Genomic DNA, 59,895 nt, shown 5'->3' with positions numbered 1-59,895 from the left:
GAATAATTTTAATTAATACCTGCAAATTGCTTCTTAACCTCAAAATAAATTAATTTCTTTATCTGCTCGTAGACCACATCACTGAGATAGCAATACTAATTAAAAAACAGATAAACTGTTCTAACAAGTCTGCAATTTAATATACTTGGGCAACCTGAGTTCTTAAAGATGCAAAAACAAAGATGTTAAAAATCACCACACTGGTAAGGTTCTGCTTTAAAAATGAGACCTCATAGGCCAACTTCCAACAGAGAATGATTTCTTAAAGTCAAGTCATAAACCCTAAAACCAGGATTTCGTGGAGACACTATAATTTATAATACTTCTGCAGTTTTCAATTATTCAGATGCTCATGGCCCAACAAATTGAATAATGAATGGAGTAATGAATTGAACCCTGACAAGATAATAACAGAAAATATTATGAGTAGTCAATACACAGCTAAACCCACTTACAGAAAGATCCCTCAAAGAAATAACTTGTTTGAAGGGCACATTTTCTCCTAAAATCCAAAACACTTGCAGAAAAATGTATGTAGGAGTTGCCATTAACAAATAACCACTAACAGCATAAACCTGCAGAACGTTATATTTTCTACTGACTGAACTGTGAATCATAATCATAAATAGGCCAGTTATATTTTCTGTGGTAGGTTATGCATTTCAATATTGCTTTTTTTTTTTTTTTTTTTTTTTTTTTTTTTCCCTCCCTTCTAATGCCACAGAGGGAGAAAAAGAATGGCCATATAAATTCTTAAACACTTTAGCTTCAGGCTTAGCCTTGGAGGTGTGATGATATTCCACAGATGCTAAAGCACACAGGTCTTAATAGTATTTACTACATTTGCATCAACACTGCAAGCCAGAAATGTAAATAATGAAATGATAAATACACTGTTCAGAAATAGTGAGACGTACTGCACGGTTGTACCTTCCAGATAGTATTTAAAGAAGTGAAGACAGTCAGCAAATGCTTATTTAAAAAATAAAATTAAAAAAGTAACGCAGATTAAAATAAAATGCTCTTCTGCATCAGCAAAGGGAAAGATAACTAATTTGTACATACCAGCACTTTGATGAGACATTAAACCACTGCTTTAAACTAGAAGTAGGCAACACTGTCTTCCAAAAACTGGCCCCGAGATTTTTGCCAAACTCAAAAAGAGCCTCTATGGAAGTTTGAATCATACTGAGCTAACTACATGAGCAGAGGAAAGTCCTCATCCTGTTGGAGCAGTTCTGAACCCAGAGCCAGTTCTCAGGCACACTGCGCCGGAACCCAGATCTGGTCCTTAGTGCTAGGCCCATGCTTACTGGGTTCCTACAGGAGACCCAGATAGATGTAAATGCTGCAAATCTCAACACCATGTGTGACTACACTTTTGTACTTTCTATTTCTTCTCAGAGCAATAAACTGGCTGGTTTCAGAAGACTCTGAGGCTTAATTACATAAGGGATTTCCCACAGGATGGGACCAAATTGAGAAATTGATACATTTTTGTAAGTTTATGAGTATTCTTGAGCACAGTGGGTTCTCTCACCCCTTCCTTGCACTTAGTAACTCTTCCACGTGGGACTATTGGCAAAGAAGTGTGCTTATTTCAGTGAAGCAGTGACAGAAACTGCCCTTTTCCAGCCAACTGAAGAACAGGCCAGTTAGCACAGCTCAGTTTTCAGCAGCATCTCTGGGTGCTCTGGGTCAGTTTCAGATGGCTTCAGCACAGGAACAAATGAGGCTTTTCTATGAAGATCCAGCACTTCCTACTCATGGAAATGGTCAGGATTAGCACACTCCCTTCTCATCTGGCACATCCAGCATGCAGTGACAGCTTATCAAATAGCTGCATCAGCTGGTGGAACAGATCTATGCTTGGGACAATTGGCACAGCTCTCACCACAGGCAGTTTCCAGCTCACTGCCCTTTTAGAAGCTCCTATCCTTTGATGTTTCTTTTTGTTTGAACAGAACTCTAGTTCTGTTCAAGTTCTCCATTAAAATCCATGAGCTGGGTTAGAGTATGCAGCGCATGCAAGACCTCACACACTGTCTCTAATAAATTAAGAGAATATGATAAGCTCTCAATGACCTGAAGACTTGTTCTTATGACATGGAGATACTTCAGTCTCTGCTATAATACCATAAATCCATAATTAACAACATAGATGGAAGAAATAAATATATAGAAGTATCTAAATTATATGTAATATATTTCTTTATTGATTTCCCTTCATAATGGAGAGAAAACAAGCATATCTAGAAGTCTGGGTAACATGGGAGCTACTAGCATTGAGAAGACAAGTCTCTCTTAACAGTGAAATGGTTTTGAAAAGAAGATGTTCCACTTGAATGACTGCAGTTACACTTAAAAATTACTTTTGTTTATATTTCAGCACTTTCAGTACCCTGCTGGTAGTCAGTGACCTCCAATTGTATTCTTCATAAAAATGTTTTTTTAATTGTTTTGTTTTTAAGCAGGTATGCCCATGTTCTCTTTCCATGAGCATTTTTTCTAGTATGTAATACTTCAGTTGTGTTGGTTTGTTGCATTGGTTATGAAATCTAATATTCCACTATTAAAACCATGGTCTAGCACATTTATCTTAAAGCACGTTATCTGAGCCAGAATAATGATTTGCTCTGTCATCTTATCTCATACTGAGTAGCTCCAGTGAAGCCGATGGAATAGTTTTACGTCCTATGGCAAGACATAGTGTAGCACATTAATATGATTCTTCACCAAAGAAAGAAACATTGGAAAAATGAAAATCAATTATTGCTATCAGGCGTAAGCTCTCCTACTAGTGAGGGCAGTGGGAGCTGTTGCAGAGAAAGCCTGTAACTATTTTCATACCAACTGAGGCTGTGTTCACCTTCGCTCCAGTAGATGCCAGAAGACCAGTGCTCAGCACAGACCCAGGTGCAGCAGAGAGAAACTTACGGGAATCTTTCAGATGTATTGTGTGCAGCTGAACTGTCTTCATTTCGGCTAGGATAGAATAGTTTTCTTTAGAAACTGAACACAGGCTGGAACTACACGGTTCACTATGTAGAGACTAACAGAAGAATTAAAGCCATTTAAAAGTACAACATACATCAGCCAGAGAAAAATTGCCTGAAATATGCATTCATGAAGCACCAACGCTGCTCAAACTTTTTTCCCTTAGGGCATTTTATTCCTCTGGGGTGTTTGATACTCTCCTTCAAGGTTTTTTTACTGCTTTTCTCCCACAGGAGAAATATAACTGTATCTTTGTCATTACGTTATATTTCTCATCCTTTGTCAAGTATCTTTCTAAGAAATTAATTTCCTTTATGAAAATCAGGCAGCTGGTGTGGATGCTGAAGAGCCCTGGGCAAGGCTGTTGTTTTTACTTGTTTGATCTACAGAGCCTGTATTATCTGACTCCCTGTTGAATAATTTTTGGGTTAAAAAAGAGTCAGCATTTTAATATAAATGGTCATTTGTCTTTATGTCTTATTTTGCTCACTAACAATGACAGACAGAGTAATACAGGAGTAATATTTAAGCTCTACCAAGACTAGTGTTTTAATATTCCCTCAGTGTGTCAGGCTCTCCAGATGAAAGAGTTACATCACTATAAGCTAATATTGTGAAATAGCTCCAGTTAGTTCTGCACTTTACATCTTTATCACGTGAACTTATGTCCCCTACTCTTACCACTAGCACAGCTTGCTGCTGGTGTTTGAAGCTTAGTCCTGATTAAGGAGGATCAGAGGGGTTTGGTGGTCTTCATCTCTCTGCACACCATAGAGCAACAGATAGACAAGTAGTTCATGCTGAGGCTAATTGTGGATTATCTGAGCAAATCCATTGCTCAGAACAGGAATAGCTTCTAATTTACACACTGGTATTTTAAAAGCTCAAAGCTAAAAGCTTCTGGAAACTGTTGTCCTATCCAGCAGTTCCATCTTCTCTAAGACCTAACAACTAGATGATGCCTACCGCAAATCAGTCTGGGTCCCAGCCTCTGCCAAATGCCAGCTATGTGAATTACATGTTACCCACTCAAAATCATTGCCCAAGTGACTTTTTGAGCTATTTGAGGTAGATGCGGCACCTCACTCATAACCATGATGTTGTACCAGGCTTGTGGGCACAGTCAGACTGCCGTTGCATTCACCTGCAATGTTGCAGTAAATTCGCTTAGAAGTATTGGAATTGTTTTGTTGTTGCTAATTCTTTTTTTTTTCTTTTTTTCTTTTTTAAGTACTATGTGTGCTTTTAAACAGATATTTTTAGCTGTATACAGTCCTAATATGATTCAGCATGCCAATGAGAGGATTTAACCTCATGAGCATCTAACAGTCTGATCCATGTCATTTATCACGAAGAAGTTGAAGCTTTTCTGTAGGAACCTCTTTTTTCTAGTGTCAACACATCACTGGTAAAAGCATTTACTTACATAGCAGACTTCAAAAATGAAGTACATATAAAATGCAAGCATTTGAAATTGCAAGAATGGTGATAAACGTTATTATTGCCTTTCTAATTGTTACAGAACAATGAAATGCTAAATGGTGTTTTATTAAAGCATAGCTTCTATGACAGAAGCTCTTCCATATGACTGGATCATGTTTCATTTTACCAATTCTGAAAACACTTGAGTTAAATATAAAATAGGAAACTTGTTTTTTTTTTTTTCTTTTTTTTAAATCATGCTTCACCATTAGATTTTCTAATCCAGTAAAAACGGCATCACTTTAAAGACTAATGTGCAAAACAGTTTTATCTAATGTTCTAAGAAAGAACATTGATGAATACTTCTGACTTATGGAATGTACTGACTTAACCTATTGAACAGACAGCTCTACTTGGTGATTCTGAATGGATTTTTTTATTTTTGAGTACTGAAATCTATTAAATACATTCAGACAAGTCTTTAAGATTGTGTACACACAAATTTAAAGGTGTATATACTCCTGCTGGACTCAATGGAAGTTGTGTTTAAAGATCTGCATCTATGAGTGTCTTGCAGGGTGAAGGCCATATAAAACATTGACATATGGATTAAAGCACAAGCATCTATTAAAAAATATATCTAAATCAAAACTGTAACACCATCCTAATTGCGCTTAGGTCCTCGTGTACTTAGAAAATCCCATGCAGTGAAATCGTATCTGGCACGCAGTAGTAGATTGTCCAAGATTAAGTGTCCTGAGTACCTATAGATCTGACACTGAAGTCCAATCTGGAAGGGTAATTCACAAACAGTACATGCAGTAGATTCCAACATTAAGAAAGGCAGCTTTATAAAAATAATGAGACATTGTACTCAATATTGAATTTCTCCTTTGTGGAACTGCTTATGTTGAGATTCTGAGTGGGAAGGGAGGGGATGTTACCCAAACTTTTTCTTACTGGATCTGTGAGATAGAGTCACTGCAGTGCTAAATTCCATGCCATAACCACAGCCCTTGCCATAAAGAGCATGTTGCTTTAGTTGGTTAGACAAACAGGTGGTAAGAGTAGCAGCAGAGGCACAAACAGGTCAGCAGATTTGCTGGAGATCTCAGAGCAGCTCAGAGCCATAGATGGTGTTTCAACTTGCCCAGCATGGACAAGAAAACACAAATCCAGCAGGCCACAAATGATAGCTCTGTCTGGGCTGTGTTGGATCACATATTAATGCTGGTACCAGAGATCAAAGAGAAGACCAAGAGTTCCCAGCCTTGCTGTATGCTGTCCCATCAGCCTAACAATCAAGGTGTCCCAGCTTTCCCCACAAACTTTCCTAAGTAATAAAGCCAAAAGATTCCTAATCACAACAGTACTTTTGTAATCACGACTTTTTTTCTCTAGAAAGTCCTTTAGGATTTCATGAAGGGGTGCAACTGTACAAGCAACTGAGCAACAGTGTGGACTGATCTCGAGCCATTCAGAGACGGAGTCATAAGTTTCACAGCAGTCTTCACAGTGAAATAATGATAGGCACACTAATTTTACAGATGGGTATGCAGACAGGAGCTTTCTGGGGCCAAATCCTGAGGAAGCTAAGGCTGTTCTTTACTTTCAAGGATGTAGAATCGCAGGAACAGCAATTTATTGGTATTGCAGCAGAACCCAGGCCACACTGCAGGAGTTCCTGCCACCTGCTCTAGTTACTATTGCCCTAAAACAAATTTGCATAGAAAAAAACCTGTTTGCAACTGAACATTGTACACAAGTTGAGATATTTGCATATAACTGAGTAATAAAATGTTAAGATACCGTACAGGCTTTATCTATAATGATTATACTTTGATTTTTATTTTTATTTCTTTTTGTCTCCCAAGCAGAATGCTGAGATGAAATACTCTTTCTTGAGACCCAAAAGTGACTCCCTTGTAGTTCAAAACATGTCTGGCATGGCAAGCACCTATACTGTGTTTTTCACTAGTCATTTCATCCACTCATGACAGATAAGGTCTTGTCTGTTCATGGAGATTGAATGTAGGGCTAAAGGACTCTAGGTAGCATTGGGCAGACCGTGGAGATTTTAGCAGGACCTTATCCGTAAATGCTTAATGTCCTCCCTTACTGCTCTCCTAGGAGATCAAACTTTGGGAGAAGTCAGTACAACACAATGCCCGTATGCTTGCACATTTGAGGTATGTTTAACATGTATGCACAAGTCCCTAGGATTTTTTGATACTAAAATATGCAAAAAAGGTGGAGAGCGAAAGCAGAAAAAACCTCTCTCTGCTCATTAGTGTAAACCTAGTTCTTGGCACATTGTGGAAAATTAGTAGCTTTTAAGAAAGGGCTTTTAATTGCTTAATCTAAGTAATGTGGACAATGGCATACGTGTTTTATTTTAGGGTCTATCTAGCCCACTCAGAAAATGTAATGGACCTAATTTTCATTTAGTATAGGTCTGTGCAGTTCCTAAAACATCTAAATGGCTATTAATTTAATCAGGTAATTTAACTATAGCTCTAGAAAAGGCCACCAGCTAGTTGTCACGCAATGATTATGAGGATGACATTTCTATCCCATGATGCCAGAGGCAGACTTTGATACATCATTTTCTTTTTGAAGGTTAAACTCAGATAACCTGCCTTTGGCATTTAATTAGCTACATATTAAACACTCTTTTAATAATAAAATGATTAAAAATTTTATTGCTTCTCAAATGAGGCCCTTTTAGATAGATTTAATGACTTGGTTAGAGCGCTGTAGTTTGTGAACCAAACCTTAGTTAGACCAGTATGTAGTATAATGATATGCTTTACAGCTTGCAAAATCTGTATTTTATTCAAATGACTCCCATAATCATTTTGGGTAAAACTTATAATGCATTCTTCTGTATTTTTAAGTCTAACTGTTAAATGTCATTGGAAAGTAACTGTGAACCACCTGATTTCAAAGATTCAGAGAAATGATCAAATTCAGACGTAGTAACACTAAGCTGCAGTACGATTAATGTACAGAAATTGTTTATCCTTTAAAAGAAATTCGTTCTTCACAGTTTAATATTAAAAAAAAAAAAAATAAAAAAATAAACCCAAGAAAACCAAACCCGCATGTTCATTTATCAATGATAGTGAAGCACGGATAGGCTAAAAATCCCCACTCTTTATTTGGTATAAAAATGTTAGAGATTTAATGAAAACTGACACACACAAAAAAAGCATAATATTTTCCCCATTCTTGCATGGTAACAGCAGTCACAGCTACAAAATAGCTGTGAAGATAATTCCATGGGCTATGCCATGCCAGCAAGTGTAAATATAAGGCAAAGTAAATACATGTTGTTTAAACATATACATACATATATGTATGCATATATATATATAATGTCTGTACGCACATGGATTTCTCTATATGCTTAAAACAAATAAGTACATATGTATTATCTAAGGATTAAGGTAATTACTAAAAGCTCAGTTTTGTGCAGCCATGAGTTTGGTGCACCAAAATTCCATCACCTTCACAGCAAGAACTAGCTACCTTTTTTGCAGAGAGTTACTGACAGCAAAGCAAAATGTAGGAATCAACCTACATTCCAGTCCCCTTAAAGATGATCCCTTAGGGAAGAAGTAAATTGTCAAGATAGCTGGATAAATAAGAAAGATCATCTCCAAGTCTGGAGACAAGTGCTTTACACAACCTTAGTAAAGACATATTAAAAATATGGAGCTTTCAAAAACTCTACTTTTACAGGCAGAAAGGACAGATTATTTTCTTTGCCAAGATATGTTTGATAAAGGAAAAAGTCAGAACTATGGATATGACCTTTTAATTTTGAAACTACTTTAGTCCCTGTCCAGATATAAATTAGGACCATCTAGAAGTAACTCTGCTTATTGGAGCACACTGTAGGGAGTAGAAGTCTAGTTGTCGCTGTTCTTCTCATGTCTCCTATGTCAGGGTAGAAACACAGCAGTAAAGTGTGCACCCATGTTTTTCTCACTATTGACATCCACACAATTTTACACCTTGTAGTTTAAGCCACATACTTAAAGAATTACAACAGGTGGTTGCATCTTATGCAAAAGCTATCTGCTACTGTGGCTTGTTCTTGGACTTGTAACAACAAGCTTATCTGGCCTGTTGGCTTTTGAAGGGCTAATAGAACCTTGCAAGAAGTCTGGGCAGCCTTGGTTATTCTATCTGTTGAGATTTTCTGCAGCATTATGGATGTTCCTAACATGTTATTTCTCAACTTTTTAGGCTGCACCTCTTTTCAATTAATTAAGACTTCTTTGTGCCTCTTTATATTTTATAGTGGAAGAGGAAAGTGGTGCTTTTACATCTCATTTGGTGCATGCAGCACCTAGCCTATGAGATGAGACAAAACTTTAGAAGTGCTGCCCAGATATAATACCAGTGTATTTTTATTTTGTAGCCTAAATAAAAGCCTTATCAGAGAGGACCATTACAGTATGGTTTCTAAAAGAAACTGTGGAAGAGGTACCAAGAGAAAAAGACAAGATTATCGATTCTTTGGAAAATTATGTCAGGTCAAATCAAGAGTATTTGAAATACTACTTTTGCAGTATGCCTCCATTTTATAAAATGTCTGTTGATCAACATGGAAAACATATTACGTATGGTTTTGGCTTAAACCATACCATGTACCATGAACTGAAGGTTTTGGAGGCTACTTCTCATAGATAAGGGACAGCTTACTTGAGGAGATGGCTTATACCGGTGATGACACTCACCCTACTGCCTTCAAGATTACCTTCTGCAAGCGATGTGGGGAAAAAAAAGATCTCTCAAAGTTTGTTTTTAAGCATGTGCAGATTTTAACAGAGCTCTAAAAGAAAGACAGCTGGAAAGAATACAGGACAAGGATTTTCCTAAGAACCAGACAAGCATGTCAGAACAAAAAAAATCAGTCTTTTTAGACTTTTATTTAGGAGCAGCTGCTTCAAGAATGCCTTCCATCCTGGTTAGCCGTTCCATGCTTTTGTTATCTTTTTTCTTTTACTTGAAAGATGAATTTTCCCTTTCAAACCATCTGATTTTGCAGGCTATTCCTCCGCTTTAAAGTAACAATAAAACAAGCAGCAAATTTGTCTTGAAATGCAAATGCCCTCTTCCAGTCATGCATGTGCCTGTTCTGGGAGCATGCCCACCCTCTGCAAAAATTCCTAGGCATACCAGCTTTCATATTCTCATTTTTCTTTGTGAATAATGACTATCTCTTTTCTTATGTTACACTTCTGTGCCCAGCTATTCAGTTTCTGCTTTTCCACAGGGGAAAAAGCTATGATCTTAATATCACAGGATGATATTGCAGTATATTATTTTATTATGTATCTACGGTGCAGGTGAACTACTGAATGAAGAGAGTTCAGGCAATACCTTCTCTGCTTTTACTCCTGTTTTTTGAATATGCTGACAGCTTGTAGCTGATTTCACTTCTCAAATTGTATGAAGGTGATTCCTGGTGTGCTGGATTCTATGGCCAAGGAGTAAATCTATACTAAAACACAAATTGCTAGTACTTTTGTTCCACTTGTAGTGTCCGTGTTAGCACAGGACTGAATATACCTAGAAAGTCAATGCAAATTTGAACAGGTCCTCCACAAATGCCACCAAGCAGGTACTTGGGTAGAAGCCTGACTTTTGGAAAGCCAGTTTGAAAACTTTGCAACCTTCAGTGATGCTTACGTTTCACCTAATTCATTCAAATACATCAGTTATAGTTAACTCCAGCTGGGCTAAATGTATTGTAAGGGTTCTGTGTTAATTCTTCAGCTAAAGTAGTTGCTCTTTGCAATGAAAGAGAGCCTTTCCCTTTGTCCCAGGCATGAGATCCTGCACTCCCTGATACATCACCAAGTCAGTCCACCACACATACAGAGAACTAATTTGGCAAGAATAAAGCTTTCTGGTTGCATAGTAAGCTGAGCTGGCTCGCCAAGAAAAGGACTAGTAGCAGAGGTGGCTTAAGGGAATAATGCTGTGTGGGAAAAGGACAGTTTCCTCTGACAATAGTAAGCCTTTTGATATTCACAAATTATTCCCTAAATAGGAATGGGGAAAAAAAAGCTCTTCAGCAGTCTTTCAGTGTAAAATGAAATCCAGTTTTAACAAGTTTTACTTTGCTGAGAAAAGAAAGTGATCCAACTTTGTATATATCAAAGGCTAATCACTAGCCAAACACCTAGTTCTCTAAAACCATGGCATTCTAGAGGAAATCCTAGGTAACATGAATATTATGATTTGGACATGTATTTGATAATTGAGATCTAAGCTACTACAAAGAAGTATGAAGTGGCGCTGGAAACAAATCACTCTGCAAGCAGAAGCCATCGAAATTTCAGATATTCAAAAACACATTCTCAACTAATACTTAAAGAAAATAACAAAGATCTGTAATGTTATGAGCTCATCCCATGAAAATAACTATTAACAAAAGAAAGGACATTTATAGCACTGTGCTAGCAATGCTTACAGATATAACACTTTAAAATAAAAAAATGAAAAATGAGATGGTCCTATAGAAAAGTTTAATACACTTTTTGTTGGGGTGACTGGAATCTCTCCATTGACTTCAGTGGACTTTCAGTTGGGAGTCGAGTCATTGAATTCGACAGATAGCTTTGTGCCTATGTGACTGGAAATAAAAAAATGTATGATTAGACTAGAATACTACATGTTGAACTTCAGGCTTTAAAAAAGCATTTTGTACACAGTGTTTTTAATTAGCACAGTCAGTGTAATCCAAGAATATACTGATATCTAAACAGAAGATTTTTGTATGACAAAGATGCATGTGGTTTGACTAACAAATGTATGAGATACTTTTTAACAGAAAATACTTCTTTGTTAAAAAAATTGAAATTATATAAATTCAGCTTTACCTTTCGTTATTTGAAATATATGGAAGGAACTCAACAAAAAACGAATGTTGAAACAGACATGCAGATGTTCTATATTTCAGTATTCTTTAGGTCTGAATCTAATGAATTTTAGTGGCTTCTGATTTCTGGGCTTTTCTGCACATTTTGGCATTTTGTTATATAATTTTATTTTATTTATTTGTTTATTTATTTATTTTTAGAGAGTGCTGTCATGGCCTGAGCTACAACAAATCTCACTGCTAGTTCCGAGTACAGAAGGCAAGCACTGGTGTGGTATACAGCATGTAACATTTTTGGTAGAACTACAATAAAAACAAATATGATACAAAAGTATCATATTATTTAAGATTTCTTTTAATGAACCCAGACTGAATGTCACAATAATACATATGCAACACTTGTTTTCCCAAAGTCACCTGAATAAAAGAGCACCCATTTTACATGAACCTGGTCTTCAGTACCTGGTGGCCATAGCACCTTCTATGAGTTAAAGGAAGTACTGGAGGAAAGACAACTTGGTCTGCCATCTTGGATCTACTTTATTTTAACCTAAAATTCCCTTTTTTCTTCTAATCGGCTGGAGAGTTTATACTGAAAATATTAGAGAAGTTTTAGGCTTTCTTTTAGTCATGTTTCACTTCATGTCACTTTTCCTAGAGCAGGTTGTCCAGGTCTGTGTCCTGCATGATTCTGACAGGCAAATTCCATAGCCCCTCTAAACAGCCTGTGCCAGTGTTCAACCACACTAAGGAAGTGCTTGCTTGTTAGGTAGTATTTCAAAATATTAGACATACATTGATCTGACTATTGCCTCATACAGAGAGATAAAGAAGAAAGTTAGTTGCCTTTGTGAAACCAGTATCTTAGGAGTGGCAAAGAAGTGATTACTTTTCTGCTGATGAACCCTTCCTTGTCTTCAGTACAGCTACTCTGAAAATCTCCATATAGGTTATATATTCTCAGTTGTAGTCTATTGTAGCTGCTGTTCAGCCCCATACACAAAATGCAATGGTACATTTTCATCATTGAAAATGCTTTGGCTGTAGTCATCTGTTGCAGAAAAGAAGCTTGATATGCCTAGTGAAAGGGCGTGCTTGCTTCACTGAGAAATAAGTAATGGAAAATATTGCTGTACTCCAAATGTTTATTTACCAGCAATTTTACTTTATTTTTTTAATAACTTCCCTCAGATATGTACATATCTTTTGTGTGGGATTACGGCAAAAATTCTTAGTTTTACAAAACTAAGTAAAATCCTGTTTGATCTAACGCTTGCTATCTGCAAAGCACAAGAATTTTCCTTTCCATATAAGAACTGTGGAATATTATTCCAAAAGCACACAAATAAAGAAAAGTTATTGTTTCTCTGCACTCTTGCTGCCTTGCTCTCTTCCTCTCAAGGACAGAATCTTGGGGGTTTCATGTAATTTGTATGAAAATGTAATGCTTTCCAGTTCTTTCATTTATGTTATGCAAAGTCAGTATTCTCCTCTCCAGAATTTAAAGCATACCCAGTGAAACTTGACAGGTAAGGGAGGGAAGGTGGAGGAAGGTCTTAGAGGTCTGAGAAAGCGAATATAATTTACAATGCCTAAAACCATAAAATTTCATTAAATATGTAAAGCCAGCACAGCTACCAGGAGAGGAAACTAGGTAGGGCTGGCCCCGAGCACTGAGGATACACTTCTCAGAGACTCCCTGGTGTCCTTCAGTGGGAACAGGACTGCACAGTGGAAAGCTTTCCTAAGCTGTCTTAGTGGACATCCTGCATCTGGAATGCCACTCCATTTCCTCTCCCAATTTGTTGATAGCAAACAAATATATATGCAAATGTCACACTTCATTTGTCCCATCTGGATGTTGGTGTGAATGAGAAACCCTTATCCTCTTGCATGAGATGTAAAAACCATTCCTTTTCTCCTTTGGAAAGTAGAAACAATCTTTTGCAGTTTCTCCCAGGAAATAATTAATCAACATGTGTTTTCAGCATACGCTCAAGGTACAATAAATGCAAGAGGAAACAGTGCTCTCTGTCATGATCAGAAAAGCCTATAATCAGGCAAAATTTACTCGTCTGTCATTCTGAAATCCTTTCCTGAGTCCCCTCGGATCAATTTTGAAGAAACCATTAAAGTATGTTTAGGGAAGCATCAGCTTTTTCCCCAAAAATGCCAGTTCCGAGCTTTCCCAGGCATATCATGCTCAGGCTGATGGGACCCATTTCTATAATCTCAGTAAGAGCAGAATATACTTAAAGACCCCAGGCACTCATACAGACACACAGGCAGCCAGACTATATACTTCATATCGTATGTATAGTGGTCAGCTAACACAGAACTGATTCCAAAGATTTCAAAATGTTTGGTGATCTTTAAAAGGAGTGCTGAATGCATATGATTTACTGAGATATCTGAGATTATTGACAAGTGAGATATTTGAAATTCATCTTTATACTTTTAATTTCTTACTTAAGGAATTAAATTTCTTAATTTTGGAGGTTAAATAAAAGTTTCATAGGCATGGTGTTCAGACTCTCACCTTTGCTATGGATCTAGTAAAACAAATGCTTAATAGAAGCACACCTGGTTCCCTGCAATTCTCTGAAATACAGGATGCGATTAAAGGGCTGTCATAAGTCTTACTGCAAGTGTAAAAAACTCTGGGGTTTTCCTTTGCATGCTTCATATTTAATCAATTTAAAACATGACAGTATTCCTAGAAAACCTTATTTCTCAGCATATAAAGGCCTGGTATTCAAACATTTTTGAGTGATAATTCAATAGGATTAAATTACACTCATGTGACAGCTGAACCTCTCTAATGAGGTACATTTCAGTAAACTGTTGACAGAACTGTCTGGAAGGCTTCTTTAATTTACCAACATGTAACAACATGGGAAAAGCATTAGTCAACTAGATGAAGATGAATAAGCACTGAGGTCTGGGAGCATTTTGCATTAACACATGACAACCTAAAAGTGTTTTTGTCACTTGCTCTACTTAGCCCAAGGCAGTCACTGAATAACTGGTACCTGTTAGTGTGATTGACTTACAAAAGCAACAGAAGGGATTAGATTTAAGAATTTCTGTATGGAAAACAAGCCAGAGAAATGTCTTCCTTTTTTCTTAAGAGATAACAGTTGTTTTGTGGAAAGATGTCTTACAGCTACAGTAAGGCTGAAAGAATTTTAAAATTGCTTCAAGTAGACTGCCAGACTGCTACATCTTTTGGTTTTTTTTTCATTTCAGAAGGCTTTTTTAAAGCTTTTTTAGAACATCATGCCATGTAAGTGTTGACTAGCAATAGTATATACAACAGTTCACTAGCCAGACAATCTAGGAGGAAGAGAGAAGGATGCAGAGACAGACTCCATAGCTTCCAGTAACACAAAACAACTCCTTATGTATATCAGATTCAGCATGTATAGTCATTAGCATTTTTAAATAGAAGCTGAGGGATGGTTAAGGAACTGATGGCATCATTAAATGGTAAAACTAAAATGCATACCAAAGTGCATGAAGACAAAGCAATGCCAGTAATTTTAAATGTGTGGTTTACTGTAGGTGTAAATTATCACAGGCAATTTTAAAGACATATTGAAAAGTGTCTTGCCTGTTGCATTCAGCTGACCCGTTTCCTTCATTTTTTAAATTAGGAAACTTAAGTACTTGCAAATATCTTAAGAAAAAGACTACCCCAGCACTTACAGGAAGTGGTCCACTGAACGAAAAGTGTGTCTCTTGTAATCAGGTTGCATATTTAGTGAAGTGAAAGACAGTGCTTATTCTATTCCTCCTCAATATCACCCAATGCAATGCACATGGTCCTATATGAGATTTCTTCCCTAATAGGGACTGTATGCCCTGAAGTACTAAAACGTTCCCTGGTGAAGGGGAGAAAAAAGACAATTGGACCAGAACACAAGTTTTCCAATGTAGTGGAAACAGAACAGTACATTAAATAAAACTACAGTTGAGAATTAATGGGAAACAGGATTTTTTGTTGGCTAACCAAAGGAGAAAAATCAAAAGACTATATTCACTTGGATGGGGATCAGACCTTGAAAAGGAACTGTAGCAGTCTTATTACATTGATTTGCACGAAACATTGGGAAGGGAAGCAAAACAGAAATGTAAATTAATCTTGCCATGAGTAAACCTGATGAGATGAGGAAATACATATGCACAGAGTCTTTTAAAAATATCAGTCTTTGCCAGTTTGGATTTGTGCTACTTCATTGCTATGTATGGTCTATCTATTACCCTAGGATTTTTCTATGGCACTACCTGAATACGCTGTTTCTTTTGCTGGTTCCTAATTCAAGCAGGAATTAATCAGTCCAGTGTAATCCCAGTTTCTGTGATCACAGGATCAGGCATCATAGTTTCATTCAGAGTGAACAGGCTGGTGTTTTGAACAGGTCATACCTGTAATGAAAAGCCAAGAATTTAGAGTGTTCATAAAACTTTTGAAAATATAGAGAGAAATGCCTCGAATGAAAAATATCTGGAAGGAGGAACAAAGGAGGGAAAAGGTGGCTGTCATATACTTCTAAAATTGTTTCTGAAGACTCTTGCACCTTATAATCCCAGTGATAGCTTATTGAAAGCAGTCATGCCACAAAAACAGAGTAGAAAAATAGATGCATGCTGTGCTGATAATGCATCTTTCTTAACAGTTTGAGTCTCTGGGGCTAAGAAGGGCCGATGCATGACTTTGTCTCTCTTCCTTTTTTTTTTCTCTCTCTTAACTCAGATACAAGTGTATTTATCACATATCAAGCAGAAATCCCTTTTGTCACAGAAGGCTAACTCTTTCATAGTTTTACTATTTTCTGGAAAGAGGATTTACTTATACAGCTTTCATTACTATAGTGCCAGCATAGCTCACAGTCATGATGCATTTATGCTCACAGAACTTTTTGAAGGAGGGATAGTGCTCTTACTGACCACAGAGGTTAGAGCACTCAAACTCACTAACTTGCTTAACACCACACAAATATATGCTCCAAAACAAGAGCTTTAATTCAGATCACCCACATTTTTCAATATGGAAAAATCAGCAACTCTTTTCAGACTAGCTTCTAAAAACACATACACCCCTTCTTAATTGTTTTTTTACAGCTACCAAATGTCCACCAGATGACACCTTGAGCAATTCTCAGGATGATGTGATCAGGCATATTAATAAGTCTATTGATGGTTTTAACTAAGTTTCTTTCTGTTAATCTATTTTATTATCAGTAGTTTCTAACTATGGTGTAATCAGTGAGATTTAAGAGATTGGCATGCGTCAGTGTAGGGTAACTGTTGAGTCATGGCCTGAAACAGTGATTGAGCACCTGGGGAAAGGACCCTGTCAGCCCTGGGAGCACCAGGCAAAGACAATTCACCAATGCAACCTCTTAGAATTCATGTAAGGGCTGACTGCCACTGGAGAAGGATCTTTTTCTGGAGATCCCTTCTCTGTAGACTTTTTCTCTGTAAGTCTAGATCTTTGGAGACAGGTGAGCAGTCTATTTTCCTTTCCTTGTAACACCTTTCTATTGCATTACTCCTTCCATTGTTATTATCAAGGGTAGGAGTATATCTTTAGCAATGATTTCTGCTGGATTTCAGGGTGAACTGTCAGAAATGCTGAGAAATTGTTTCTGAAGACACTGGCTGCATGCTGATTTATTACTGGAAATTAGGTCAAATATCCCTCCTCTCTTCCATTTGGCTCCAGCTCCTCGAATCCAAGTTCCTGTTCTTTTTTTCACTGATCTAGACCTATCTCCTGTGTTGAGCAATTTCCTCTTTGGGAAATGGCTCAGGTCCAAAGTTGCTCTTCAGAACATGTCTGTTTCTGTGTCTGTGCAGCACCAGAACAAGACCAGCAAGTACCACTCCTGAATAAATTATAGTCATCCTAACAAGTAGAGCATCTACCCCCAAAGAGTCCGTGTTACTTATTTGTAGTAAATGGCCTTGATTTGTCCCGAGAGGAATAACCAGGGTAAGCAGAGCAAGGATATTGTTCTACATTTTTTAGTTGCAAGAATAAAGCATACCCCAAGCTATCACTCTGTTCTTCAGGGTCAGAAAGCTGACAATTCCAAGTCTACTGCTCTTATTGGCTACAGGATCTGCCTGCCAAAAGTTGACATACATCTTGTCATGACAAATTGCTTAATTACTAGTTTGGCAATGTGTAATACTTTGTATTTGCTATTATCATCAAAGCAGAAGAAAATGAGAAATACATCCATTACCCTGAGAAAAAAGTCTACTGTTACCATAAATTTCTGATAAAGAAATGAAGTAGGTTCAAGTTTAATCACACCAGCAGTAAATCAAATATCAAATTTAAAATAACGAATTACAAAAAGCCTCCTCACAGTCACTTAGCATTGATAAATTAGTAATGTAATATTAAATTATTCATATCTTTTTTTTTTTTTTTTTTTTCCTTAGGACTATAATGATATACTGTACACAGCACTGATAATTTACTTAGGCTGAGTCCATTCATTTAATTATGCTGCTAAACTTGGTAGGCCAATTGGTCATCATGAGAGTTTCCAGGCAAGCTAATCACAAATATATAGAACATGTCCCTTATTGTCCCCAGCGGCTAAGTGCTAAAATGCTATTTAGTGCTCAGAAGGTTAATGTCCTGCTTATGTAAATTGTCCAATTTAACATTCAGCAGCAGTATCATAAATTCTGGCTCCAGGATTTCATTAAACGTATGTTCAAACTAGTTGACCTTAAAGGTTAACAAGCACAAGTTAAACAGGACAATTATTTAACTCGCTTCTTATCAAGAGACTGAAGCGTTCTAGCCATTTAATAGTTATGCATACTTCACAATTAGAATTCTTAAAAGGTCTCTGATAAAGCGGCAGGTCATGAATTTTCATAAGGATGTCAGATAATAACTATTTATCTGCACTTGTTTTTCTTTCTTATAAACTTAAACTTTGATCTTAACATTCAATTACAAATGATTCCACCGAGAAAGACTAGGTGACTCAAGGAGCTTGTCTTCACATTAATTTGAATGTAAATCAAGCTTTAAAAACATTGCATCCATATTGTCTCCTACAGAAATTAATTTAGAAGTTAGAGACCTGCTCTTTATGAAAAAGTAAAAAAAAAAAAAAAACCAACCAAAAAAACAACAAAAAAAACCAAAACACTTTGGCCTTTCAGCATTGGTCAGTTGAAAAGCACCAAATACCAAATGATTACATGAGGCCAATCATTGCATTCTTTATGCAAATTATAGGAAAAATGTCTCCTTATTTGTTATAAAAAAATTTATACTATCACCTTGTCTTTTGATATGTTAACCAAAGATGAAGACAGATTATCCAAGACTATTTTCTTATTTCTCAGAAGGATTTTACAGAGGTTTCTGTGAAGTATGAAAAATGGCAGCTCTGAGGGGTGGCCACTAATGCCACTGCTACCTATGGCAGAAGTGATGCATTGAGAGCATTCCCTGTGCATACGTTTTGCATCCCAAACTCACACTTCTGAGTGTAAGAGGACAGTCATAGCTTCAGGAATACATTAGAGCACTAAACATATACCAAAAGTCTCAGAGCTTACAGCAACCATCCTCCAAGGAAGTTGTAAAAATATTTTCGAAGCTCAGCTGTATGTGGTGATTATATTACTCAGATAAAATAGTAACAAGTCATTTAATATACTTAATTGTTGCAATTTCCATAGTATTTTAAAGAAAGAAAAAAAAAACACAGGAGAGAAATCATGTTACTATACAAGAGAAAAATTCTTTTCCTTTTAGAGCATGATTACACATACACCCACCTCACAGTGTCATTTTTGTTCAACGCGAAACTTTTCCTATGAGAATGCTTTTTGCAAAATAGGACCTTTGGATGCTTTGGAGCTAAGATCTAATTTTATTCATTTATTTATTTTTAATAATAACTAGAACAAAGACATGTCCGATGGTGTAGGCCCATGAAGATAGGAAGCTGGCAGCAAATATTTCAATATTTTATTTCAAAAAATGTCCTATTCTACCAGGGACCAGAGTACTAAAGATCTTGGCAGTCAGGACATACTAGGAATGCAGTTACGTCATGTTAGCCTTGAGGGGAAGAGACTAATTGCTGCTACTTGCAGTACATTTAGACAGCTGTAGAAGTATAGTACGATAGAGTTATATGTAAGTAGAAGATTACTTTGGTTCATCAGAGTTTTGTTTCCTAAAAGCATTGTAATTAAATGATGAAAAAGGAGATGATGAATATTCATTCAACATCTTAAAGGTTATTGAAAGTCTTGAAGAAAGAAAATAGTTTCTTAACAAACTGAATGTGACAGCACTTGATGACCTCATGTGTTGCTCCTTTTCAAAACTTCATTTTTTGAATTCTGGCTTCAAATTCTTCCTGAAAGAGGACATAAATAAAGCTGAATAGCTAATGGACTAAAAATACTAATGGTCAGGTTTTCATAATGAAGATTATTAATGTCTTCCTCTGCACATGCACTGGCATATAGTGTAATATTCATTTTTAAGTAAAATTTAGAGCCCTATTTGCAATTAAAAAAAGAAAAAGGAAAGAAAGAAAGATTCCATTATATAGATACATGCAATGGATTTCTAATAAAGATAAACAAACATTTTCTTCTTAAGGCAGAAAGAGTTACTATAGAGCTTCATTGGGAACTCACACCTGTATGTGAGTTTTACATTCATGTTCTTAGACAGACATGGTTATGTATCCTTTATTGTTGGCAGTGGTGTGCAAACCATGGATCTGGTTTTAAGCCCTAATTCACACACATCTTTCTTCGGCTTTTCCTGAAACTGTAAACCTTCATACCTGAGAAGTCAGATAGAGATATTAAATGCTATCTGCAGACAATGCATCCATAAATAAATAAAAATAAATATGTACACCCTTCTGCCAAGGTTCTAACTTTCTCCCAGTTTTTCCTCCTTTTTATCCTTAAGGGGTAGTAATAACAGGTTTAAATTTTGAAATGAAGACATGACCTGAAAAAAAAAAAAAAAAAAAAAATCTCTACACAAAATGCTGCCTGTTTATTAATACAAATCACCACAAACACTCCAAACTGACTCTTCACAAATCCCAGACTAGCTAAATTTTTGTCCTGATACTGAAAGCTAAGCTACTTTTCTTTCTGCCATCCTGGCACCTCCTAGCAGCTGCTCTCCTGCTGAACAAATAAAGAGCCTGTTGGCAGGAAAACTAGCTCTCAAAACCAAAACAAAAGCAACTACAAGAAGCAGTTTCTGTGATTTTTGCTCCTTCCAATAATTTCTCTCAAGCCCAATCCAAATGTCCGCTCACTGAAACAGTGAACAGTACTAAATAATAATAATAATAATAAAAAATCAGCTTCTCTACAGATTGAAATGAAGACCTGTAAGGTTAACCTTTTCTCAAAAGCTTTGTAAATAACAAAGCAATAAATCTGGAACAAAACCACAGGCAAATGACCTAAAGACCTTGCTAACATGTACTTGCAACCCAGAGACGCCTGTGTTTTCGGGTGGGTGGCTCCAAAGAGGGTGACTTAAGAGGGTTCTTAAAAAAGTTTCGGACATAAGATTCTTGATAGACCTCACCTTGTATAAATAAGTTTTTACTATGGTTAGGACTAAGTTCTCATTCAGCTGAAGGAGAATTAGCTGGATTCATTGATTTACGGAGTTTTATGTTGTGAGGAGAAAGAAGCCCAGGAGGAGGAATTGATTTTTATAAGTGCATTACTTTGTAGCAATATATCTGAATACAAGGTTTCGTTTTATATGCTCTTTTGATCTTGCTACTAGCAAAGTTCAGGTTGCTAAAAACTACTATTGCTTGAGTATGATACAGACCAGCTGTAAACAAATTCCTGTTGCGCTTCAACTGCAACTAGAAAACAGGACCATTTAAAAGATGTTCTGATACAACAGTTGTGCCTTTTTATCAGCATCCAGGTGCAACAAGCACATCCCAATTACAGCTCACATGCTTGCAATCTCGTGAATTTAGGCTGCATCTAAGTAGTTAAGCACATGCTTAGAACATTTCTAGCTCACAAGCACTAACAGAGAGACTTCATGTGCTAAGATTTCCTAAGAGCCTTAGGGTCACACTGAAGCTTTTTGAAGTGAGTTTTTTTTTATGAATATTCTCTGCAGTATGATAACTCACGCAATTGAATGTTAGTGAACATAGATGTACCAAAGCTTGATATTAAATGAGGTGTAAAAGCAGATGCAGTTGCTGATCTTGTGTAAACAAGCTTGAAAGTAAATGTTAAGTCTAGTTAAAAAATAGAACTTCCTTGTCTTACAGTTGAATATATTAAAAATCCAAGCTAGTTTATTGTGAAGTCTTTCTTTAGCTCTTACATCATCATACAAGGATGTTATCTCATCATCCTATAACATAGTTTTTGCTTTGTAGCTACTATACTGTTTTTGGCTAACCCTTCTACATCTGTATTTAATAATGACTTTTATAGTCGGTGTGAAATCACCTGGCTTTAGGGAGACTGTCATAACTGTTAACAGGGCAGATTCAGGATGATTTTATTGTTTGAGATAATTAGGCATAGCTTAAGAAGATTGAAGAAACAAATAACCTTCATTAGTACAAATGTATATAAACCTCCATTACACAATTCTGTAATAATAAATGCCTCAACTTGCAGATAATCACCCTAGAGCATTATTATTATTATTATTATTATTATTTTCTGCAATCTATTACTTTATAACTGGCGAGACATTCGTATTGACAGAATTTATAGGAGCTGTCACTGCGGAATCCGCAATGAATGCAAACTGTCTATTTTGGCACCTTTTTTTTTTTTTTACTACTGAACACTTCTATTCTGATTTGGATATCTTGCTACTATGCACAGGTTCAAGCCATAGTCTTCTCTGTGATTTCCAAAGAGCAGGGGACAACTTTCTAGGCTTGCTGAAGTTTGTTTTTTTTCTTCTCTACTCACTCATGAAAATTCTTTAAAATGATCAGATGATGAATATGGTTAAGTATAATTGTAATTAAAAAAAAAAAAAAAAAAAAAAAGCCTCATTAAAGATTTGGAAAAAAATATTGACTGCTTTCGTTTGTTCTCCAATCTGCCCTGCTTTATGAGTGCTTAAACATTTAAAATCTACTGAGGACATGAAAGCACATTTTGAGAGATGAGTTCTTTTACTTACATGTTTCTTGGAACTCCAGCTAACTCCTGTGATTCAAATGGAGAAAATCTGGCATGAATTTCTAAAAGTCCGGTTACCAGTCCATGTCTCTAAAAAGTCACTAGCATAATTCATTCCTATAGAATACAGAAACAAGAATGGTTGTGAAGCCTGAAGAAGTTAATGGAACTAACAAAGATAAAACAAAGAAGAATTTAAGACTTAGCTGCCAGGTACATTGAATTTTTTTATCTCTCTCCCAATTCCTCATACAAATGTAGAAGAAAATAATTGCTCATCAACATAATGAACACACACATCTTTTAAACTAGAGAGTTGCATTTCAAATGGCATCATGGTTTTGGTTGAAACCTAATATAAAAAAAAATATCTACATATAAAATGTTGAATATCAAAAATAGCTGCAAATTTAAGCACTTAAAAATTGGGAAAACACAAATTTTAGATTACCAAGCATTTTTCCAGGCATTCCGTGCACTGTGATAACCTGCCACATTCAACAGGCAAGTATTCACTCTTTCTGTATGGCATCATTTTTCAGGCCATGTTTTTCAGTCCCAAAACCCTTTTCTGTGTACTGTATGGTCTTCATCACTTATGAGGATAACAGTTGTTCAAATAGTTGTAAAATACATATTTATGTTTCCAAATGTAGGTATAAATGTTTTTAAATGCTGTGTTTATCTTTGTGTCTTTTTCTCCTTTCTAACACATTAAAATTTACTTTGCTGTGTGGCTATAAGGCTTGGGGTCCAAATAAATACCCAGTGGCTTGAATTTGCTGGATTATAGTTTCATGAGACAAAATATTTGCAAACATCATGTAGTATTTAATTACGACTTATTAAATATCAATTTGTGGCTTTACTGAAAATGAGATTAGAACAGTGATTATCATGTGACAGAACAATTTCTGTGATTTACTCATGGACTGCTCTTCTTTCTTCATCTATAAATACCCTGAAGAACTGGGGGGAAAACATGGCACCAGCTAACCAAAGAAATGGAAATGAGAATAAACATGTTTTAATCCTGGTGTACTGGAGTGCTTTATCATGCTCATCTTCTACTTGGAGTTATTGATCTCTTTTAGCGCAGCAACCAGGCTGTGAATATGACCTATGAAAGTGGCAAAGATTTTAAACTTTATTACGTTGACTTGGAGTTCAGCCTTCATTGGAACTGAAAGGACAATTGTTCTGGGGATATGTGTGATTCAAGGCAATTTATTCATAAAGCAAAGAGGAAGAGAGTAGTAGCAGTCACTGGGGAAAGTCACAAAGGAAAACAAGTCAGAAACACTGAAACATTCAATCTAGATAAGGCCACAATTCATGGGAAATTCAGGATAATGCCACAAACCTACGAAAAATGTGAAAACGCTCAGTTCTCCTAGATGCCAGTAACAATTCCTAGCACAGAAAGAAGGGGTAATAAGATTATTTAAAAATGATCATAATGCTATTTTTGTTTTTGGTCTATTCTTTTAAAAATTAAGCATGAAGATTTTGATCCAAAGGCCAATGGAAGCAGCAAGTCTCTGCATTTAGTTCCGCAACTATGGATTGATATAAAGTGAAAAGCACTGCTCTTGTTGAAAGCTCCCAACACTACTGTGAGGTCATGGATACTACATACATTGTGTGTTTAGAGAGGAAGTCCATGTATCCACACGTCTTTCTTCATTTATTCATTCTCTTTGGAATATAGTTTTCTGAGGAGTCCGAGAAAATCAGTTAATTCATTACTGAATTGTGCACTGAATTTTGATTTGCATACATTTACATCTTAATTTCATCCCTTCTCTAAAGTTCTGACTCTTATTAGAGCCCCAAATTAGAGTTTGGAAGCAGTATAAGTGCATGGAAAGAAGTGCTGGTTTGCCTGCAGAGCTGTGTTATTATTTGTTAATTACCGAAAAATAAAATACTGAGTTCTTAGATATGAGTCATGCACTGAAAAGAATGGGATTTATGGCCACAAGGGTCTTTTTCTGTAACTGTTGGTGCTGGTTCATCACTTTCCAAGAGCTTCAACAAACTGTTCAACAAATCTCTCCAGCTAGCTCAGCAGCTCCAAAGGAAACAATATCGAAGGAAAGCATTAGACTGGCACTAAAACAGAGAAACAGCAAGCTCTAAAAGTCCCCCATATTTTAACATGACTCTCACAACTCCTCTGAGGTAAATAAGAATTTACAAAGCTCACATCTGTGGCCCACAAACCACTTCTCTATGAAAAAAAAAAAAAATTCTTTCCAAATTTCTTAGCTTTCTCAGGACTTCATGAATATCAGTGATGCTAGGGATTTTTTTCTGGACTGGAAAGATTTCTTAGGCTGGTTGTATCCCCAACAACCCTCAGATCACAATTTCAATCCAGAAAAACATTCAGTCCAGTATGATAGGAGACAATGACAGCCACTTGAAATTAGATTTGGCAACGAACTTGCTGACAAATGCTTTTGGATAATGCCTGTGGAGAGAAGTATGCTATCAAAGATGTGACATGTTAACTTAGTCTGAGCAAAGAAGGTGCAGACCCATCATTTATAGAAATTCATTGCAAATCTGAAGATTTTGACATTCTTCCAAGACAAAGATACTACCAAGAGTAAGATATGTTCAATAAAATATATGTGCTACAGAATGAGAACGATAATTGACATTCTTTAAGAGCTTTTTGTCTGTCTAGTTTAATAACCTCCTCCTAACAGTGTCCCTTCTGATGCCCTGCCCAAGACGGCTGAATTACAGTCTCGGCTTTATTTATTTTTATTTCTGTAGCATGTTGAGTGAAAACAAACAAGCAAACAAAACGAACCAACGACAACACGTCCAGCTGTGCTGGAAGCCTTGCACAGGACGCCACAACCCGGCCCGGAACCTCCGTCGGGCGGAACGCAGGTTGGCGGCGAGGGAGTCGGACCGGAAGGTGCTCAACGGACGCGGTGAAGGGAAGATGGCGGCCGCCGTGGAGAGCTCACGAGGGCAGGAAGCAACGGGCGAGGAGGCGGCCAGCGGTAACCGGGGGGTAGCGGTAACGGGGGGGCGTTCCTCTCCCTTGGTCCCCTCCCTGGGTTGTCACCGTCCCCTCCCTCTGCCTCGTGCAGTCTGCCGGCGGGATACCACAAGCCTGAGCACCCCTCAGAGGTGTTCTTATGGCCGACGGTGCCTGCTGCCTCCTTAGCTGCTGTTGGGTTCCCCCGGCTTCTCCCGCTGAACAAGCCGGCAAGCCGCTTCTGACAGGGGCCCAGGCAAATAATTTTGGCTGCTGCGGTGTGTGTGTGTGTTTGTAGTGCGTCTGGCTGTGTGGGGGAGGGGGGGGGGCGCCTTCAGCGCTGAATCTAAGGGGAGGTGGGGGGTGGTTTGGTGATCGAGCTTCCAGAACTTCTCTCAGAGAGATGCTGGATGTTCCTAAATGTACGCGCCTACACCTGGATCGCCGAGCAGACACAGATGAAGGAAACATGGAGATGTTCAGAGCTGGGGCTGGAGAAGGGAGGGCTCTGTGGAGATCTGAGTGGCCTTTCAGTATCTAAAGGGGGACTGTCAGAAAGGAGGGGACAGGCTGGTTAGCAGGGTCTGTTGCGATAAGACATTGGGAAATGGTTTCAGGCTAAAAGAGGGGAGATACTCAGATTGGGTATAACGAAGAAAGTGTTTTCAATCAGGGTGGTGAGGCACTGACACCGGTTGCTCAGACAGGAGGTGGATGCCCTGTCCCTGGAGGTTCTGAAGTCAGGCTGGGCAGGGCTCTGAGCAGCCTATCTCTTGTAGGTGTTGCTGATCATTGCAGGGGAAATAGACTAAATGTCTTTTAAGGGTTTGTTCTGACTCAAATATGTTTATTCCCACCCTTTAAAGAGGTCTTTTTATATGGAAATTTTATTAGACTTGAATCACTCTAATTTAGTACAGAGCTCCAAGTACTAGTTCTGATGGAATTAATACAGTTCACATTACTTTGAGATACCTCTGCTTTAACTGATGCCATTGACACATTCTCTCATATGTTCAAAACTAGCAGTGCTGGCTAACTGCTGAAGCCTCAGTCATTCACCTTTCTGTAATTGTTGAAAGTGCTGATTGCCTTGCATAATGATTTTTGGTATTATCTAACTTTATTCTCTTAGTTTATTCGGAGAGGTTATATGTAGGAGAATATGAATGTGTGGTGTTGCAGGTTTTTCTGTTTATTTTTGGCTATTTTTTAAGCCTATTTTTTTACTAGCAGAGTAATGAATTAGTCTTGCTATGGAGTGTATCATTAGTTGAATAGATAGGATGGATTAAAAACAGATGTCATTAATAGCTGTTCCCGTTATTCTATGGAAATCATCTTGTCAAGCAGCTCCTGACTTCATTCTCATAACAACTTGGTTGCTAAAGAAATGAAGGAATGTAGTAATGCTTACAAAGTTGAAACACTTGATCTGATGGAACAAAACTTCTGCAAATTTTGAAATACTTTTCCTGATATAGCATGAGGCGGATCGATGGATGAAAGGCAGTGAGCTGCATGTTAAGTGGATGAGCAGCAGTCAGTCATTCAGAACCATTGGGGACTGTCTCTTTGCAGGTGGGACTGCAGGGGAGTCAGAAACCAGCTTTGTTTTACCAATCACTTGGTGGACTTCAAAGCCTTGTAAGCGATATGTTATATATGTAATCTGAAGCTTCTGGGTGGCACAAATATCAATGGAATAGGAATGAATTGTCACAGGACACTACTTGCCCGTGCTGCACAGTTACCTGAAAAAATAGAGTGAAATAATGAGACATTTTAGTACACCCTAAGCTTGCAGCTAGTTTCATTCTGGTTAATCATTCTCTCTGTTAAAGTCTTTATTTGACTGACTGATCAAGCTAACGAAAGTAGCAGAATACACTTTATGTGTGTTTGGTTTGCTGTTAGATTGACTTTTTTTCCCTCTCTCGCAATTACTTGATTCCAGACTTGAGTATTTTAACTCCAGTTCCTGCTTTTATTTTGAATAGGGGATGGGGTAAGAAGAGAAAAGCTCATTTACTTTTAAGGTACCTGACAAGTCTTTTGATTCTCTGTTTCACAGAGCAGAAACCGTGCTTTGCTAATTCTTTTTCTGGACTAGTGTTTTTTTTCCTGAAGCATACGTTTTCTTCATGTATGATATGCTCCCCTAGCTTCAATTTAATCTGTGTACATGCATTTAAACACTAGATGTCACTGTTGCAGTTTGTATAGAAGTATATGTAGCCATATAAACATAAATATATGTGCGTGTGTGTGTATATGCATACAATCAATAATTTCTTTTAACTGGAACATACCTTTTTTTCCCTCAAATTTAACAGTCCTAGTCATAACAATTTTCATTAATATAGTAATAATTTCCAGGGCTATCTTCTCCCTTCTACCCAACCTCTTAAAATACTGTAAAACATTGCTGAGAGTAGAAAGCCCTTGCACTGTATACTTTCTAATATAGTGTAACTTTCTAATAAATTCGTAATGGTGGTTTCATGCCTGCTTGAGCAATGTCTTGAAGAATTAATTGTAAAAGCAAGGAGTGTATGGTCCTGAGCTCTAATAACGTTTGCATTTAGAACAAATTCAACTTGAGATGAGTCCTTACTGGAGACAGAAATCTTGATACTTTTTTTTTTTTTTTCTTTTTCCCCCTAGATTCTGAGATAAGCTCAGGACTTCCAGATGACAGCTTCTCTTCTGGGGATGAAGCCTTGGATGGAGATGATGAGGATGAAGCGGCAGTTGGTGGGCATGTGGCTGAAGAGACAGCAAATTCCAAAGCTGGTCCAGGTTCAGGCTGGGCAGATGCCATGGCAAAAGTACTCAACAAAAAGATACCACAGAATAAGTCCATCATCTTGGCCAAGAATAAAAAACTGGAGAAGGAGAGAGAAAAGGAGAAACAGGAAAGACTGGAGAAGAGGAGGAAGGTGAGAAAAAGGCTCAGCGTTTCATTGTACTGTCACAGTCAGATAGGGATGTGGGCAAGGTCACCCAAGCAGGGATTTTGAAGAGCAAGGGCCTCGAGGTTGAGACTGGTGTAATCCATAATGTGCTTTTGATTTTGTTTGCCCCTTTTGGTTTTCCATGGTAGATGGTATGATGGTATCTATGCTCTAAATTATTTCTAATTCTGAAAATGATACAAAGAAAACAAAGCTGTAGTGGTTTTTTGTGGCTTTTTTTTTTTTTTTTTTTTTTTTTTTTTTTGTGAAATTTTAATTCCACGCTGTAATTGATTCACCTTCAGGCTAAAAATTTATTAATACTTCTGATGTTTCATCTTGCTAGTTCTGTTTAAGTAGGTTAATGAAATTTCCTGCTGATAGTCTGGGACATACAGTGGTTAGGCTGCAGCCTGCCCCTTTAATAGAGCTCTGGAAAGGTAGCTCCTCAATTCTAGCTGTCCTAAATACTTGTTCTCACCCAATAAATGTGGAAGTACTGTGAAGCAGAGGTGAGCTGCAGGTCTCTAAGCTGACTAGTTCACCCTTAGAAAAACTTCAGGTCAGTCTGGCTTTTCTTAATTTCTTGCTGATGTAAGCTAGAACATGGCAGGTCTTTTGATCAAAGGTCAGAACATGGTCATAAACTTGTGAGTTCGTAGTAGTCTGCCTGAAATTATAAAGGTAAGGGCTCTGAAATTCCATGAAAAGCTTGTGTGAAACACACTTAGTGAAATACCATCAGATCTAAGAACACTGTTAGATTGTTACAAGTTGGGGAAAATGTATTCTTAAATCATTTCTGATGGAGGTGTTGGGCAAGTATAGTATTCTACTATTGGACTTATGGTCCTTGATCAGTTAATCAATTTTGGATTCGAAACAGGGAACCTCAAAAAGGACAAAAATTGGTGTTGTGCGTGACAGTTGGAGAGTCATGGAAGGGTTGTGGAATGGCTTGGGTTTGAAGGGACCTCAAAGATCATCTAGTTACAGTGCCCTGCTGTGAACAGGGTTGCCAGCAGTTAGAGCAGACTGTTTAGGAACTGTTCAACCCTGACCTTGAGTGCCTCCAGGGATGGGACATCAACAGCTTCTCTAGGCACCTGTGCCAGAGCCTCATTGCCCTCTGGGTGAAAGAATTCTTATTAATATCTAATTTAAAGCTTCCCTCTTTAAGTATAAATCCATTCCCCTTTGTCCCATTGCAGTTATCCTCTGAGCATTTGGTACTCTCTTATGCTTGAGTTCTGCTTGTTGCAGTCTTTGCTGTGCATCACTGTCAATCATAAACCTGCTTTGTGATTAATTCAGTAGGGGAAGTCAAATTCCTGAGACTCAAAATATATTATGCTTGTCTTGATGTGCCCACAAACTTATTATTTATAGATTTATCTGTGATGGGCTTGAGGAGTTGAAAACTGTTCTTGAATAGTTTCTTTGCCTGTAACTGTCAGTGTGAAAGCACTTGTGTTTTGCTAGATCCCTTTTGCTTGTCTCAACCAGAAACATCACTCTGGCACAAACTTTCTGTTGTAGAAGGGAAATGGCTGTGATTTTATTGGGGCCCCATTGTTTTCAGCATGAGGGACTTGCCTTAGATCTGTTGTCCTGTGCTGGAGCTGCTCTTACCATCAGCCAAACAGAACTTTTGTTGATTTATCTTTTTTTGGACATCTTAGTGCATGTTGTTAGAGTATGCTGCATTCTCAAATGGCCCGTGCCACTTACTTCATGTAATAATATTTATAACAGCTTGATAAGAAGCGGGAGTGGGAAATGATGTGCCGAGTGAAGCCAGATGTTGTCAAAGACAGAGACAGAGAGAGAAATCTTCAGAGAATTGCAACAAGGTAAGAGGTTTTTTTTGAAACCTTTATTTAAATATATGTATATCTTAAAGGAAGGAAAAGGGGAAGAAAAGGCCTGTGCAGGTAATCTGTTTCCAATCAGATTGAGCTCCTACGAAGTGACTAGCAGGAGCCAAGTGATTTATATGCAGATTTATGTTTTACAGTATCAAGTTCAACAAAAGATTTTAGAGGGTTTCTGAAAGCATAAAAATTTAGACAATAATGTAATGTTTGCCTAACAGAAGTGCTTTGTTAGACTCCCTTATTTTGTTAATTTAATGCTTTGAAAATGCAGAACAGTTGTTTCTGCTGTTCTCTTTTTTCCTTCTCCGCAGAGAATTCACCAGATCCATGGCTGCTAAATACAGTTGCCTGATTTGCATTATTGTAGTGGTGCTCTTTGTCTAGTTCTTTGTGGAGCACCATGTTGATATTCTGTCTGTATCTGCTTGTTTCCTTACAGGACTCACTCCTGTCCCTTATACTTCTGCTTCAGCTGCTCTTAAATTCTTGTATGAGAAATTTAGTAGCTGGTTGTAGAATTACCTGCATCCTTCTGGAGTTGAAATGTGTTTTTGTATTGATGGTAGTGCAATGTATCATGTTTGCTTTGAGATCTGAAAAGTTGTGTTTGGATTTTTGTTGCTGGTTTCTAGTAATAAGTGGGAAGGAAGATTGAAAATTGAAAGTCTCCTGTATTATAGTGAGTGTTACTTAACAGAATTGAGGTTCTGAGTAACCATTTTTGGGAACTAGAAGCCAGCTAACATCTGAACTGGTTAGTTTCTTTGATAGAAGGTCCATATCTATAAACACAACTTGAGTTAAAAGCTTTTTTTGTTTTTTCTTCACCTCCTCTCTGCTGCCTACCACCCTAGAGGTGTTGTGCAGTTATTTAATGCTGTCAGGACACACCAAAAGAATGTTGATGAGAAGGTGAAGAAAGGTGCGAAATCTGAAAGGCAACGTGCTAAACTGCTGTCATCAGTTTCAAAGAAAGATTTCATCAATGTTTTAAGAAGCATGGACGGTGCTAAAGGAAACCACAACTCTGATAGAAAGGCTGCAAAAAGTAAACAGGTAGGCTTGCATGCAAAACACCTTCTCAGTGTACTTACATATAGTCTGCTGACGTGCCTGCTATGCAGAACAGATGTATCCAAGTGCCTTGCTTTTTTTTTTTTTTATTATTACTTAGCCTTTTTTACTTTTATATAGCTTTCCTGAGAGAACATCAAGCCTTGTGTGCAAATAACTTATTTTACCTGTGCTCTTATTGAAATACATGTATTAAATTTTATTTTAATTATTATTTTTATCTTGAGTTTTGTGCATTGTGGAACAAACTGCTAAGTCATAATGAATTATGGCATGAGGAGTTTGGGCAATAGTAGTTGCAAGTTCTCTAGAATTGTGGTATCCTTTCATCCAATGTGGTGTATGTGACTGTACTACTTCTGTTTACCCACAGAATCAGGTATTTCAAACTCATTTGCTCTGGTTGATTAGGGAACTTTCGGGCTTTGGCATAACAAGTGAATACTGAAACTGAGAAACTCAGGTGTGTTAAACATTTGTAGGCGTTTTTCTCTGAATTTTTTTATGTGTTAGACTGGTGGTTTATTATTGCTGATAAACTGTTTTGGAAATAAGTATTTTAACATACCTTTTTCTGAACATAGGCAAGATAGGCAGTTTATTTGGGCTTGTTTAAGTTTTTAGCAGTCCATTCAATTCAGTAAGTAGCTCAGGGTTCAAAAGAAGTTGCGCAGACATACCGTTTCTCGTATTTCAGAAGCTGTGTGTTTTTGATGCACCATTTGTGTTCAGGTTTGAACTTTGTGCTTAATAGTGGGTGGAATACTTCTGTTGGCCCAGACTCGCAGCAGTTAACTAAGTGGGCTCTTGGTGCCAGAAAGAAATACTTCAATCAGCTGGGAGACAACAGTTTGTCATATGTTTTTTGTTTGTGTGTGCCTGGGGAGCTTGCTGAAATGCTGCCTGACATGAAGAGCTCATAGAATTTTCATGCAACTGTAACATTAAAGTATTTTTTTGAATTCCTTGGATAATGAGAACAATTTAGCTTCATGCTGACACTTTATTTCTCCTTAAATAATTCCAGCTTGCTTGTTTGGGTGGGGGGCATGTGTGTGGTTTCGTGTTTGTTTTTGTTTGTTTTGTGTTGTTTTTTATTCCCCAGAAAGCAGAACATCACTAATAACATTGCCTACTAGTATTGCTGATGTTAAAGACTAGTAAGATTGTTATCAACTCAGCAGTCAGGGGAATCATCTATCAGCTGCAAAAACATAGTAGACTGACAGTGAATCAACAGCTGAGTAAAAACTGGGATTCTTTTTTGCTTTGTCAGATTGTGGAAGGGCAATTTTCTAATTATCAGGTCAGGAAACAGATTGCGAATGTTTCTTTACCATAGGAGAAATGTCTTATTTTGTCAGTATTAGTAACAGCATATTTTCATTAAAATTCTATGGAGAAATAAAGCTTCAGATACTGACTGGTAAAGAGTCATTTTCAAGCATTGGTAGGTGCTGCTTTCTTTTGTTCACAAGATTCAGATTTAGGAGTTTTATTTAAGGCTATATTGTGGGTTTGCTTGGTTTTTGTTGTTGTAACTGTGTTTTGTTTGTTTGTTTGTTCTTAGTGTTTGCTTTTATAGACTCACTCTTCCTTCCCTATCCTGTTGTATTTCAGTGCCTCTCCATTCAGCACTGAACTAAACTCTGTGATGACAACTTGAAGAGGAGTTTTATTAATCTGCCATTATATCTCTTGGGAATATATTTTACCAATTTAGTACACTCTCATCTTCTTAGTAGTTAATGCCCGAAATTGAAGTCAAATTTTGATTTTCAGTCTTACCATCAGATTTACACAGACATTCTGCCACTATACAGTACTGCTGGATTCCACAGTTGTATCTTTGCTTCTTGGTCTTTTGAGGGTATTTAAGAGAATGGTAAGAGAATGGTAAGTAGAGATGAGGCTTTGAGATGGTGAATTCTCTAGAATGCTGGTAGATTTTTGAGACATCTGAAAGCTTTTCTTAGCTTTGTTAGGGCTGGTTTTCAAGCCATTTATTTGCTTGTTTTTTGTCCTTTTGTAGCAGCCTGCTTTCTTTTTAGCAATTGAGACTATAGTGTGTATTTCATTCTTTAAAAAAAAAAAAAAAAAGGAATATTTTTATTTATTTCAACATAAATGATGGAAGAGATGCCAATCCCAAACTCCAGGCTTTGTGCCATCAATTAAAATATAGTCCAGAACAATAAAAACACTACCACACCCACATAAAACAAGCAGTCAGCAAGAAAAATAACAGAATAAAGTTTTCCTAGTGAAAGCAAGGCTTTCTTTGCCCACTCCTTGTGCTATGAAAGGAGTCTTGACTATATTTGTGAGAATGGGCAAGTACTTAGTTTTCTTACTCTGCAGTGGTTTTGGCATGAAAGATTTGCTGCCATGTTTTTGAGGGTTTGGCTTTCAAATGTTCGGAATTATTGAAGATACCCCTTACAAAGCTCTGCTGTAGCTGACTATTCAATCAAGTATAGGTATGCATGAGAAAAATAAATTGAAAGCTCTGTAAAGATTATCTGTAGTGGTATTTTGTTCTGTATTTTGTAGGGATTTTGTTCTGGCACAAACCAAATGTAAAAGTACATTCTTTTTCCACCAGTTTCATGCCATCATGGGAAGAGCAGGTAACCCATACTCCTGCCAGAGCTCGCTGTTGTTTATAGTCTCATACTTCTAGCCATTGGCCTAAACACCCCTTGGTGTACCCACCTAATGCAGCTGTGAAAGACGGACTGTCAGGCTGTGAGTTTTTTTCTTTGCCATTTGAAACTAATCCCTTTTCAGGTTTTCTGTGCCCAGATGGGAGTAATTACTCTTCTGAGCTGGAGCCAAAAGGTTTGCCTTTCATATCGCTAACTGTTTATCAAGGTATTTCTTAATCCTTGCTGAGCCAGCTGACTTGTGTCATGTTTTTCTCTGTTTTTTTTGTTTTTTTTTTTCCAAGGTACTGTACAAGATGCTTGCCTCTGGGTAAGATCATGTAATTTCCTTCTTCCACCATCATCTTATCTGAAAGCTTTCTAATGAGGAATAAGAATGTAATAATGGGGAAGAAAAATCTCAGTTCTTTAGCTTTTTTGAGTGGGTTTTTAAACTTTTGAGTGGTAGTATTCTTGTTTTGTGAGGGTTTGGTTTTTGTTTTTTTGTAAGCATTTCTCAGGAGATACAAGGGCTGTCAAGTCTTGTTCAACACAATCCTTACAGAGCATGTTATTGGTTAGATCTTGGCTACTTCCCACCTTTAAGATACTTTAAGAAATGTTATTAATCGACATGCAGAGTTTCGTGAGAGGTGTTTTTGTCTGCTTTCCTAATAGTGGTATATGGTAATGAAACTCTACAGGCTGAAGTCATCTCTCTGGCTTTACAGCAAATTCAGGAGTAGCAGTGATAATTAAAGGATTCCTTTTGCTGTCTGTAGAGTTAAGTTCCTTTCAGATGTGTACCTCTGAAAGATATGTCATAGGGCCTAATGTGGAGGGTATTTTTGTCATGGATACTCTGTCCTTTTAAAGCCTCCCAGTGTATTCATTTCTTTTCTGTAGACTGTCAGCTGTTTTATCTGAAATGGCCTGGGACTTGGGGCACAAGGTGATCTGCAGGTGAATGATCATAGGTTGCAGCCCGAACTGAACCTGTACTACTTTTACTTATCCTTTCCTACTCTTACTTATGCTTTCCTTAAAAAGATTGCATAAATTTATTTTTTTCCAGTACTAATTTTTAATTATGATACATTTCAATGATATATTTCAGTATGCAATTGCTGGGATGTTCATTCCTATTAGTTGCAGATTATACATATATAACATTCTTCAGTTCTCTTGCAACCCAGTCCTCCAACTGAAGTATGACTTCACTGAATTAGTATAGACTTTTAGAGTTCCTTTAGGTGTCCTTAAAAAATTTTGCGTGCTGCTAAGATTACTGTCACAGGGAAATACTTTTGCTTTCAGAGTTGAATGAAGTTTCTTATCTCTTAAACCTGTAAAACTACATTTGCTGATGCAATAAATTAGAGATCTGAAATCTTAATTGTAAGAAGGCAAAGAAATTCAGATTTAATGTTCCTGGAACAGCTTAGATCTCTTCTCTCACTGCAGGGCAGTTGAAAGGGTTATTCATGCTGTGATTTCAGCAGAAGCACCAGAAACCTTCCTCTGGCTTTCTGCTTATCATTTGTGCTGCTCCCTGTGAAGTATAATTGGGTGATAACATTTTTTCTAGTGGCATGTGAATAAATGACGTGAAAGTTGCAAATACTCTCTGTGACAAGCATAGCTTGTGCTCATCAACCTTTAATTTTGAATTATGTCTTTGCTGAATGGTGTCCTGAATGGTTATGTTTGCTAGAACAAGCTTTCTCATAGCAGCTCTGCCGCAGAGCATTTAAAGGGTGGAACTGAGAGTAGAACTTTCTGCTGTACTTCAGTCACTATAATTCAGTGATAATTTTTCTATGAAATCTGATGCTGCCTGTATGACTTGGAGTACAACTTGTTTCCTGCACTGTGATGATCTCTGGAAAAAAAAAAAAATTACTGGTCTCAAAATAGTATCTATTAATAGAACTTATTGGTGGGAAGGAAGATGAATGAAGACGAACACAGTTGTTCTTTTATATCAACCTATTGATCATATGAGAATTGGAATAAAGTGATTTTTCTATGAAGACCTATATTCTATAAAAGCTGTGTTTGCTAAGTGACTTGTAAGTGTAGCCAACCTGACTCCAGTCATTACAGACTTTTTCTTCCTTGTGAGATTTTAAAAATTGGTAAATATTCTAAACAGTAGTTGAAGAACTGTTCAAGGGTGGGAGGATTACTGTGTTTCTGACTTTGACTCCAGGACACAAGAAGTGACATGGAGCTTTCATCTGTCAAGCTAGTTGAAGGTACAAATGTGCTTTCCAGCTTAAGAGTTAATCTGTTTAAAACGTGCTAGTGACTTCCTTCTTTTTCTTGCAGCTGAATAAGTAGTGGCTATTGGCATCTCATTCTGCGTTTTTCCACAGTTTCCATACAACATAATTGGGGAGGGGATAAATGCTTCCATTATTTTCATCTATATGTCTCTTCTGGGGGGGAGGAGTCTGAACAATTTCTTTAACCATCTGTAGGAAGTCATTTGTTCCTGAAATATGGGGGTGAAGGCAAGACTTCTCCTAGGAATTTGCTAAGGTGCATCTGCACCTCTTTTAAGTTTAAAAGGAAACATTTTTCTTAAGTGATAATGACATTTCAGAGTAGCACAGGATTATTGCTACAACTCTTGAGTGCTGGTTTTACAGAACTTATTGAAGGAGTAACTAATGCACATGCATGTGCCAGCAGATTTGAAGGAACAGCCAAGTATTAATTTAGTTCAGCTGTGGCCAGAGTAGAAGTTGTTCTCCCAGTTTTATCAAATGTCTTCCTGTCCCATGCACAGAAATTTTAATTTGAATTCAGCGTTAAATCATGCATTTCTCTCACATGTATGTACTTTCTTGAAGGTCACTTCCTGTGTATTTGGAGTTTGGTTTTAGCACAGATAGTTGCCTGATTACCTGACTGTGTGCTGTTTTCTAGCTTATATCCTTTGAATAACTATAATGCAGTGCAGCCTGCCATCAGTGTACCGTACTTTAATTTCCTTGTCTTTCTAAGATGAAAGGTGATTGTACTTTAAATAGAAGCTGTTTGATGACACTTTTCATTTAAATCTGCAATCTGAAGTTTGCAGAAGGATGGACGGACTTTTGGGTCATCGGTAGTGTTGAGTGTTGAAGATGTACAAGCTCTATTTTCTATCTGATGGCATACACCCATAACTGTCAGTGTGGGAATATAGGTCTTTGCCAGAATTATGTCTACTTGATTGATAAGTGTCAAGAACTTGATGCTGTGAGTTTACTTCCAGGTAAGAGGGATAGAAACTGTGATGCTGTATCGCAGGTTCACCCTTTATCTCACTGTTCTTGACTTCAGACTTCTTATGTTATTCTCTATTGTAGGATGTTTTCTCTTATATTCAGCTAGTAGGCAGAAAGGGGAAAAGGCTGTGATTTTTGCACTCTGTTTTCACCAACCTGTTTGTTTTGTTTTTCTTAATCCTCTTCATATTTTGTGTTCCAAACAGGTGCTTTCCCTCTACACTTTAGGTCCAAGCATGCAGTCATACGCTCTGGCCTGTAATGCTACAGCAGTCCTAACAACTGTTTGCATAGAAGGACTTGTTTCCTCTTTGTTGTCATCATTCATGCACGGTCCAGTTTGATGCAGACTTCAAAGATGCAGCTAGTATGTGATCAATGAGGACAGATATTTTAAGAGAATTTGGCTACTGACTTATCAACTGAGATGATGACCTCAGATCTGGGGATGCTTCTCTCCCAGATGTTTATAACTTGGCCAGACCTGGGAATATGGTAATGAAGATAGCAAAAGACATATTCCGCACTCCAAAATAATCATTTAATGATTTTTCAAGTTCAGAAAGAATGCATGACGAGACTTTAACAAATGCCTATAGGAAATACTTCTTTCCTCTTTAGGGCTGTAGACAAAATGTTCTAAGTTCATCTTGTCTTGAAACTGGTTGAAGTAATTTTTGTTGAAACATTGTGAAAACTTCTGCCTGAGGCAGGTGACTGCAATGGAAAATTTCAGCCTAATGCAGCTGAAACTTGGCAAGTCTAAGTGAATATAAACAGAGACTAACAATTGAAATGTCAGGCAATATTGAAACATCTCCGTCTGTAATATTTGAGTAACTTGCCTATTTCACTATTAATGCACTGGGGGGCTGTGGTGTTGTTCTGTTTTCTCAGACAATGTTGCCAAGCTGGTTTTCAGTAAAACTATGTCTAAAATAACCACAAACTTGTGGTATACATCATCTTTTGATCTTTCTGTAAGTATACAAAGCACAGACATCCAAAATGTCAAATCCTATTAGAATTCCTTTACTAAAGTGTAAAACAATGATCTGAAGAATTATTTTAAAAGGAAATTTGTCTTCAGCTTAATCTGTAACTTTTTTTTTTGACTAAAGTTGTAGAAGCATATTGTGTGAAAATGAGAGCTGGGGAAAGTCTTTCCGTTATGTCTTTTAATTATGCTCTTTTTTTTTTTTTTCTTGCAACAATGGCAGAAAGGTCTTTTTTCTGAATGTTTCTGGTCTTTATTCTGTAGGGACCTTTCAGTTTTTCCAAATTTCAGTTCATGCAGGCTTTTCTGTAGAATATGCCTCAACTGTCAAGCAGCATCTCTTATTACTTCTGACCACTGACTGCATCCCGCCAAACTGATAGTTAATGACTTCTCCTTACTGCTTGTAAATGAATCAGCTTAAAATTTTCAACCAACACCATCCCTGACAAAATCTCACAAGTTTAGGACTGTGGATACAGCCTTATCTTAATGAAAAGTCAACATTTGGAAAATAAAAAGCAATTCCACTTTTACCTGGTAAATTGAGCTGGAAGCCTTAGTAAAAGCTGCTGTCCACTTTTGGTGTTTTTCATAACTCTTTCATAAGCAGAGTGATGTAATTTGAGAAAATATAGCTACATGTTTCACAGACTTTTATAGAAGAGGGTCTTTGGAAGTAAAAAAGGTTGGGTGAACTTGTCTATCTGAATGAGCTCCCTCGGTCTAAGAATTGCTATTGCAAATTATCTTGAAAAGCGGTTCCTTTACTCTGAAGTTTTATTAAGGTATAAAATGTTCTCATTTCCAGAGTGTTGAGTTAACAGATATGTATTGTAAATGACCTCTGCACACCTGCTCTTCTGTTTATCTTGGTAAAATTCAAGAGTGTTGGGTCAAACTGCTTACAGTTTCCAGTGGTTGGAAGATTGCTGAATTCGGTATTTACTTTTTTTTCCTGTAGCATAATCTGACCAGTTTTTAATTACTGTTCCTGAAATTGAGTGGAAGCTTATAAAATATGTATTATTATATAAAATATATACAAATAAAATGACAGTACAGAGCTAAATAAAAAGAGCAAATAAAAATGGTTGTACAGAGCTAATACTACAAATAATACTATCACAGCTTCTTGGAAAGATCTGACCTTTTATGACTTAGTAGCTGAACACTGTATGGTCTTCTGTTTGTGGCCTCTTTTGTTTTTTCTTCATCTGCAGTTGTGAAAGGCTATGCAGAAGTGTAGAAGGAAAGGTCAGAAACAGCAATAAACATAGCCTGACTAAGATAAGAGATTCACAGGCGGTTGATGTATTCACCCTCATATTAAAAGTTCTAAAAAGCAGCCTGGGAATATCTAAGTGTGTAGGCTGTTTCTTAATGAGTTTGCACGCAAAGGTGTGTGGGAAATTACAGCAGTAAAAATTCAAAGAAACTTGGATTTGTGGGTGTATGGGATATATATGGGATATGTTGCTGTATAGGAATTCCTAAGTCATGGCCTGAACCAATGATTGAGTTCCTGGTGAGGGGACACAGCCAGCCCTGGGAGCACAAGTGAAAGCAGTTCACCTGTATGATCAAAAGGGAAGGAATCTGGTTCTTTCTAACCCTTGTTTAAGGGCTGGCTGCTACAAGGGAAATATCTGTACATGAAAATTCCCCCTTTTGGAGTATTTGGTGAGCCCTGATCCTTGGGATGGGTAAGCAAATCTTCCTTTCTTTTACTGTATTGTGACAGTGGCCCTTTTTTGGGTAGTTTATACCTGACACTGCTTTTCTCTACAGTTGGGAAATCTCAGATTCATAGAATGGTTTGAATTAGAAGGTACCTCTTAAGATCACCAATTTTCAACCCTCCTGCTATAGGTAGGGAAACCTCCCACTAACTAGGTTGCTCCCAGCCCCATCCAGCCTGGACTTTAATGCCTCCAGGGAGGGATGCATCCACAGCCTTTCTGGGCAAGCTGTTTGTCAAAAGCCATTCAAGTTACGGAAGGGACTATGAGAGCAGGAGCATTTATCCAAGCAAGGTGCTTAGTAGTCATAAAAACTTCAGTATTTCATGTTTAGTAATGAAAATATTGAAGAGGCAATTCATTGTGTTTCTTTTTCTCCTTTTATGTTTTGCATAGCTCTATTTGTTTCAGGACTCAAACGTAAGTGGAAATCCTGAGTCAGAAAAAGGAGGCTATTAGACCACTTCCTAATCAGCTGTACTCTGATATGATTTCTTAAGTGCTGGAAGTAAGAGACCAGGTTATTTCTACAATCCTCTTCATTTGAAACATTTTGGGACTTGTTTTGCTATGCCTCTTGTTGAGCCTTAATGGAAAACAGTGAATTCAGGTAATTCAGAAATCTGCAAGCTGATAATTTATTTTTTTAAAAAAGGATCAAAATACTGCGGCCAATGGCCTGCATGCTTCCATCCATACTCTCTTGACAGACAAAATTCTATTAATAAACTTCTAAGAAGTCTTAGATTTCAAGCTGAGACATTGCCTAAGTGTCTTTCATAAACGGGTGACATTCTGAAAAAATCTGCTTTGAATTGAAATTATTTTCTCTGAAGTAAGCTATTAAAAGGCATTAGTACTAGACTTCTGAAAGATGGTGTGTAGAAGGACTTCATCTTAAACAGATGCTCCTAGGCACCTCTGCTCTAAATTGTTTGTTTTCTAAGTCCATTGTAAGGGTTCAGAAACTGCACCTCGTAAGAATATTGTGAATCTGGGTAATGTTTGGGATGACAGCTGATCCTTAAACTCCCCCGTGTCTTCATTACTGCACTAAGTATGTATTAAGAAATGTAGGACCAGTTTCTTTTTATCTCTGAATCACTTTTTTCTGGGCTGAAATGCTAGCTATCTGGAAAATTCATTTCTTTTATTTTGAATCGCATCCAAACAGAAAAATACTTAGTTCATTATTTTCCTTTTAGGAAAATCACTGGAAGCTGGTAAGGTGTAGTTCGTTTAAGTTTATTCTTGATAATTAACCAATAACTGCTGATGGTCTTTTGTAACATGATGGACAGTATTTTGTGTTAGCTAGGACGAAGAGCTGTTCTTTGTAATGGACAACGTGGTCTTATCCAAGTCAGAATTAAGATTCTCAGTGAAGCAGTGCAACTATCTTATTCTTAGTTGTCTTCTGAACAAAGAGATTGCAATTAAAGTAATTTGAATACCACAGCTAGTGATACAAATTCTTGTCTGATAAAAAAAAGTAAAGTACCATATTATGTTATTAATGACAGCCTTGATTATGTGCTGTTTTCAACCATACTACTCATTTACCGATCTAAGTTCTGTGTGATCTTTGCTTTAAGGATCCTATTGTTCAGGTAGATGAAACATGAAAGCTGTATGGTGATTGATAGATGAAGAAGGAATAGAAGTAATAGGTGAATGGTGCAATAGTATTGGCTAGTATGGTAGGCATTCATTTCACTGTTGTTGGTATGAAGACTGATAAATAGGCATTGCAGAGGTGAGTGTAAAAGCAAATAAGGGAGGATGATGAAGTAGTTTGTTTTTTAACGGGGAAAAGAAAACACATGAAAATTAGCAGTGGTGACATACTGAAAAGGTATACTGTCTGGAATTGTGCTTCCAGATATTTTCTGTGATAGCCTAATAAAGGGACACTTTTTCCAACTGTCTTCTCTGTAACAATTTGCAGTATGCTTTGAGCTAATGTTATTTGTCTTAGTTTAAGCTGGGATGAAGTTGTTTACTTCAGAGTGTCTGGTATGATGCTGTATTTTGGTTCTAGGAGGAAAAACAATGCTTAAACACACTGATGTTCATAGTTGCTGCTAAACAGGGTTGTACAGAGCTGAGGCCATTCTCAGCAAAGAACCCAAGGAGCTGGGAGGGAACAAAATTAGGATAGGTGACTTAAACTGGCCAAAGGGATGTTCCATGTCATATAACATCATGTGGAAGGAGTCTTGAAGGGGGTGGTAGCTGTCTTTGTCTCTTCTGGTGCTTGGAGGCTAGGAGCTGGCATTGATTGGGATGTGGTGAGCAATTGCTTGTGCATCACTTGTTATATACGTTCATATATCTGTATATAAAGTCATAACTATTAGCCTCTTTCTTTTCTCTATCTTAGTAAATAATACTATTTCAACCTGTGATTTCTGTTTTTGTTTTGTTTTGTTTCCCCCCCCCCCAATTTTCTCTCCAAACCCACCTCTCCCCACAGGGGAGAAGTGAGCCAATGACTGTGTGGTGCTCAGCCATCTGCCAGATTACACCACAGCAGTTGAACAAATGTGAGGCTCCAACAGTTAAGATAACAACTGATCTGACTGGAGCGTGTTGTAGTAGTTTGAGAATCGCTGGTCTCAATGTTGATTTTTGTTTGTCATCTCTGGAGGTTGGGTTAAGGCTTTTATTTTGCTATGCTGTATGGCCTTGGCTTGTATCATGATACAATTGGCAGCTGAGTAACAAATCTTTTTTGTGTCTTTGGCATTGCAGTCATCTTTGGGTATTGGAAGACATATGGTTGATACCATTAGTAGTTATGCTCTTTGCTTTGTATCCTGTGGGAGACCGGCTGTGGAGAAGATGGAGGAGAACACTTTCCAACAGTTCTCAACCTCCCTTTTACTTTTTTCCCTGGAGCTCAAGAAGAGCTAGTCACTATGGCTCTTCAGAATTTTGAATATCCATGGGATGTTCAAACCAGTGTGCTCCTATTGCTATGCATCTTGAATGTACTTCAGCTTATGTTTGAGATTAAACCATTGTTTAAGAGTAATATCACCCAGACGTTTGCCCTGAAACAGGATAGTTCTGAATGGAAGGCAGTGTGGGATGGTATGGGCAGGTATCTAGAGCAGTAGGCACCTCCAGTAGTTTGGATCTTCACATCTGAACAATGGCAGAATCCTGAAAAACTAGTAGGATATTTCTAAAAGGCTTGCTCTCACCCTGGCAATTCTAAAGAGGTACAGATCACTGTGACATGCTGGAGCCTGGCCTTTCAAGCTCTGTTGAGCACTGTTCAGCATCCTCAAGGGGAAGAGAATAATACTTCTGAATCTGTTGACAATGCAGCAGACCCTCCAGCTCCTGAGATAATCTGTGCAGCAACTCCAATTCCTGCAAGTTACTCTGAACATTGTTATTGGAGTGACTGCTGTCACTGCAGCTCTCGAGGTGAGCCTGCAGTTGCTCCTGCTGTGGGTCTTGTGGCTGTTCTACATATTGCAATGAGGAAAAAGAAAAAAAATCCCTCTTGTTGGAGGTGCATCACGCCTAGAGGTACAGCCTTGTGGTCCTACTTTAAAAAGTCCACAAAAAAAGCCATTTTTATTCTCAGGTGAGGTATTTTCATCTGACAGTTTAGAATAGTTGTTTGAACTTCGGGACAATGTCATTTTGCTTTGTGTTTTACAAAACATGAGTTAAATGCAATAGAATGCATTCCTCAAGGGGATTTGTTATTATAGCTAACTGTAATATTTCGTATCTGTGTTGCAAATCAGCTCTGCGATCTATCTTTCTGTAGGCAAGGGTTATTTTCAGGTGTGGTGGGTTTCTTTTAGTATGTCAAGGAGTGATCTAAAAGTGATTAGCATGCTGGTTGCCTAACAACCTTCACAATTACTTAGCTCTTCTGTTGTAATTTAAATTGCTTCCTGTGCAAGAGGAGGTGTTTCTAGATTATTAGAACTAGAACATGATGTACTTTAGCATGCCTACTTGTTTTTCTTTAAAACAACCCAACAACTTAAAGATTAGAAAAAGCTATTCTTTTCTAAATGCTGATTAAAATTCAAAATAATGCTAAGAATGAGTGAAGAATGTGCCGTTTGTTTTGTTTGTTTTTTTTCTTTGACTCTTCCTGTGTATGTAGGTGGCTGAATTTTTTCTTTTTAAACACAGTAGCAGTGAGCAGTGTGCATATTAACTGAAGTCATCAGTTGGAATGAGTTGGACCATGTATGTTTCATGAAACAACTTTGAACTCTCAGTCTGTTCTGACTGAGAACAGAAGATGATTAAACTAATCTCACAAGTTATATGCAGAGTTGCGTCCCCTGGAAGGTGCGTGATACCTTCTGGAGAAGCTCTCAGGTTGTAGTATTTCTGTACTGTTTATTGCTGCTTGAAAAAATGTGAGGAGAATGTCTGTATGGTTGGGCATGCTCTTGCAGCAGCAAGTGGTAAAAATTACTTGTGCAGCAGCAGGATTTCTGAGACTGCTGCTATCAGAACTGGAGCCTTGCAAGTGCTGAAGAGCTCCAGACCTTCCTGTATGCAGAAGGGCCCTGTGTACACTTGAATTCTTTAAATGTTTTTACTTTTTCTGACAAATACTGATTTATGAGGTTTCTAATGAGCTGAGGCTGAAGAAATCTGTTTTCTCAAGTGCCTGTGATTCTTCTTTGCAACTGAGCATTTCATAATAATGCTAATGATTTTTTTTTTTTTTCCTTAAAGCTGGATAAACACTTGCATTTAGAGTTTTTGTGATGTGATTCTGACCTTTCCAAGGTTGGAGCATATTTAAGCCTCTGCATGCCAGCTCATAGCATTCTTTCTCATTCACACATCCTTGGTTGTAGTAAACCCCAGAGGAGAAAATGAGGATGGGGAGATTCCTCATGCAGGTCGTTAAGTTGTGGGTGGTCTTCTGGCTGTGCTCAAAATTAAAATCAGTATTTGTGTTTCCCTTGCCTTTTAGTAACAATTCCAGTGCTTCAGTTGCAGAGAAGTTTGACTGGGAACAACCGGATTCAAAACACTGCAAAAATTGATTATTGTATATGCTTAATAGCAATGTAATTGTGGGCTTCAGTGTGCGCAGGAGACTTTGTAGTATGAATAAATCTCCCATACCGTGCTTGGTGTTGTCACTTCAAATATACCAAGGCATTTGAATTCAGTCTCATTAAGAGAGAGTGTAAATGGTTGTTGAATGATTAACAAATAAACAATTGTGTAGCATTACTCTGCTGCAGAGTAGACTTCTGTTGTGTATGGCATGGTCTGTAAGCTCAAAAAAGCTTTCCAAAATCAAGTAAGTTTCTATGAGACTTGAGCTCAGAAGTTCAGCACGTAGTCTCACATAGTCTCAGTCTCCAGATCTTTGGGGATCTTTTGTCTTTTGGGGATAAGGTGTATGTAGGAAACTATCTTATATTGAAGATCTCACTGTATTTCAAATAAGTGAAAATTGCAAGTAGTACTGCTTATTAAGCCCAACAGGCTTTTTTTTAGTTTCTTTTTTCCTGTTAAAGGTGATTACATCTTCAGCTCTACTTATGTTGCTGTTTAAGATACTTAAGCTATAGCTCTGTCTGCTTCTAGCTGAGACAAAACTGAGAAAATTTATTTTCCTAGAGTACGAACTTTGATATTCCTGAAAATAGAGGTATAGATTTTGCTGGTGTTCCTTGTCTTGCATCTCTTCCTCCTACTTTCAAGTGCTTTTGTTTTTTATGTTTGTTTTCTTTTTTATATGTGTTCTTACGTTTTAGTGGAGATCTAACACACGTCAGTGTATGTGTGTGGGTTTTTTTGAGCTAGGCTTAAGGCAGCTTTCTTGGGGATAAGGAAGAGAATAGCAGCAGTCATTTGGAGAAGGATGGAGGCTGGCAGGGAGGGTGATTGTCGGATGTATGAGAGAATGCATTTTGGCAGATAGACTTTTTAGCTTCTTTGCTGTGACAAAAGCCTCCCTGTATTTCAAGTTCTTAGATGTCTGTATTGAGCAGAACAGACGAACCTGGGGAGGCAGTTCAAATTAATTAGACATGTTAGACTTGTTTTCTCAGGGCATAAAGTCATTGCTTTAGAGATATTTATGTTAGAAATTCCTTCCCTGACAGGTACAAATAAACGTTTATTGTATATGATGGTAAAGAGAGATGCCCCTGCAAGCTCTGGTATTTCATCTTCACAGAGCAAAGGCATAGGAGCCCAGTGTGCTGATTCTGATTCTTACATTTGAAAAATGTTTAATACCCTGCATTTTTTTTTCTTCTGAACACTAGAGGAATTTAGACTTTAGGGGAATCTCTACAGTGATAAAAGCAGAAATACCTTTATTTTTGCTGTTGTGCAGATGTTCGAGTGGCAGAAATGCTGTGTTTAATCTGTTTGCTCTATTTTCAGAACATAACTTTTTTATACCATCACCAGTAAGTGTTACAGGACTTTCTTCAGCCTGTGTATAGTTCTCTGTGTTACTCGATAAGCATCCAGGAAACAATTCCAGCCTGGGTCCTTCAAGTGACGGCTGCTTGTTCTGGGTGACAGACTTAAGCTTTGTTGATTGTTGGCTGATTTGTTTTTATTAGGACTTCAGTAATTTCAGTTCTTCTTGTTCTGGTTTAGATTTCAGAGATTACGTCTTCAGAACAGTAATATTTTGGGAGATATGTCACCAATGCAAAAGCCTTGTATCAGACTTGAGCTAATGCATGTGGTAACTTCAGTGACTCACCAAGCATGGGAGATGGCGGTTGTGGTATTACCATTTCTCTTCAGGTGGGCTATCTGGCCTTCCCAGCAAATGGGCATCTGCAGTGGAGTAACCACAGCTTCGGGTTTTGGTCTCTCATTGCAGCAAATGATAAGAAATGCATCCCCCTGCGCTAGTGACTCTGGAAACGTGTTAGTAACTGCTCTCTCTCTGACCCTCTGAAATAGGTTCCAGGCTATCAGGCAAAGAACAGACCCATTCAAATCTGTGTGTAAAAGAAGGGAAAACAAAAAAAGCAATTGTTCACTCCCTACCTTACTGTTTCCCATAGTGTTAAGCGCTTATGTTTATATAGCCTGTTTTGTTTGCATTTGGGGATGTTCAAAGGGGACTTCAGTGTTGCGGTGGTATGTGGGAGAGGTGGATGAACAGCTGACTGGGAGTTCAAAGGCAGTTGAATAGAATGAAAGCCGGTTTCGTTTTCAAGTGCCAAGAATCACTTCTGTTCTACTTAGATGGAACTAGATTATAGCATTGAAAACCCAAGGGCATTAACATTCTTATATAAAACAAGTTGGGAAGCAATATTAGAGTTGAACTAATTGTTAATTGTACAGATATTCTTGCTGCATATTTTCTTAAGTCTCCAGGAATTTTTTTTTGTGATAGAATGGATTTGGATGGTTTTTACTGTGAGGGAAAAATAGAGAGGTAAATGATTTAGGAATGAAGATACTAAACGTGGGGTTTTCTTCACTTGGGAGCATGCTTAAAATTGATTAAATGTTTGCTTTCAAGTATTTAATCTTCATCTTTCAGGCATGGATATGCTGCCTCTGTCTTTCTTCTTAGTGCTTGTATAAACTTCTATTCAAACCTTTGTGGCTCCTTGTAATACCACGGAGGATCAGCATCCCCCTTTGTTGAGGTCCTGCTTTTGTTCTCTTGTTCTCTTGCTGAATAGCGGATTGTGATAATTTGAGCACTGGGCTTGTCAAAGCCTGAGCAGCCTTTCGCTGGTGCTGCTGACAATGTCTGTTCTGTGTGTGTGGGAAAAATAAATGACATCTCTGGTTTCGTTATTATTGCAAAAAAATAAGTAAGTAAATTTGTAAGGAAAATGAGGATTTTTCCATGTCAGGATTTACTCTATTATATGTTCAAACAGTGATTATTTCTAAAATATCTGGGACTAAAAAAAAAAAAAAAAAAAAAAACAAGTTTTTTTTTGTAATCATTCTGGCCTTATTCTAATCTGGAAAGGTAAATGTGTAGGATAACAGGATATCAAAGTTTTCACTTAATGTATTATTCCACTGAGAATATCTTCCTACAGACCTACACTGTCTGTCACTCTTTTAATTCCAGTTAACTGATTACCCTGCCTGAGATGATTTCAGGCTTTATGGGGAATAGCATTTGTAGTGAATTGCTGCAACAGTGAGAGTAGATAGGAGTCACTCCCCTGGGGAAAAAGGGAGTTGTTGTTTTTCTGCTGCTGCTGGAGATGGGAGAGTTACACCTCCAAATAACCATCAATGAGAGCAGCTGTGGAGACAAAAGGAAAGAAAAAAAAAAACATACCTCTTGAACAGCTTTAGTTGGTTGTTGTTGGTGGTTGTTGGGTCTGGGGAGATTGCTTTTGGAAGAGAAGGTGTTGAGATGTGTAATCTTATTTTTGAGGGAGTCACCTTTCACAGAGAGCTGCAGGACAAGTCACATTTTTGAAATCATTTCTGTTTTGAGTAACTATTAAAAGTAAGTTGTCTGGCAGACTTCTTGTAGCAAGCAGGTAGCTTGTGTTGGTGTGATGTGTTAGGTTTGCAGTGAGAGATCTGCATTTTCTTCTAATTATTTTGTTTAAATTTTATGCTATTTTATGCTCCCAGAAAGTACATGATCTGCACCTGCAGAGGATGCTGTAACAAATAACCCCTGTCTGAAGGTACAACGTCAGAAGGTGGTGGTTAAACAAGTGAATTGGTTCCCGATTTGAATAGGGCAGTGGGAAGGAGATAGTGGTATGAAATGCCTGTATACCTTTGTTTCAGGGACATTACAGAAGTAAATTTTTTTCAATTCCTTCGATTCCTCCTTGCTAAAATAATTTTTTGCTTGGGTGTTGGACACTGATTGTTCCTCAGAAGTATTTTGCTGCTGTGGCTTAAATGACTGGAGTCCTTCTTTGGTACATGGAATGTTTTTCAGTGTTTTCCTCCAGTAACGATTGGAATGTCAGAATTACTTCATCCTGTTGTTTAAAGCTGCTGCCACAGGATGGGGCTGTTGCACCGCTCAGTGTGCTCCGTCACTTAGAAGAGCAGCCTAGCAATGTTTTCAGTGCTAACCTGAAACTAAGGCTCCTGTCACTTTTCTTCATTATTCACCGGTCCGTTTAGCATGGCTTCAGTTTATCCACTTTGAAGAAGCGCAAAATTTGGAATAAGGTGTTGTTGGCATGCTGAGTGTAGATCAACTTTCAGTTTCTTTTAGAGGCAGCTTTGCACCATATGACAAGTCCAGGTAGTGAGGTAATAATCCACATAAAGGGGATTTGGTTCACGTATCGCCGAATATGTTAAATATTAAATTTAGGTTTTTTTAAGCCTTTATTAAATCCATATTTGTGTTTTATAAATGTGCCAAGAAGTGTTCTAATGAAGCAGCACCTGGGGGTTAATAAATGATATCATGAATCCATTCTGATTGCCAAGAAAGATTTTAATAAAGGAAGCCGTGCCCAGGGTTGACTGTTTCATCCACAAGGAATAACTGTTTTCTTTTCTGTGTTCCTTTTATTGGTTGCTTAAAACAAATTCACTTATTTGCATCAGATAGTTACGATTCCCCTGTTTATTCACGTAACGTTTGTGTGAGGTGCTGACTTTTGGTATATCTGTCTGTGCAAATTTGTGTGAGGCATTATTGTGGTTATATGAAGGCTTTCTATCTTCTACTGCCCCTTTCACATTCATCTCATCATCCTCTTCCTTCTCCTCCCTTCAAACATATAGGGTGAAGTAAAGTCTGAAGATGGACCAGAATGGAATATACTGCGTGATGACTTCATGATGGGAGCATCTATGAAAGACTGGGATAAGGAAAGTGATGGAGAGGGCAGTATTGAACAAGGAGGTGGTTTAAAACAAGAAGATGACAGTGACTGAATGAAACTGAAAGCATTTCAAGATATTTTTCTTTATTTGGATTAAAAATCAACATTCTGTGAATGTACAATACTTGGAGGCTGTCTCTTCTTAAAGAGTCTTGTACAACTCGAGATTTTTTTTCCACAGTGTCCAACTTTTTAAATATAGCTTCATTTGCTGTACTGAAATCCTGAAATATTTTTCAAAACATGTATAATTTTCAACGTATTTCCAAAACATTTTGTGCAGTCAAAATAGTGGCACTTGCCCAACAAAAGATGAATTTTGCCAAGGTCATTAAAAGTTTATACATTCGTCATGGCAATTGATGTATTAGTGTGCCTGCATTTCCAAATCAGTGTTACACTTTGAAAAGTTGTTAGCAATTCACGGTAGAAATGGCTTACAATAAACACAGAAATGCTGTCACCTTATAAAGTTATCAGGCTCCTGTAGAGCCTTTATTACTTTGGTTAGGAAAGGCTTCATAGATAATAAAGAGAAGTAACCATTAATGTGATAGTTCTGGTCTTGAAGCGTTAATTAGATTGAAGATAACTATGGAAACATATTTGTAAAATGAATCTTGACCCTACTGATTGGCTTTGTGTATATGTATATACATATAAAAAAGTAGGCATAAAAGTGTACAAATGTATGTATGTATGTATGTTTTTCCACTGTAAGCTTGAAGTTACGTGTGTTAAGAGACCAGTAAGAGGAAGAGACAGTCATTGCTATTGTGTTTGTTAGAGCAGAAAAGTCTGTTCTTGCAACACTGTATAAAATTGTATTTAGTGTTGCTTCGTTTGCAGTTCTGGTGCTCTGGTCTTTTTCTGTAGGGAACCGGACCTCTGAGACACACTCTGGGTTTAGTCAACTGTAATGCTAATTCCTCAGGTCTGCAGAGGGTCAAACAAAAGCCCTTTCTCTTAAGTGCATACTGTAAGGATACCAAATGTTGGCTTTGATTGTGCCACACCAGTTTCTTCTGATAGATTGTTGGGTTGCAAAGGTGCAGAGGCTAACTGCAGTAATACAAGTACTTCATGTGTAAGCAGATGTATACAGAAAGAATAGGATGGTGCGTAAGGAGTTTTAGATGAGAGGCTGGGTCTGAATTCTGCCTCCTTTGTTTTGGATTCTCTTTCTAACGCAGTTCTTCTCTGTTTGCTATGTGAAGAGAATGCTTTGAGGCCTATTAATTGATGCTTTATATAAACAGTACTATTCTGTCTGTGTCTGCATTTTCTTTCATGCCGACCTTTCTTTGTAACTGCTTATGTCCAATATATGATTAGGAGAGCCTTAAATTTTCACTCTTCCGCACTGAAATGTGTGGTAAGATGGTGGATTTAGGTTTTTTAATGTAAGCATTGAGAAAGGCAGGGGGGGTGAACTATGTGTAAATTATAGCTTAAAAATATACATTCAAAATGATACAGGAAAACCCATCCTAACAACTGGCAGTGGTTGTATTATCTCTAGCCTATTCATCTGGTATACATTGTAGCATAATTCTTTGAGGAGAACTCAAAGCTAACAGCAGAAATGTTTAGATTTTCAAGCTGATTTGAGTGTTAAACATATTAGATATCTGCGTAGACATTAGTTTGTGGCCTGATATTTATTATCACAAATGAAGGCATACACCCAAAATATCAAGTGGCAAAACCACAGAAGTTTGACATATGGTTATCCTAGCTTCTGAAGGTTAGACATCTGTACAGCTGTTTAGCTAGAGCTGGCATCTCATAGAGCAATACAAAAATGTACTACACTGAATTTTGAGTTGATAAAACAGCATAATAGTCTAATCTGACATTGTTTTCTTTCTGTACAGTTTAGTTACTTTGTGCAGAAAAACTATATCAGCACCTTTAAATCTGCAGTCACTAGGTTAATACCAGCGGTCCCTGTTTGAGATCAAGCTGTTAAAAATTAGGCTAGTTTTTCTATGTCCTATTTCTATTTTAATGTCCTGAGGTGACTTTCAGAATACTTATGGAATACTCAGATGTTTGTAGATTTTATAATTAATTTGCTTATCTTGAGCTTCCATTTCTTTTTAAAGTGCACAGCAGTGCTTAAGTATTTTGCCTGTAGATTAAGTGTTTCTTGTCTTTTAAGAGGCATAACAGACTTTTATATTGGATAATTTTATAATTCTGATACTGTGCCTTGCCCTTTGGTTGTGCCCTATGCAGAGAAGCTTCTATAGTGACTTAAACAGGTAAGTAATTCCAAAGGATAAGCTTAGGAGTTTTGTGACAGATGAAAGCAGTATAATTTAATTTTAGGCTGATTTATTTCACAAGTTTGACTAACAAGTCTAAAGTACTAAACCCTGTTTGGCCTGGAGATCTTCCAGTCTCCCTTTTTGATAGCAGGATCAGCTGTCTCACCTGCTTTCCTATAACCTTTACAGTAATATTCTTTTAAAGCTATCAAAAAGGAAGAACATCCTTTAGCAGCTTTTCCCGGCCGTCGCAGCTCTCAGTCTATTTTGCCTGCTCCCATGAATATCTCTGCTTAGGCAGAGCTGTGCTGCTGCCCTTCATTCCAGAGAGCATGAATCATCTTGACTTTGTATATTTCTGTACCTATCTATATAAAGTCAATAAAGATGGGGTGGTTCCAGTTTTGTTAGGCTTCAAGCCAACTCTAGAGTATGTAGACTTTAATATTCTATGAGTTGCATGCAAGTAACAAGGTTTTGTTTAATCAGAGAAGGCATTGGGTCAGTTCTTCCCATGTCTGCTCTCCTTTCTAGTTTCTCAGCAAGGAAAGCATGATTTGGCCTATGGAAAAAAACCTTCCAGTCTGCTGCTAAGGAAAGACTAGTGGTGGAAGATTATTGTGCCTGATGCTGCTGCATCACCTAGTCTGCCCTGCGGAAACGGGGGGTGAGGTCCCACTTCTGCTTTGAGGCAGCTCCTCCTGGGGTTCGCAAACTGAGAAGAGCAAAAGAACTGGAAACTACTTCCTAGCGGGGGTAGGGAGGTAAGATGGTTCTTTTTATTTCAGTTGTTTGGAGGCCATAAAAGTGTTTTGTCTATCTGAAGTTTCCAGAAGAAGGTGGTTTGTAAAGCTGCACCTGTTCAGAGCTGGCTTGGTAGCTGTCTTAAAGGAGGAAAGAAGAAGTCATCTGGCACACAATACTGCACAACTTGAAATGACAAACTCCTCATTCTATTAAGCTTGGATTAAATAGATGGAATCCCACTGCTAAATAAGACATTAAACTCAGACTCTGGGTCTAAGATAGATGTGGGAGAAGGGACAAATTCTTGGTTAACAGATGGTGGAAGGCCGTCTGTCTCCTTTGCTATTATCCTAAAGTAATAGCTATTAACCTCTGCACAGTATGTAAACCTCAAAGGTTTCACCTCTATAGATGACCAAGCAGATAAGGGCTTTTCCTTGGTCATTCTTAATCAGATACAGAGTAGCGGATACTTCTTAGACAAAGCATTTTTGGTTTTGAATGTATCTTCGTAATTGCTTTTCTCTCTTAAGGAACATGTTGAAATAAGAATCTGGCCAGATTAGCTTCAGCACCAGAGATGCTTGTCCTGGCGTAATGCTTCAACCTTGGAAATGATTTCTGTTTAAACCCTTGTGTTTGTCAGATAATGAATTATGCTTTCTTCAAGCTTTCCTGTGTGACCACATGAGTACAGATTACTTCTGAGAAACACTTTGGAAGGTGATTTTAGGAGAAAGTATTATTTCCTCATAATGTCTCAATCATTCAAATAGCCCATCTTCCTGTGTCAGTGAGCAAACTCTTTAAGTCTTATTTTCAACATTTTCACTGTTTCTTAGTTCTGTTTTTTGTATGTGTGATGTTAACTTGTGAGCCACTAGCCCAGATCAGATTTATGTTGAGATTTGATACAATTTCTTGCAGATAAATGTTCTCAGAAGTAGCTAGTTAAAAGCAGCCTTTTATTTTGTGCATTGTGTCCAGGAATAAATTCTGGACTTCATCCATTTTAGAAAGGGTGCCTGAAGTTGGGCACATGAAAGCATGAAAACTCTCTCTATAGGGCTGGATACCAGAGCTTACTGCTCTGATATAGAGTTCAGTATATCTGCACAAACTGTACGTACTCTGACCACCTCACTGTGCTGCTTAGAGAGGAGGGTTAATCTTGGAGGTTGTGTTAGGGACTAGGATTTACGAGACATAGAACACCTTTCTCATGATATTTCAGTGCAACCAGGTGAGGCCAAGGCTGCCAGTACTGTCATTGTTCTCTGCATCTGCTGTGTTCATTACATTTATTGTACATTTTATTTTATTTTTATTACAGTTTTTGGTATCACTGTCTAGAAATAAAGTAGAAGCAAAATATATTCTATATAAAGATCATTCAAGTAAGAAGGGAATTGAATTACCTGTGTTTTCCTATAGCATCAATATTTTTTCTTTGCAGAGGCAGAATGTTTCTCGTTCACTTTAGCTAATGAGAATTCAACAATTATGTTGAAGCATAATACTGAACCACCTGCATAATGACTTTTTTAATTATTGTTACTGTATTGCAGGATTAAGTCTTGGTTTCTTGTTCCAGTGGTGATGTGTGTGCTGTCTCTGCATGTTGCCATTTTAGAATAGCTAACATCATAAGAAGGCTGCTATTATTTGAGGTTAATATAATCAAAATGACCTACCAAACTGGGGATAAATCTGCAGCAAATACTGTGCAATTCCTTCCCTCCTTTTGCATTCTGCTGTCAGTGTGCAGATAGCTTGCCACTGGCCTGCTGGATTTGACCTCTGAAGGCCAGCGCCATTTGATGAAATCTTGTGGAAGGCAATGACTTCTAGGTGGCCTAGTGTAGATCTGGCTCAGAAATCATCTGGATTTGGGTCTAAATGGCCACTATCACAGAATTAATCAATGCTTACTTATAAACTAATGTAAAACTGAGGCTCATGGTATCCCTAGCCGTGTGTGGAGCAGTGTTGTGGCTCTAGGGGGACAAGCTCAGGATGCCAATTCTCCTGGTGCTGGTACCCTACAGAGCAGCCCTCAGGATAACAGAATTGTATCAGCCTCATATAGACCTCTTCTGTAGAGAGAGAGGAATCCCAGCTAAGCTGAAATGAAGCTTTCTGAAGGGCCGCTCAAGAATATTAATTTCAGTAGCCAAGAATAGATAGGTTTAAAAACGTACAATGTTGGAACAAGAGGCAAGAGAGGCAATACAAAGACTTCTCTGGAACTTGTGTGAGTGCAGCAGAAAACCTTAATAAAAAAACCTTTCTTTCTGGCATAATTGAAAACAAAGAACTGCTTTCTGAAAACTCATTAGGATTATCTTAAACGTGTGTGCTTAAAATACATTAGACAAGGAAATTCTGAAGCGGCATTGACTTATTAAAGCTTTTCTTCTGTGTGGACTTCACCAGCAGCTTGTGAAGAAGCCAGAACTCCAGTCCCAAGGCTGTCTGGCTCTCACTAGGCTAAATATTGCATTACTGCCTGGCCCATTTTTTGAATTTGCTGCCAATTAATCTTGTTCTATATGTAATCTCCTTAAACTCTCTGAAGTGCAGTGTAGATGCGTATTCTAACTCAAGTTGCATCATTTTAATTTCCTGAATAGACTCCTGTAGATTCTCTGCTAGGAATATAGTATTTATAGGTATCATTTGTATGTTATTTAGTGGGGCATAACCCAAATCATCATCAAGTGGTTCAAAAATAGCATACAACAGCTGTAATGCTGAGGATGAGGTGCAGGTCAGGGGTTCAAACACAGGGATTAAAGAGATGGCTTCTGCTCTATTGTCTTTATTTTGTTGTACTTGCTGTAAGTGGATGTCAAGACCCTGTGGTACATAAACCGCTGTGCTCCTCCAGCTTTGTTTTGTTTTATTTTTTTTAATTTGTATTTTTAGTTAGTGAACCTAGTGATCGTTTTCTCTGCTGATATTTACAGGGGAAATCTTACTGACTTGAGTGGAAACAGGATTTCCTGTGGTGATTAAAACCACAGGTGCTAGGATTAAGGAAGGCCTTTTTTTTTCAGTGGTACACACACTTAAACTGGAATGATACAGAGAAGATTAGTGTGGTAACCCTGGGGCTGACAAGCAGATTTGGAAGAGTACATGGAGGATCAAACTGGGAGGTGTAAGCATGGGGAAGGAACTTCTCTGGCATTCACAAAATCTTTACCAAGACTCGAGTCTTAACTAATTTAAAGATGGGGACTCTCTGTGAGAAGAAGGAACTCCTTTGAATGCAGCACTGATATGTGCAGCCTTCATAGAAAAAAATGTCTATTTTCAGGACAAAAAATGTAGCTCATTGATAATTGTGTTGATTCCCAGGGAACCATGATATCTCAACACCTCCCTTTCCTTCAAATTTTGGTCATTCTGGCTCAAAGTGTTGGGATCAGAATTCTGTCTGAAGTCATTGTTATTTTTGTGATTGCATTCTGGATGCCTTTTATCAGGGTATGGTTTTAAATGCAGATTGCACACTGTGTTGTGGGCATCAGGGCTTGCTGTAATCCCGTGTTCTCACTCGATGGGGGCCTGTTGACGACTCTCTTGTGATTGTTTCCACAGAACTTTCTCTATCCTCAAGAATGAGAACTTTCATCTGTGTATGTATTCTATTTATTTATAGTTATACATTTATATCAGAAACATACCTTTGATTTGCAAGTTGGCAAGTAGTTACATATGTGCATGTATATATGGATAGCAGTCGTGCGTGTTAAGCAGTATGTTATATAAAGTAGCCATTATCTTCTGGAACGTGAGCGTTGCAGGAGCAGGCTGTGGTTGTGTGAAATGCAATCCCACTGGCAGTGGGGCTGCTTGTATTAGTAAGGTCAGCAGGATCTGCTCTCAGAATTCATACAGGCATTACTGCACACACTAATGAAGTGTACGGCACAGAGGTATGGGCTTCTACTTCAGTAAAGATAATAAACCCTGAGGTTTTACTATTTATTGTGGTGTATATATTAAATTTTTCCATTATTTGTCGTCTCCTTTTTGCCGTACCTTTATTAGGTGCCACCTTAGCTCTTCAAGCTGAACACTCTTACGTGCCCTTTTATAAAGAGGAGAATTTGAATGTTTCTGCCTCGCACCCTGCATCAGAATAACTGAGATTCTGCGTGACCACAGCAACTGCTGCAGATTTCTGTGTGTGCCACAAAGAATTAATTGTGCAAGCATCCTGCAGTCGTCATCGGCGTGCGAGTTTACAAAAGTCACCTCTTAACTTATAAAAGTTATTCCTCTTCCAACAGTGTTCTTTAGTTTATGAAATGTGGCCAGCCACCTTACTTAATGACCTGGTCGTCAGCAGTTTTAGAAAGATTATTGCCTTTGTGTTTCACACAGCACATTTGCGTATAACCAAAACAATCTCAAAAGAAACCGCAAATTGTAAAATCCTGACCACATAATTTTTAAGTTAATAGGAAACATGAAACTTTTAAGTTTAGTGAAGTAACTTTCCAGGTGTCCCTGTTTTTCTAATAAACAGTTACTGTTTATTAAAATATATATATATCAACATTTTAAAAGACAGTATTGTATTAAATTAAATGCTTCAGAACAGATAAGTTCTGTTCTTTCCCTGTGTGAATGGTGAAGGCCAGTTCCTGCTTTCTGGTTTACAAAGCTCCCACTGACAGCAGGCACTCAGGGTAAGTCCATCCACTTTGAAGAGGCAGAGGGAAAGGTAAGTGCTTGCTCAGTTCAGCTTTAGTGCCTGATAATCCCTGCAGCTTTTGAAGCTGATGGGTACTCCTTAAACACAAACTGTTTAGAAATGGATAAGAATAGAGGGCTTTTTGAGATAAAACACAAAGCCATAATTAGGATAGGTTTTGACAGATGTACCTGAATATTAAAGGTAGAATGTGAAAGCTGAGTTACCTGTGCAGATAATGCCTTGAGTATATTCTGGCACTACTGCTCTTTGTCTGGCTTTGAGGAGTGTATGGAGTTTGGCTAGGTAATTTTGGACATTTTATGATAGTCTCTTCTGGACATTGCTTTAGCAAGGTAAAAATATCACCCAGTTGGAGTCCAGTTTGCAATACTCTTTGAGATAAAAATATCAAATGCAAGTGGTGGTTGGCAGTAGGCAGTCGGTGAGGTCCCTTCCAACCCAAGCCATTCTGTGATTCAGAAAATAAGATCAGATAACTTGTGATGTGTATATCACAGTGTGTGCATTCTAGTTGGTGGCTGTCTGTACATTGCAGTGGCCCAGCAAGTAGGAAGATGTCCTTTCCTGGGGCAAGTGGAGCAGCTCAGGCTTGTGCCATAGCCTGCTGCAGCTGCTGGCAGTTTAGCTCAAGCAGCCTTTGGGAGCAAAAAGGCCAAAGCCTGGCTTGCTGCTGCTTCTGGGAAGTTCTGCCTGGCAAGCATCACCATGGGGATACTGGGAGGTTGTAGGGAACTGAGCATCGTTGCACTGGAGAGGCAAAGCTGAGATGAACCTGGGTAGACCTGACACCCTGCATCACACAAAGGCTTAGAAACAGAAGCAAAAGTGCCCTCTCAAATGAGAACAAAATGAAATGTCTTCCTAGCCAGGCTGCCAAATAGGAACAATCTCAGCGGAATCTGGTCAGATGGGTTTGCTGTCAGCCTGGTTGCATCTCTGGTGGCTTCTGTAAGGCACTCTGGAGCTTGGACCCCAGCATCTATGGCTGCAGGGACAGCCCAGCCTATACTCATACCTGAACAGGGCATTGCCAAGGCTCCATGGGCTGTTCTAGTGAAAGAGATGGCGAAGTTTGCAGTCTTTTTTCTTCAAATTGTTATGAACTGCAGGGATCTGGCAGGAAGGTTCTTGCAGAGCTCTCTAGAGGTAACAGAGTTCCCTACAGGAGGAGAGAGTAGAGTGCTTTTATAGAATCATTAAGGTTGGAAAAGATCACTATGATCATCTAGTAGTCCAACCCTTGAGGGCTGTGAAGCACCCAAGGCGAGTAATGGGCGGTGCCCTGACAGCAACCAAGCAGCATGGGGCCATAGGTTCAGCGTGAGGCATTTCTCCTGATTTCAGCTGCAGCTTTAGGAGGAAATCACTTATTTGCCTTTTTCTTCGGAAGGGTTTGCTTTATGGCATAAGGCTGAGGGAGTGTGGGAGGTCACTTCTGGAGGGCAGAGTGGGGCCCGAGGTCAGAGCCTGGCCCTTGCCTTCACAGAGCTCCAGGCTCAGGCTGCTATGTGCACTGCGGCCGAAAGAGGCAGTGGAAAAACTGAATTGCAGACGCAGCCTGAGAATGCGGGGCTTGAGATCTTCTGGCAAGTGCAGGGAGGAGAGCCGGAGCTGAGCCTGCTTCCCGCTGGAATTGCCCCAAACGTGCGTGGAAGTGAAAAGAGTGGGGCAGTGCAAAGCCCTGTCTGCTGCTACCGGGGGTCCTCGTCCTGCCCCCCGCGTACTTGCATGAAACCACATCCAGGCGCTTAATTGTAGCGAGGTTGCCGTTTGACCCAGTTACCCTAATAAGAGGGTAAGGGGCGCCCTAAGGGGCGAGGGGCGCTGCAGCCGTCCTTTTGAAGGAGGAAAAAGAGATGCGCCGGGGCTGCCCCTCTCGTCCCCGGGCTGCGGCTGTTCCCTGCCGCCTTCGGAGGGGAATAAATAGGCGGGCGGCGGCGGAGCCCTCCGCTCTCTGCCCGCAGCCCCACCACGTCACTTCGCGGCGAGGCGAGCACGTGGGGCGGGGAGCCCTTATAAATCTCCCTCTCCCTGCGCGGCCGTGATGTTATCTGCTGGCACCCGTCCCCTCCTCGCAGGGAGCGCCGCGGGGCCGGGGGAGGCGGGGGGCGCCGGGCGGAGCGCTAGGGCCAGCCCCGCGGGGGAGGCCGGCCGGCAGAGCGGAGCTGCGGCCAGCCCCGGGCGGCCGCTCCGCGCCTGCGATCCGCGGGAGGC

The 59,895-nt window shown here is 38.3% G+C and overlaps 1 protein-coding gene across 2 annotated transcripts; it reads left to right on the top strand.

The window, feature by feature from the left end:
• The first annotated feature begins 25,473 nt into the window (after window positions 1-25,473).
• On the top strand, window positions 25,474-56,943 carry RRP15 (ribosomal RNA processing 15 homolog). Of its 2 annotated transcripts, none has more exons than XM_042809388.1 (5): window positions 25,474-25,554; window positions 28,200-28,474; window positions 30,245-30,342; window positions 31,221-31,422; window positions 49,829-56,943. In XM_042809388.1, exons 1-5 carry the CDS (start codon window positions 25,494-25,496, stop codon window positions 49,979-49,981), a joined length of 789 nt encoding a protein of 262 aa, XP_042665322.1. In that variant the 5' UTR covers window positions 25,474-25,493; the 3' UTR covers window positions 49,982-56,943. The 2 variants fall into 2 exon arrangements, with proteins under 2 accessions (XP_042665322.1, XP_042665321.1); XM_042809387.1 differs by lacking the exon at window positions 25,474-25,554 and adding an exon at window positions 26,899-27,179.
• The last annotated feature ends 2,952 nt before the right edge of the window (window positions 56,944-59,895 follow it).

This window comes from Centrocercus urophasianus, unplaced genomic scaffold (assembly GCF_019232065.1).
Source record: "Centrocercus urophasianus isolate 14NV4802_14NV808 unplaced genomic scaffold, USGS_Curo_1.0 seq_1188, whole genome shotgun sequence".
NCBI classification, from domain to species: Eukaryota; Metazoa; Chordata; class Aves; order Galliformes; family Phasianidae; genus Centrocercus; species Centrocercus urophasianus.
This window is presented reverse-complemented; position numbering and strand designations above follow the sequence as displayed.

Bases quoted from the DNA above. Each gene is read 5' to 3' on its own strand.
- RRP15 (XM_042809387.1), top strand. From the start codon at position 27,035: ATGAAAGGCAGTGAGCTGCATGTTAAGTGGATGAGCAGCAGTCAGTCA. The intron at 27,180-28,199 runs GTAAGCGATATG...TTTTCCCCCTAG, and splicing joins TTGGTGGACTTCAAAGCCTT to ATTCTGAGATAAGCTCAGGA. The intron at 31,423-49,828 runs GTAGGCTTGCAT...TCAAACATATAG, and splicing joins AGGCTGCAAAAAGTAAACAG to GGTGAAGTAAAGTCTGAAGA.